We start from the raw sequence: 69,017 nt of genomic DNA on the forward strand, positions 1-69,017 counted from the left end.
CCTTAAATATGTACATGTGGTAACAGCTAAATTAACTGTTTATTCAAGTCAAGGTCAGATCAGGTAAATACTGTAGCTCTAGAAGTAACAACTACCTGTATTTATTTTTTACATGTGTCTGTTTTAGACACCTTTGTTGTATTGTAATTTATACAGGGAAAATCTATTTCTACTTGGTCTGACCCATAAACATTTTGCTGGTCTAACCTAATTTGTCTAGTCAATTTAGTCAGATTAAATCCCATTTGACTTGATTAAAATCAGTTAATTTAGTTATTACCATATGAAGCACATACTGTATTTTTACCTTTTACAAAACATTTTTACAGTGGAAAAAGATGAGTTACATTTGACAATGAGGTTCCATTAGTTAACATTAGATAATGAATTAGGTATCATGAACAATATTTTTAAGCAGCAGTTATTACAGGAATCTTGGATAATGTTGATTGATAAAAACACAATTGCTCATTGTTAGTTCATATTGCATTATAATGTTGACAAGTATTTGTAAATGTTGAAATTAACATTAACCAAGAGCAAATGTGAAAGTACTGTTGTTATTAAATGTTAACAATTATTGAAAACCTTATTGTAAAGTGTTCCAAAATGTTAACCTAAAAAATGTGCTTTTATGTGGTAATGTGAAAATTAACTGCTTTGATTCAACTCTAAAATACTCTAAAAAGTTACTTAACGATAGGTTACCACTTTTCGCAGTGTATGTGAAGTCAAACATCTTGGATTTTTTGTGTTATCTTCGATACATGTTATTGCCATTTAAAGATAATATTGATTTTCTTATATTCTTCAACAGTTGTTGATAGTAAAAATGTATTAAAGGAATGTTTTGGGTTCAGTATGAGTTCAGCTTAATCAACAACATTTGTGGCATAATGTTGATTACAAAAAAAAAAAAAACTTTTTTTTTTTTTTTAAAGCATAAACTGAGGTTACATTGAGGCACTAACAATGGAAGTGAATGGGACCAATTTTTGGAGGATTTAAAGGCAGAAATGTGAAGCTTATAATTTAAAAAAAATCACTTAACAGAAGAAAAAAATTCTTCTGTTAAAACTGGTGTACTTTTTAGCTTTAATGTTGTTTAAATCATAATTTTTACAGTTATTTTAGGGGTTTGGGGTTCGTTGACAGTACATTGTCATGAAGTTGGCTATGACTTTACACAGAAAAGGTTAGTAAGCAATTTTATTACACTAAAGTCATGTTAACACATATTGTTTATGTCTTGTAGCTATACTTTTGAAACAGTGAGTATTTTAATATTTACAGATTGGCCCCATTCAGTTCCATTGTAAGTGCCTCACTGAGAACCAAATGTTTGCTTTTTTAATGAAAATGAGGGATAAGTCAAAATGACTTTTTGTTGTGATCAATACTATGCCACTTAACTTGTATTGAACCCAGAATATTACATAAGCATGACAGTTCAGAAAAAGATTTGGTATACATCAAAATATATTTAAAAGATAAAATTTCAAAACAGATCAGCTCAACAACTCTAATACATCATATGGCATTATCATACATTACATAGGCCTAATCATTTCTGTGCTTTTAACTAATTGAAGGCAGCTCATCTGAGAAGTTAAGTCAACTGTTTTCCATGAACCATCTGTAAAAATGTAGCTCTTCATATATTAGCAAATGAGTCTCACCAACTTTCCAAGTGTCATTTTTTTCACCATCATGCTTTGGGGTTTAATTTAGAATGAAAGCTAATAATAACCCACCTATTGAGAACAGAGTGACAGTAGTGGACAATAAGATATCTGCTCTGATGGACTTGGTTTAGGTCAAAATGCAAACTAAAAGATTTGGACTTGGTAATTGTCATCTGTATGGATTACTATATCTTTAGGCCTACTATATCATAATTGATCCCTGGGCTTCTGATACAAAAACTTGGATGGCACCTTAAATGCTGTTCTCCTGCTCAAAATAATGTTTCTCAGTAACTGTGCCTTCATTGCGTTTTTGATCTGAGGAGGAGTCAGTGGGGGCCATAAACTCTTTATACAGATACTTCTTGGTTTGATCGTGTTGAATAAAACCTCTTAATAGAGCAACAGCCAGGAAGGAATAGAAGAATGTCACAAACAGGATGTAAAAGTAAGCGTTGTCGTAGGAATTCCTAGTTGTAGTGGTAAGAGTCGTGGAAGTTGGGGCTGTTGTAGTCGCATTGTCTTGGGAATCCTGATGGTTCATCTCGATTTAATTCAGAATGGCTTGTCGGCACCTGGTCAGCAGAGCAAGGAGCAATGTGTGATTCATTGCAGCTCCACCTAGAGGCATCCATTAAACGTTGCTCAGGTCAGATGCAAAGTTCCAATCTCTCAAAAAGAAACCGATATTTTAACTCTCTACATGGTCAAAATGATGTTTCCTTCATCTTCAGCTCATGATAAAAATAAGTGTTCAGTGTTTGTTCAGACATGCACGTCTATAAGCCTTGTGGATATTCTCACAAAGACTTGCTGATACTGTTGTTAAGCATAGATATGGAGCTGCGAGCAGTAAGGGATAGATTATCCTTGCAGTTCAGAAATTGTGCCCTGATGGAGACGTTTGCTTCAAAATGCCACTTCTAAATTTTGAAATGATTGAAGTCTCTTGAGGTCCTTAGTTCTTTTCTTCAAAACGTCTTCTGATCTCTTTTGCCTCTCAACTTAACTCTAACGCCTCAGTTCATTCCAAACATTGAAGCTTCAATTGTGGACACGCTGGAGTCACCCAATTATCAAACAGCTTTCAGTATTCTTTGTTTCTGACGTAATGAGGCACGGGGCGCGGCCCTGGCTTCTCTTTCTCTCCCATTTTTGGAGTGCTGTTGCGCAGAGGGTGAGCACCTGCATGATCGGTGCTCAGGCCCTGGGACTTTAGAGGCTGAAAAAAGAGCATTTTTCTCCAATACAGTATTGTAAACTGATGCGCGGGATACTTCGTCAGCATCACTGTTCTCCCTGGGTCCCATCAGGAGATGGCGAAAAACATTTGTGAAATTCAAATGTTTGCACGGCCGTCTTTTCTTTGACAGGTGAAAGGATGCAAATGCTATCTCTGTCCTTGTTCAAAGGCGGCACGTACTTCACGGTCCTCGCTCCTTTTAAGATGTGTTAGTTCTGTAAGTAAAAAGATATTATTTGGGAAGTTTGCATCCTGTTGCTGGGGCTAAAGTCCCTTATAAAACAAATAATTTTTCTAAAAGGTGCACTCAACAACTTTCTGAGGTATGTCAAAGAGGCTTACATTGGCTTACATTGACACTTTGTGGCCTGGATGCTGCATCATTCAAACAGAGTGGTTTTCAGTTACCAATGTCATTGTAGAAAATCACTATGCAAAGGAAGCCAGGATTAATTTAATCCATGGATGAATGTGTCCAATAACAGGGCAGTCAATGATATTAAGCCAAGAGCATTCAGATGCTCATGTGATGCTAACATGGCTGCTCTTTTATTCTTCCCCATGCAGAGGTGGGTAGAGTAGCCAAAAACTGTACTCAAGTAAAAGTACTAAATCTTTTAAAAATTAATTACTCAAGTAGAAGTAAAAGTACTATTGTTAATAATTACTTGAGTAAGAGTAAAAAAGTATCTAAATAAAAGAATACTCAAGTAGCGAGAAACTAGTTACTTACGATCGGATTATTATTATTATCACTATCACCTTGAGTGCATGAATCATGTGCCTATGTGATCCTTTATACCCTCTATTACAATGATAGTTTAAAAATGTAAATTGTGATATAATTTATTCACCCTCATGTTCTAAACCAGTATGACTTGGACACAATGAACACAATTAAGGAGATGTTAGACAGAATTTTAACCACAGTCACATTTCACATCCATTTGTTTGTCATTTTTGAAAGTGAATGGTGAATGAGGATGTCAGTCCCTAACATTCTGCCTAACACCTTGTTTTTGTTCCAGAGAAGATGAACACACAAAGGTTTGGAACAACGAGAGTGAGTCTTAATGATGACAGAATATTATCATTTATCATACCTAAAATCATTGCTGCAGACCTACGTTCCCACCAGAAGCCTGCGGTTGGCTAATGAGTGGCGCCTTGTTGTACCAACACAAAGAGGCACTAAAACACTTTACTGCACTTTCGGTTTCACTGTACCTCGTTGGTGGAATGACATTCCCAGCTCCATCCGGCGTGATGAGACAAAAACAAATCGCTCTCATTATAATAAATGGCGCTGGCGACATCACTCAAGTCCATTGTAGACAGTTTGTAACAAGGATTTATAAGCACTGATGTATTGCAGCACTGATATAATACTAAGGTAAATAGAGCCCATAGTTACAGAATCACACTGACACTAGAGCCCGACCGATATGGGATTTTTGAGACTGATATTAGACCAATTTTAGAGGTGGGAAATTCACCAATTACCGATATGGTGGCCGATATAGTTAATTTTTGAGCTGTAATGAAACAGACTTTTTCTATGTGGATTTTTCACCGATTTTGCATTGATATGACTATGCAAAGGTATTCAGAAGACTGCTTTCTTAAACAAATATTTTTATCAAAGAATATTTGACATTATTATTATACATTGTCAACAAATTCTAGAAATGAACACTGAGAAAATAAAGAATAAATAAAAATACAATAAATAGCTTAAAAAAACATCAGTACTGTATGTTTAGTATCAGTCTGTTGCTGACCATTAAAATAAAGAATAAATTCAAATAAAATAAATAGCTAAATAAACATCAGAGTAGGGTTGCACCAGCTGTGCGTAAGTTCTCATGTAAGATGGGACATAAAGATCACACTAAGGGCTTAGTAACTACTAGATAGTTTGTAACTAAGTCAGTGCTTAATATGGTTGCACCACCTGTTCTTAAGGCAAAACTTAACTAGTAGGTCGTAAGCTCTCCGTAAAGTAATGCGTAGTCGCATAATATGACGTTTTCTTGTATTGATCCAATAAATAGCCTTCAAATTTGTACACAGAAGTGTTAAAAAGCCATGCATTTCAGTTTATCTCGCTACGGTTGATGTTCAAACCTTGTTCATGAAATGTCAACTGTAATAAATGATATCTCCATTAAAATACGATACATAATAAAAGTAGATTTGTTAAATAGTATATTTGCCCTGTGTAAATAACAATATTTAGGAACTGTATCTAAAATAAATAAAGGGTGATAAATAAATACTAACACAATAGACTGGAAAAACAGACATTTTTTCATTTTAATATCCTATATATATTTTGAATGTGTTGAAACTTAACACTGGGTGACACACCCTGAAAACTGCACCGTTGGATCGGTTTTATGATGAAGAGCCGCTTAAAAGTACGTTTTTTTCTCTCTCTCGTAAATGTAAACGAGTGTAAATGCCAACACCATCATATATGTCAAAATGATTGATGCCTTATTATTAAATATCATTCTGCTTTTTTATTCCATCAGTTACTCCTGGTCGGAGTCTGCCATAAATATTTAGTTTATACGTAGGGTTACGTCCTACCTAAGTTTAATGGTGCAACGCTCAAGTATTTAGTAGTGCGTAAATTGACCATTTACGCCACAACTAGGCTACAGTCTAACGTACGTATAGTTGGTGCAACTGGTCCCAGTACAGTATGTTCAATATCATTCAAATGCTGACCATTTAAATAAAGAATTAATTCAAATAAAATAAATAGCTAAATAAACATCAGTATTACTGTTTAGTATCAGTTAATGTGCGGCTAATGTACAGCACCGGGTGCTCCTTCCCTTCCACCACCTGCGAGAGTACGGCCCCCAGCCCTCTGTCTGAAGCGTCCGTCTGCAAGACAAAATTGGGTTAATGTAAAAGCGGCCCCCAGCAAAGTGCGGCTGTAACTGCATGAACGTCCACTGGACCGGGTCTGGAGCTCCCTTTTTAGTGAGATCAGTCAGCAGTCTGGTGACTTCCGAATAATTAGGCACGAATCTCCTATAATAGCCAGCCAGCCCCAGGAACTGTCTCACCCCCTTTTTGGTCTTGGGCCTCGGGCAGGTCACAATCGCCGCAGTCTTGTCAATTTGGGGATGCACCTGCCCGTGGCCCAAGTGGAACCCCAGATACCATACCTCCACCCGCCCAATCGCACACTTCTTGGGGTTTGCTGTGAGTATCGTTCGTCTCAGCGATCTCAGAACCACCCTCAGATGCTGCATGTGCCACTGCCAATCATTACTGTAAATGATGATGTCACCTAAGTAGGCAGCGGCGTAAGCTGAATGCTGTCTGAGGATTCGGTCCATGAGAAACTGAAACGTAGCTGGGGCTCCAAACAAACCGAACGGAAGAGTCACAAATTGGTGTAATCCAAACGGCGTGGAGAAGGCTGTTTTTTTACGGGAAATTGGTGTCAAGGGGATCTGCCAATAACTCTTTGTCAAATCCAGTGTCGAATAAAATCGAGCAGTGCCCAACCGATCAAGCAACTCATCAACACGAGGCATTGGGTATGCGTCAAATTTAGACACCGTGTTGACTTTTCTATAATCCACACAGAACCGTACAGACCCATCGCTCTTAGGAACTAGAACAACTGGGCTGGACCAATCGCTGTGGGATTCCTCTATAACCCTCATATCAAGCATTGCATCCAATTCTTCCTGGACAATTTTCTTTTTGTGCTCGGGCAATCAGTAGGGATGGCTACGTACCACCACCCCCGGTTCAGTCTCGATGAGGTGCTGTATGAGGTTCGTATGACCCGGTAAAGGGGAAAACACATCTGCAAACTCCTTTTGCAACTTGGCAACCTCTGCGAGTTGATACGGTGAAAGGAGGTCTCCGCAAATGACCGGGGTTAAATGATTGTGTTTTGTATTCACCTCTGGAACAAGCTCCGCCCTTTCCGGGACTACCATAGCCAACATCACAGGGACCGCCTCCCTCCACAATTTCAGGAGGTTGAAGTGATATATTTGACGTGCGCCTCTATTGGTTCGCTTTAACTCATAATCGAGATCCCCCACTCATCATGTGACCTCAAAGGGTCCTTGCCACTTGGCGAGTAATATGGAGCTCGATATGGGAAGTAATATGAGTACCTTATCTCCCGGTGCAAATTCCCGCAGCCGAGTACCCCTGTCAAGTGTGGAGTTTTTCTCTAAGATCAAGAACATATTGAATTTCATTCTTACTGTTTGAAAGTCCCTCTTCCCAAGCTTTGCGTATAACATCAAGCACGCCGCGTGGGCACCGCCCATTCAGCAGCTCGAATGGGGAAAACCTCTCGTACTGCGAATAACAGGGGACTGAGCCATTTGTCCCAGTTTCTAGCATCCTCATGCACGAACTTACAAATCATGTTTTTAAGGGTTTTATTAAATCGCTCCACCAGGCCATCTGTTTGTGGATGGTAAATGCTGGTGCGGATTGATTTAATAGCCAATAATTCGTAAAGCTCGTGTAGTGTCCGTGACATAAAAGTCGTGCCCTGATCGGTGAGGATTTCTTTCGGAATCCCCACCCAGGAGATTATTTTGAAGCATGCCTCCGCAACACTGCGTGCTGAGATGTTGAGAGGCACTGCTTCTGTATATCGCGTTGCATAGTCCACTAGGACCAATACAAAGCGATGTCTGCGTGCTGACCGTTCTAATGGCCCGACAAGGTCCATTCCAATTTTCAAGGGGACCTTGATCAGCGGAAGAGGGTGTAATGGTGCTTTTGGGGTGGCTGGTGGATTCACCAGCTGGCATTCGCGGCGTGCTGCACACCACCTGCGGACATCGCTGCCAGTGCCCGGCCAATAAAAATGGGCTATTAGGCGGTTCAGTGTTTTTCTTAATGAGCCGCCTGGAACACCATTTCCCGATGGCTCCACGGTATTAAGAACTGGGTTGTATCTTCCTTTGTCTGAGCTTCCTGCGTTACAACCGCTCTTTTATAATTGCAAAATGAAGGTATGAAAGGGCGACATTTGGCTGGAGTTGTTGACCACTGATCACTCTCACTTGGTCAAAGGCATGCTTGAGGGTTTCATCTTGCGATTGCTCCAAAGGGAATTCCCCTTCGGGAAATCCCCTGAGGACGGGAGGGGCTGCAGCCTCTCCCCACCTCACCTCACATCATCCTGACGTGGAGCAGATGAAGACAGACCTGGCTCCGTCTCTCCTGCCAGAGCATCGCACATTTCACATCTCATTGCTTTAGTGCAGGAACCATCCGCGCATATTCCCTTTAATACATTTCTAAACTCAGGCCAATTAGTCCCCAAAATCAGCGGATGGGTGAGGTAGGAACTAACCATGGCCTCCACTCTATGTTTGTTCCCTGAAATTTAATAACAAGGGTCACCACAGGGTAGTTGTGAATATCCCCATGCACACACTTCACCCTCACCATTTTAGCTGTGCCCAATGCCTTGTGTTGAACCAAGTGTTGGTGGATAGTGGTTTGATAACAACCCATATCCACCAATGCTTGGTGAGTACCCCCCTTGACACTGACTGGTATCCAGTATGCTCCGGCTTGATCGGGGGCAATTGTTCTGGACCACTGTTCCCAGCTCCATCACAAGGCATTGATCCTGGAAGTGTCCCGGATCCCCGCAACTCCAGCAGAACGGCCCAGGCGCCATGCCCGTACCTGCATCGGCAGACACTTCCAACTGAGGGGGAGAGCGGCGGGGCACTGTCGCTGCTGTTGGCGATGCAACACTCTGAGTCGCCAAGTCATTGTTTAATGGCACTGTATCCATTCCGCCATTCCTCGTGGTAGCAGATGGACGAGCTGCTCCAATACCACCTGATTGATTATTCCCTCGACGTCGCGATCCCCCACCAGCAGCCATCTCCTGCAGGCGTCTCGGAACCATTGGGTGAAGGCAAACGGGCGGCCGGTCATCTCCAACTTCATTGACCGGAAGACTGCAGCCAACCCGCTGCAGGATGGTCTTCTTCAGGTCCTCATAAGCCAGGAGGTTCACCGCCGGCAGTTGTTGTGCTGCGAATTGGGCTTCCCCGGACAGCAACGGGAGGAGTCTAGCCGCCCACTGATCACACAGCCAGCTCCATATCTCAGCGGTCCGCTCGAACAAGTCGAGGAAGGCTTCCGGGTCGTCCTCGGCCCCCATCTTCAGAAGCGTGGGTGGGGGCATGGGGCTGTGGTTGTCCAGGGAGGTGGCCGGGGCTCTCTGCTGGCTGAGAAGGCTCCGGATCACATGCCAGTCCTCTGCTTGAGCCCGAAGAATCTCAAAGAACTGGCAATCTTGATCTTGCTGGAGCTCAAGCAAGGATTGTTGGTGGGACTGGTGTAAGCCAGCGAGGGATTTGAGGATCTCTGCCAACTGGGAGGACTCCATGGGGCATACTTCAAGATCCCGTGTTTCAGCACCAGTGTAACAGCTCACAAACAGAAGGGAATGAGAACACAGGGAAGCAGGTTTTTCCAGGCTCAGGTAGGACTTTTAATCGGCCACTTCAATGCTTTACAACTTCACAAACTCGTCAGCTTCACAGGCACATAGTAACTTAAACACATCAGCTTCATAAACATAACAGATTAAACGTAGCAGCTTCAGGAGCACCCTGGCCTTCCTTGTGCCAGACTCTCTCTCTCTCTCTCTGCTGGTGGCGTGGCTGATTATATGCCGCTCTCCCCATGCTCACTGGAATTAGAGGAAGGTGTTACATATAATCTAGCTCAGGTGCAAGCGCCCTTACTGCTTTCTCTCTCTCCGGACGGACGCTTGACCACGCCCCCGCTGCCACACATTATATTAGTTATATTGAAAAGGGAAAATGATGGGGTCATTGTTTAATAACTTTCCAGTATGTATTTCACAAACTAGTTAGCAACTTACCGAGAAGAGACCGCTCAACTCCACACCGCTGAACTCTGCCCTGTCTGCAGAGCCACAGTCAGCTCAGAGTCAGCCCTGTAAACAATGGAGTCAGAGCGCGCTCTGCTGGACAAACTACGTAATGACACCAATTCTAAAGCATTGTTTTCTGCATTATATGTTCTGAAAAAAAGTTTTCATATCTGCGCATATCGGTAAAATATACGCCGATATATCGGTAAAAGGCTAATATCGTCCGACCGATATATCGGTCGGGCACTAACTGACACTGACCATTACCACAGCAAACAACCCAGCGTTATCATCATCACCACAACTCACCGCAATGTGTTTTCAGGTGCAATATGTAATATATTTACTGTACTAAAGCATAAAATTATCATAACATGTTATCAGAGATTTAGGAAACGTGCTAAGTTGAAATACTGGCTTCTCCGAAAACAATACTACAGCCAGTATATTCTACTTTGAAATGTCCGTTCCAGCCGGAATTTCTGTTTGTGTTTTGGCCTGTGTGATCCCGTCCACTGCCCATTTCCCAATAGCATTTGGACACCCCGGGTTGCCAGATATGAAAGAAGTTAGCGGGCAAACACAGTGCGCTGCAGCCATGGAAGTCAGCAATACATCTAGCTAACATTGACAGAGTTATAAAAAAATCCACATGAGCAGGTTTATAATTTGCAAACAACAAAAACATTACAAATGTATACATTAGCTGATCAACTTACAGTGTAAGGCTTGTCGCTTACCATTGTCATTTTGCTCGTTCCTGTTGCGTGTCCTCAACCTGGCAACCCGCGTGAGCTTTGAGTCTGGGGAGGAGGGGGAGACAGCTCTCTCCAATATTTTGAATTTGGACTGCTGTACCCATTTTAAATGCTTGATGTCATTGAATCAGAATCAGAATGAGCTTTATTGCCAAGTATGATTACACATACAAGGAATTTGTCTTGGTGACAGAAGCTTCCAGTGCACAAACAATATAGCAACAAGATAGAGATAATAATAAAAAATTTAAAAATAGAATACAAATAAAAAGTGAGTAGAAATAAAGTATTTATAGAATACACAATAGGACAATTTAGATATATTTACGTGTGTACAATATATAAATACAAATCCAAATGCAATCTGTTATATACAGAAGCAAGGGAATGTAATGGCAGAACCATCCAGAAGGCAACAGTTCAAAAAGGTAGTGGGCTGGGTGAGTGGGGTCCAGAGTGATTTTTCCAGCCCTTTTCCTCACTCTGGAAGTGTACAGTTCTTGAAGGGAGGGCAGGGGGCTCCGATGTTACATATTGCTCCTTTAAGTTGAATCCGTAATTCTGTATGCTGACATTTCCGCTTGTTTTGGTGTTGAATGAAGGCATCGCATAAACGTAACTCTTCAGTTTCACTGTGTGGAGTGAAAAAAAGTGCTTGTTTTGACTGCTGGCCTGCTGATGTGCTGCAGTGATAAACTTGAGTCGAGTGACAGCACCGCTGTAAAGTTCCAGTGCCATAGAAGTTCCATTCATAAATATATCAATAAATTACGCATTTATTAACACTTATTAAATTAAAACCAGTAATGTAATGACAGGAACACCACCCATTGTAACGAAGTAAAAGCAAATTTTTTTTTCATTAAACCTACTCTTAAAAGTACATTTTCTCCAAAATGTTACTCAAGTAAATGTAACGGAGTAAATGTAGTGCGTTACTACCCACCTTTGGCCCCATGTAGAATAAAAGAGCTTTTATACTGATATGACTGAACTTCATCTCACATGAGTGGTCATGATTTTCTACATATGTTTCAAAATTACAATTCATTTCTTTTAGAAGTAAAACTTTTTAAATGAAAAAAAATAATAAAAATACAGAGAGAACCTTTAAGTGGGGGAAATAGATTTGTTAATAAGACTGTTCAAAGTGGGCTTATGTTGACTGATCCAATCATAATTGTCTGTGTTGTTTTTTTTTTTTTTCCACCGTTTCTCTCCTCTTTCAGTTGTCTGTCTCAAAATGACATGGGGGAGTGGGGAGTAACTTTTGCCCTGTCAGCTATACTATGATTGTCTACTGATTTCAAAGAGTGCAAGGGGTTAAAGGTTAAGTTGTCTCCAGTATATGTTATTGTGTCTGACACCAGGCTCCATGCTGGAAAAGCGAGCAAGAGAGAGGGCATAGCCAATGTAAATTTTGTGGATGTGAAAAACAAATGTAAAGAGAAAAGGTGTGCTTTTTTAAAATAAATGTTCATTGGATGTTTTAAACAGATATATGTTTTTTACTGTACTTGTAAGAGCAATTCAACCCAATCTCATGAAAATTCGTACATAATTTACGAGGTGGCTATTTCGTATGATCTCGCAGGACTTTGTTCGCATAAACTCGTACGACTTCATCACGTGCAAATTCCCAGATGTCTAATGCGGAAGTAAGCACGAGTTCCGTGCACGAGGTGTTAAGGACATACTTATTAATATTATGCCCTTACCCAAACCCCTTATCTAAACTCAACCAATCAGTAGCGTGTGTAAACATGACAGGAAGCTGTTGTGTGTGACAGAAGCAAGTAATTGTCGCATATTAGATGGAAACAATGTCCAGCGACATCATTGGCTGTAGTGAAAGTCGTAGGAATTCAAACGAGTGCAGTCACATAATATCATATGAATTAGCCAAATTTAGAAAAGTTGTACAAATCCCGACGATTTCGCTATAAGAGTGTGTTGGAGCAATTACACTCAAGCACGCACATTTAGACACATTTAGAATGACAGTACTGGATGATGGTAACTGATGCAGATTATATCTGGCACTGAATAGGGTATAAAATAGGAACTGAAACTCTTAAAAAAAAAAAAAATAGCACTGACCAAATGTTGGTTTGTTGTCATAAACTTTCCATATATTAAAGAAAAATATTTGTTTGATTTATTTATTTTTTCTTCTTCTTTTAGGAAACAGAGTTGAGCTAGACGAATGCATTCAAAATTAAAATTTGTGTAAAAATTAAGAAAATGGAATGAGATTATTTACTTGTCTTCCTGCAATGCTGAAAGGGTCTAATGATGTTACTTCTTGGGTGTCACAATTTCAAGGACTGTTACAATTTAAATTTGTTACAATAACAGGGTTGCAAAATATGAGATGCAAATAAACGTGTTTGGCGATTAAAATTAGTTAAACATTAAAAATAGTTTTGTTCTGCAATGAAATAAATATCAATTTAGCAATTTATGTTAAATTATGGCATTGTTTTACAAGAAAGAAAGAAAGAAAGAAAGAAAGAAATTTATCTGGAAATGATGTATGTAACATCACCTTGTGCATTTGTTTCTCTCACTCTGTCTCTGTGTTTGAATACTTTAAAGCATTGTTTTAATCTGCTTTAGTCATTAACTCTGTTAAGAGCTCCCTGGAGAGAAAGGATTGGTCACGAAAGAGTTTTATGAAACTGAATATATTCCTAAATGAATAAATGCGTTTTTTGACTCAAAAAGCTGAATAAAGCTGATATTATTTGTACATTGTCATGCTGATTTTTTTTTATTAAAGGATGTTAAAAATGTTAAACATGATCCAACAAAAATAATGCAATTTGTTTGCTCCTGCAAGCAACAGATGAACTACAACAAAAAAGAAAAAGAGGAAACAGAAAACAAAAGAAAAAAAGAGAGAAAATTAGAGAAAAAGATGAAATCTAAAAAAAGAAAGAATTTCCCCCATTGCAGAAAAAATTGCTTTTAAGTTTAAACATTGAAATCACAAAACAAAAGATCATTAGCTTGAATGCAATTTATTTATTTTCTTATAAATAGTAAATAGTGCTGCATTTGACACATTATCCATCAACAATTATATGCAGTCGTGAACCAAAATACAAAGTATAAAAACAACAAGGTAAAAAAGTATTGTTCCAATTCTTAAGATCTAAATCAGGGGTGCCCAGTCCTGCTCCTGGAGAGCCACTGTCCTGCAGAGTTTAGCTCAAACCCCAATTAAACACACCTAAACCAACTAATCAAGGTCTTCAGGATTACTAGAAACTTCCAGGCAGGTGTGTTGGACCAGATTGGAGTTAAACTCTGCAGGACATTGGCCCTCCAGGAGCAGGATTGGAAACCCCTGATCTAAATACAGAGGAGCGTTTTGTTGCAGAGACAGAATAGTTCCCACTCAGCAGCAAGTCTTTTCTAAACTTGCAGAGTAGAAGTAAAGTTGAGTTTTGCGTGCATCCATCGTAAATGAGCATACACACTAATTATGAAATGCTGTACCATCTGGAACTTTTCTTGCATGGAAAAAATAAGAATACATAGCATAAACGTAACATGGAGTTTAAGAACAGATCAGATTTGTGAACGAGTGATAAGCTGTGAGTGTTTATGAGGTATTGAGTGTGTATTGCACTTTCACTGGGTTCGTTGTGTGTGTGTCTCTGGCTATGTTCAGAATAGCATACTACCATACTACTAATATTTTTGCAGCATGCACTATGTTATGCACAGTATGCAAATTTTCTGTATGCATGGAATAACCAGATGACCAATTCTACATTTACTATAACACTGCGTGAAGTATTACATCAAACAATGTAATGCGTTTGACTTGACCTTCCATTTCCATTGTAGCAAATGGAGTAATATCCTTCAAATGTTTTACATTATTTGTCTTGACTCAATATTTAATCTGACTGCCAAAAGTTAAGACATTTGTACAGAGAATTGCATTGAAAATTCTAAACATGCCACATAGTTTGGATATATGACATAAATGTTGCACAGTATTTGAAATATTTATCGTTGCATAATGCATTGTTTCACATACTATTTCAACTAAAACAATTGTATGCAGCACTGTATACTGGACAGTAGGCCTATGCAATAAATGGTACAGTAGATTCTGAACAAAGCCGCTGTCTCTGAGTAAGGTATATTGTGTGTGTTCAGCTGAACTGGTAGTATATGAGTTTGTCTTGCTGAATTGACATAGACTGCACTACACAGGGTGACACTCATTCATTCTCTATCTCTTCAACATGATTGAAATGCCATCGGACACTTGAGTGCACTGCATTCCACTCAGGTCACTCTCTCTCTCCCTTTATCACTCTATGTCTCTCTCTCTCTCTTTCCATGAAGAGGACCTGAGTGCTTTTGTGCTGAATGTTCTGGTGTTTTAAGTTTTTATTTAAAGGTGAAGTGTGAAATTTCTGTGCTGTTAGCATCACCAAACGGAACTGCAAAAATAATGATGAAAGTTTTGGTAACACTTTACAACAAGGTTTCATTTGTTAGCATCAGTAAATGCAATAGGTATCATGAACAAACAATTAACAATCTATTTTTTTACAGCATTAATTAATCTTTGTTAATGTTAGTTCATAAAAATACATGTTAGTTCATAGTGCATTAACTAATAAGTACAACTAATGTGTTAGTATATGTTCAAATGAACATTAACTAAGATTAATAAATGCTGTTAAAGTATTGCTCATTGTAAGTTCATGTTAACTAATGTTGTTAACTAAAGTTAACAAATGGAACCTTATTGTAAACTGTTACCAATGTTTTTAACAGCTTTCTCGTGAAAACACTCCGCCCATTTGCCATTAGTCTGAAAAACGGATAGTCCCGCCCCAAACTCACGCCATTGGTTGAGCCAATGTTGCCGTCTTAGACTGATCGATATTCTCAAACACAGAGCAATGTTTTAAAGGTGATATATGTAATATTTTTACTGTACTAAATCATAAAATGACCATGATATTTCATTAGAGAATTAGGAAACATGCTAAGTTGAAATACTGGCTTCTCCGATAACAATGCTACAGCCAGTATATTCTACTTTGAAGTTTCCATTCCAGGCCGGAATTTCTGTTTATGTTTTGGCCTGTGTGATCCCGTCCACTGCCCACTCACCAATAGTATTTCGACACCGCCAAGTTGCCAGATTTGAACAAGTTTGCAGGCAAACAACACTGCATGCTGCAGCCATGGAAGCCAGCAAACGAACTGCATAAGAGATAACCGATTCCACCCAACCTAAAAAGCCTCGCCATTCTTCAAGAAACCACAATGACCAGAGGCGTAGTAAAACAAGGATAAATATCGGAGATGCCTTTGGAAAATGGAGACAGCTTAAAGCCTAGAAATCCTTTAAAATGGATGCACAGTTAGCTAATTTGCAAGTCAAAATTCTGGCAACTCGCATGAGCTTCGAGTCTGGGGCGGGGCAGACAACTCTCCAATATTTTGAATTTGGACTGCAGTACCCATTTCAAACGCTTGTTGTCAATCTTACATATAGCACCTTTAAAGATCCCACAGGGCCACAATGTTTACACTTTTTTTTTTATTTTTTTTTTAGGGGTATTCAACCTACAAATGGCCTTCTTAGGGGCTGTTCAGACCACACACTTCTTTCTTAAAAAAATAAATAAATAAAACCATTCAACGAATATAAATCTAGACTATTTTTAAAAGTTGAAGTTCTTTTTAACTTGACATGGTGTCTACAAAACATGGCACCCCTGCATGATGCGCTGTAAAAACAGCAAGAAATGTTAGCATGTTTACATAGGAAAACAATTTAAAAAACAGCGCAGATGGACACAAAAACGCATTCAGAGTGAATGGCCCCTTATAGTTCTCTCTGCATATTAAGCTGGTACAGGAGACAGTATTTTAACTTCTACTAAAAATTACACACTTCACCTTTAAGTTATTTCTTTAAAAATGCAAAATTAAAAAATTGGCATGTCTGTCTTTTTTGAGCCCTTATTGCCTATATATATCAGAAACAAAACAACATTATGCGATCATGTTGTCATGTTATTATGCCACAACCAGAGTCATTAATGTCAAGTTGCGTCACAATGGAAACCAGCCACTAAAGTGCGTCCATCAGCGGACAGATGTTAACAGAGTATGGCACCACACTCTTCCCTGCCATTCAATGCTGTTAATATGCACAGTCTTTGATTTATTTATTTGTCCTTCAGTCTTCCCTTTTGTCCTCATGTTCAATGGCTTGACGTTCTTTAGGAAAGAGGCATTAAGTGTCGTCAACGTGTGAGGCAGTACTCCAGAACGGAATGGAAATAAAGTAAAAGCTGGCCACACAACATCAAACTAACCTTTCCACACCTACTTCAGTCGTGGTCCTAAATCCAACCCAACCCTACCCACAATCCCTTTCTTGAAAACAACTCCCGATCCGTTCAGTTGCACTTTGGACTCAGATGCATCAGAGAGGACTGTCATTTCCTAGGAGCTCTTTTGTCGGAGAGCCAGTGAGGAGAGGGCTGGATGGATGGTCCATTTGGTCACTCAATCGAGAGGTGAAGGAGAGCTCAAGTGCAAGAGTTTACGGTCAGACCATCCAGAGTTCTCGTCCTCTCCTTTCTGTCTGTCTTCATTCAGTCAGTCAATGGTGGGCTTCAGATAATGAAAGGCACCTGAAGAGAAAAAGAGAGGCATACGTTTGCAGATCCCTACAGGTTCCTCATGGTATTGCAGGGAATCAGTGAGACTGATAGAAATGCCAATAGTGAATTAAACAAAATAAAACATAAATAAAAATGATATTTAAATTATACTGTATATATAAATGTCTAAAAAATCAAAACGAAGTATTGCTTTAAGTATTAAAATTGTATTAATAAAGTGATATTTCACCCCAAAAATTATTTACACAACATCATATTGTTGCAGTCTTCCATGACTTTCTTTCATGAAGCACAAAAGAAGGTGTTTGGCAGAATGTTAGCTTCAGTCACCATTCACTTTCATTGAATTGGGGGGGTGGAGGGATAATAACATGCAGTGAGACTGAATGATGACTAATACTATCATACTGCCTAAGATCTTTTTTTTTTTTTTTCTTCTTCACTGAAGACAGAAAGTCATACAGGTTTAGACAACATGAGATTAAGTGACAGATGACAGATTTTTGTTTTTTTGTTTTTTTGGGTGAAGTATTCCTTTAAGTATAAACTGCATACATGTAATTGTGTATTAATACACACAAATGCTAGCTTTAAAGGAATGTTCTGGGTTCAATACAAGTTAAGCTCAATCGACAGCATTTGTGGCATAACGTTGATTACTATAAAAATGTATTTCGACTAAAAAAGCAAAAATCAAGGTTACAGCGAGGCACTTACAATAAAAGTGAATGTGGTCTATTGTGGAAGGTTTAAACAGAAATGTGAAGCTTATAATTTTATAAAAGCACTTGCATTAATTCTTCTGTTAACTTGTGTATTACTTGAGCTGTAAAGTTGTTTAAATTGTCATTTTTACAGTCAATTTAGGGTTTTAGGGTTTGTTGACATTACATCGTCATGGTGACCAAGTGGTAAAATTAGTCGGAAAAGGATAGTAAGTGAATTTATCACATTAAAATCATGTTAACGTGCATGTCCTTTATTACTTGTGGCTATACTTTTGAAACAGTGAGTATTTTAACATTCAAAAATGGGTCCCCATTCACTTCCATTGTAAGTGCCTCACTGGAACCAAGAGTTTTGCTTTTTTGTTTAAGAAAAGGAGGGACGAGTCAAAATAAATTTTTGTGGTAATCAATATTATGCCACAAACACTGTCGATTGAGCTAAACATGTATTGAACTGTACTGAATATTCCTTTAAATGTGTATTTTGATTTGTCAAGTTGCTGTTAACAAGTCAATTAAAATCGATTAAGAATAACAATACAAATATTTGAGTGAACATATTTACACAACACAATTAAGTGAACATGAACAGATCTTTTTTATGTTAACATTACTTAAAATCTCAGGGGATACTTATAAATGATTTAGTCCATAAGTGTTCCCTTGAAATTAAGATATTTAACCAAACAGTCATGTCAGATCAGGCCGTCATAGCCAAGAATAGGGCTGTGACTCCATATGTTACAATGTAATATATTGTGATGCATCACAATATCATAAATCTAACGCATTTGAAACGGTGCCACGAGTTAATCTGCAAGATTAATTTCAGTCTCTCTTACACTGTTCACTTTGATTTTGTCAGTCTTCATAGAAGTGACTCTGACCACACTGAGAATTGTTCATTTCAGAGTTTCGGCTTATTTAGATGACCTGTTGCTTCATTAATTGATCTGTATCAAATTTGAATGCACACATAAATAAATAAATAAATAATATTGATATAAGGATCGAAAGAATCAATACAATATCATGATAAAAAGAATCGTGAAATATTGATATAGAATATCGATGCAGCCCTCTAGCCAAGAAAAAGACATTAAAATAAAATGAAAGATGCAAAAGCGAAACAAAGCTGGTGTATGTCAGTTCTGCTGAGACAAAGATGGTAAGTAAGAAAAACGGCAATAAAGAGAACTGATCTGTCCTATATTCCGCTCTGTATGGATCAGGTTCAATGATCAACATAACTACAGATCTGACAGATCTTTGAAACACATGGTTCTAATATCTGCCTGCCATGGGCCATTCTACTCCTACACGAGACCCCCACAAACTCCTCCGCACCCCCACGGTCCCCCAGTTCTGTGCTTATGGGGTGCAGACCCCTACAAATTAATGATATCAAGATGCAGCCCTGAATTGGGCACTCTGCATGCAGTCTTGGTGTCTAAAGCCTCCCCGCCTTAACCTCTGTCAAACATATTCTGAGAAGGCTTCTCCTCTCATTTCAGCCCTGTACGAGTGTATCGTGAAGGATATCTTTGTTACCCAGTGCTCATTACATGGCTGGCTGACGGATGCCTGGAGCTGATGAGCTCGCTCATCTCATGGGGTCGTGAAAGGTCACGGGCTAAGCATCATAAAACACAACAGCGTTTACTTTTGCGGCTGCCATATGGCTTACGACTAATTAACGTGAACTGATGATTCCATCTCAGATGAAAAGATGAATATGCAGCTGAAAACAATATCAGTTGGCGTTTAAATGATTGTGTTTCTCTACAAGAATCAATTAATTCCAAAAGATCCCTGTCAGAGCCGTGGCCAAGCGTTCAGTGCATGTACTCTCAAAGTTGAGCTGCGCTGCTCATGAGGTCGATATAATTTCAAGTGCACGGCTAGACTATTTTGGCTTTGAGAAGTACATTTTTGTCTTCTCAAAACTATCACTATTAATAAAAGTGGCAAAAAGGCCAAAAACAAAAAGAAAAATGGCATCCCTGCAATGAAAAAGTGAGATCCAGAAACAAAACGATGTACCGTTGTGTCATTTAGTTAATGCACAATTCAAATGGATTCATATCCAGTGAATAATTTTTATTAAACAGATTCGCATCTGAAAAATTAGAAAAGCAAAGACAGAACTAGCTGACCAAGAAAAGCATCTTTCCAAAGTGTCACAAACAATGCATGGGTGGGGGGGGAAGTAACTTTCAAAGTACAGATGTATGTTTTTGGAAAGCTTTTGCTAAGATTATGTAAAAGTTGTGTTAATATAATGAACATTCTTAAAATAATATTAATGGAACATACTTATGATGTATTATTTGATAAAAGATCCTACAATGTTCTTAAAAGGGATAATTCACCCAAAAATGAAAATTCTCTCTTCATTTACTCACCCTCATGCCATCCCAGATGTGTATGACTTTCTTTCTTCAGCAGAACACAAATAAAGATTTTTAGAAGAATATCTCAGCTCTGTGGGTCCTTACAATGCAAGTGAATGGTGATCAGACCTTTGTAGCTCCAAAAATCACATAAAGGAAACATAGAGGTATCCATAAGACTCCAGTGGTTAAATCCATATCTTCAGAAGTGATATAATAGGTGTGGGTGAGAAATAGATCAATATTTAAGTCCTTTTTTACTCTAAATCTCCACTTTTCATCTGAAAGTCACATTTGGTGCCTGTAAACTAAAGTGGAGATTTAGAGTAAAAAAAGGACTTAAATATTGATCTGTTTCTCACCCACACCTATTATATTGCTTCTGAGGAGATGGACTTAAACACTGGAGTCATATGGATTACTTTTATGTTTTCTTTATGTGATTTTTGGAGCTACAAAGGTCTGATCACCATTCACTTGCACTGTAAGGACCATCAGAGATAAGATATTTTTCTAAAAATCTTTATTTGTGTTTTGCGGAAGAAAGAAAGTCATACACGTCTGGGATGGCATGAGGGTGATTAAATGATTAGAGAACTTTCATTTTTGGGTGAATTATCCTTTTAAGAGTCATTTAAACATTAGATTTTTAAGCTGACAGCAAAGTTCTTATGAGAATGAATTAAAAGAACATATTTTTATATGTAGGAAAACTTTTGTCCTGGTTCCCATAGTAACTGTCCGTATAGCCCATATGAAGCAGTATGTTATATATATATATATTCAGCAACACAACTAACTATTAGAAGATTAAATGTCAACATTCCTGCTATGGTAAGTTAACACAAATAGAGTTCAGGGATGTTAGGCTAAGGTTTAAATAACGGTCTAACCTACTATAAAGCGAATCCTCAAACACTTGACATTTTAATGTTCCCACAACTTTTTCAGAACATTCATTTATTGAATGTGAGTGACATACATAGGCTATACACACTAGAATGCACATCCATTCTCACTGCAACAGAAACCGTTCTGTTATTTACCTTGCTCTGCCCATATTGGCTGTACTGATAAGATGCCACGTGGTCCACGCTGTACCCGGATGAACTGTAGCTGGAGGGGCAGTAGGACTGGGAGCTCGGCAGAGCTGGCATGCTGGGCAGGCCTGACAGAGCCTCCAGTCTCTGAGAGGAGTGGCAGCTGGGAGCCATGCCCGTGCTGGGCTCCAAACCACCCGTCAATGGAGAGAGAGCAAAGTCACTCTGCGGCTGGTGGGGCACTCCGCCTGGATTCAACAGACCCATAACCTGAGAAGAGAGAAGACTTTAGTATCACTATGCTGAAAGAGTTACTTTTCTTAAACTCTATGCAAACAAACAAGGATAAGTAATTTAACAGCCTTAATAAAAAGATTAGCCTAGACCAACATGAATTTCCGCACTGGATTGGTGGTGGTCTGCTGATCAGCATGATCTTAAAGATCAGAGACTTTTTGCCTCTTGGACCTAGAAACCACCCAGAACACCACAGCAACCACCATACCAATGCCCTGGTAACCACCCTCATCACCCTAGCATCGTGGTGGCAAGTTTAGCATGGGCAAGCACCACTGAAATTTTCTTAAAACTAGTTTATTTTGTCAACACTAGTTATGCAGAATAAATTCAACATACAGTACTGTGCAAAAGTTTTAGGCACTTGTGAAAAATGCTGCATAGTGAGGATGTCTTCAAAAATAATGACATAATTAGTTTTCATGTAGCACTTATTGTCATACAAAGTCCAGTAAACATAAAAAAAAGCTAAATCAATATTCATTGTGACCACCTTTGCCTTCAAAATAGCACCAATTCTCCTAGGTACACCTGGACACAGTTTTTCTTGGTTGTTGGCAGATAGGATGTTCCAAGCTTCTTGGATGAATTCGTCACAGTTTTTCTATCTATTTAGGCTGTCTCGATTGCATCTGTCTCTTTATGTCATCTCAGACTGACTCTATGTTCAGTGGGGGGCTTTGTGGGGGCCATGAAATCTGTTGCAGGGCTCCCTGTTCTTCTATTCTAATCTTTGCTATATGCAAAATTAATGTTTGGGAGTCTAACATTTATATTTCCTATTGACATACTAAAGCTGAAGATATAAATAACCATCTTAAGACAAATGCTTTTGTGAAACATCTTATGTGCCTAAGACTTTTGCACAGTACTGTACATAGCTAAACAGAACCATTTTTTGCAATTCGATCCCCTAACATCGCAACATGTGTGCAAATGCATCTGAAATTATTTGGTGACAGCGAGTGAAGACCTTTCCAGCTCTCACACAGCGTCTATCTGGCCGCCCGTATCTAATTTACACCCGTAACAGACAGTTGGACATGGTTTATGAGTGTGCCATCAGTGTCTGTTAGCTCTGATTCGCTGCTTGATGGGCCAAGCACAGATCAGTTCCCTCCCTCTGCTGCTCATTAATCAAAACCAGCCCGGCACAGAAAAATGTCCCGTGCACCAACCGAAAGGCCCACTGACTCTGTCCAGAGTCCATGAGAGTCAAATTATTCTCCCATCCTGCTGGACACATGGTTCCTTTTAAATCATTACCCAGTGCAGCCAAGAGGGGGCGGAGTCAGCTGAGAGGAGCCCTATTTCTTCACCCAGTTAATATTTTCCTAAAAACAATACTGTGAGTTGTGTGTTTGGGAAAAGAATGGAGTAAGAAAAACTAAAAGTGGAAAGAGAGAGAGAGAGGTGAAAAATAAATTCAGAAATAAATGCAGAGAAGGTATTAGAGAATGTGCTACTTAGCTATGGTCCCCAGAAGTTAGCTAATGTTGGAAGTCTTGATTTATAAATCAAATAAATTGTTTTTTACTTCTAAACATTCAAAGGTGTTCTAATAGAGGTAGGGTTAGGGGCCGTTCACACTGAACATATTTTTCTATCCATCTGCAGTGTTTTTAATTTGTTTTTTTTCTATGTAAACATGCGCTAAATGAACATCTTTGACCGTCTTTGCGGCCAGAGATGCACTGATATATCGGCCTAACAACCATAAATGGCCGATGATTAGGACCGATTATTTCATGTCAAAAGTGGTTGGAAAAATGCATCGGACAATTAGCCTGCAACTTGCTCAGTGTGTGTGAAAAAAAAAATAAAAAAGTATTTTGTGTTTTTGCAAGATTTGCTCTGCTAGAATTTTAACGGGATGAAACTACCATTAAAACCTTCAATGCAACTAATTAATGTAAAGGTGATTACTCACATTAAAGTTCAAAACAGCACAGGTTTCATCATACAGAATTCAGTTAATGTGAGTTAAAGCTGAAGTGTCTATTGTTGATTGAACAAACAGATTAGTCCCGCCCCCAACTCACGCCATTGGTTGAGTCAATGTTATTGTGTCAGTGTGGACAGGTCTCTCAAAACAAACAGAGGAATTGTGATAGTGCCACAGAGACACAGTGTTTACAGTTTTCGAGAAAATTATCCTACTAATGGCTTACTTACAGTTGTCTCTACATGTTAAGTTGGGATAAGAGAAAGTATTTTAACCAGGGATTGAAAAGAACACCCACCATCCTGCCGGATGCGTGTATTTCATGCGCAGTGGCGGGTAATTTTGCTGATCTACCCTCTACTGCTGCAGGCAACCAGAGTCTTGGAGTGACGTATGACAAGAAATCACATTAGACACAAAGACGTGCGTTTGAAGAAACAAAGTTGATTGTATTTAGAAGAACAGACAAAAGAAAAGCCATTGATGCGCGTGTCTGATTTCTCTTCTATACTTCTCTTTAGCTGACATTTGTATATGTTGCAAAATCATCATTATGATGATGATAATAATAATAATAATAATAATAATATGGTACTATTTATTATATTACCAAAAAAAAAAATGTTATATTAAAATTTCATATATATGTATTAAAAATGAAAGTGGCTGGTAAAATTTGGCATTCACCAGCCACTGTGACTTCATTTAATAATTAAAAAATAATAATAAAAAAGTTCAGCTTTAAGAACATTTAAAAAATAAGAAATAATACCAATTTAATGTAAGCCTTAAAAAAGGCTATTCATAATTCAGTTAATATAAATGTAATGTGCTTTTTGTTGCAGTGCTTTGTAACTAAGATTAGTTACTCTGAAACATAGAAGAATTTGAGACATAGAGAATAAGGTTATTATTAAAAATTATTTTGAAGTTGTGTAATTAATTATAGTGATTTGAAAAAAGATGGAAAAACAAAACAAACCCACCAAACTGTCAGTATCGGTTTCGGTATGTTGTTCTAAATAATCAGATATTGTATTGGCATATACATTTTTTATTGATGCATCCCTAGTTGTACCATTTCTCGCTTTGTTTTTAGAATTCTGTGCAGGAGCGCAGCATTTTTTAGATGATGTGTCAAGTTAAAAAGAACTTCTGTTCCGTTTATTGCGCTCCAACAAGCTTTGAAAGGCCCCTTAAGGTTTAGATTAGTCTGTAGTCATTGTAATTAGCTTCATTAACAGAAGTCTGTAGCATACCTCCATTTAGACAGCTAAGTAAACATTTGTGTGTGCATATTGAGCTATTTAGAGTTGGTCTAGTGTAGTGTAGCCGGATCTTTGACTAAAACGGTACAGGTCTAGACTGTTTTGCGTGCTATCTGAGACTGAGACTAGGGTTAGTATAGTCACTATAATTACCTCAGCTATAAATGAGCTCAGCTTATAATTAACTTAACAATATAAAAACTAAGTCAATGTCTATGTCTGTGGTATGTCCCCATTTGGAATATGTCTGTGTGTGTGGTTTATGCTTTTAAAAGCAATGTGAATGGTTATGAAATTCCTCTTGGGATTCATCTTCAACAGCTGTTGGACAGAGATAGAGAATAAGAAAGAGTGCTAAATGCTTACAGATTTCCAGGTGCTATCTCCACCTTGCAGATAAATCAGTGTTCACACAACCTGACAGTGTATATCATGTACAGGAGCGCATGTGTGAGTCACACGGTGATGTGTGATGCTTAACAAATGAAAAGCACATGGAGGTTAAACTCTCTCATTCACCTCCCCATGGGGGGCCCAGGTCCAGCGACATGTGAGGTGAAAGCTAAAATGTTCCTCCCGTCAAAGACCACAGACAGGAGATGTTGACAAAACGCTTCCTTATAAAACATTTTGCCAGCCAGGACGGAACAAGTACACAGCTGTTTGGAGAAACGTGAGCAATAAAGCAGCATTCGCCAGAGCTAAATGAGCAAAAACACGATGATACATTTAAAAATGCATTAATAAAATGTATAACTAAAGGAATATTATGGGTTAAATACAAGTTAAGCTAGGCTATATTGACAATATCCATGGCATAATGTTAATTAGAAGAGAACAGAGAATTATTTTCGACTCACAACTCACAAATATATGTGTTACAGTTATACACTTACAATGGGTCAAGCGTACAACTCGTATAATACATTGTTTCAGTGGTTTGCTGTCGATTACCACAGAAAATAATGTAGACTTGAATAACTTACCACAGAAAATGATTTAGACTGGAGCTTAACTTGCATTTAACCCTGAGTATTCTTTCATTTCGAACCCCTGAAAAGAATGCATGTGTCCATGTGTGTGTGTGTGTGTGTACAAAGAAGTGTTTCCCATTAAACCAGCTAAAACTGAGACAAGGATCTCTACATGCCTGTGAGCATGTGTAAATGTGTGTGTGCGAGGCTAGAGTTTCTGGTCAGAGGTTGTTCTAGGGGTTTAAGTGGTAGAAGAGTGAAAATTTAGGTGGTTTGCTAAGCCCATGGGAACAGAGAGATGGTATGTTATCGATCAGACACCAGGCGAATCAGATTTTTACCACGGTTGAGGGGTCTATGTATATATTTGAGCACACATCAGTTTGAGCGAATGAACCAGAACGCTATGTGTGGCATATGCGAGTCCTTCAAACTCAAACAGCAAACAGTAGAATTAATTATAAAAAATAAACAAGGACACTAAATATTGGGAATTTTGAACTTTTAGTGAGGTAACAGCTCCAACTAAACTTATTTTTGGCCTTTTAATAAGATTTTTAATAGGTACATACATAAGAAAGAATATGAACATGGAGAACAAGGAATATGGGATCAGTAGATTGACGTGAGGCGGACTTGAACTCACGCCATCCACAAGAGCACCATGATTTAATCAGCGTCACTGGATTATTGTTGGACAACTATCACTAAACTCAAAAGTAGTAGTAAAGAAGCCCCATTGATAATGCCATTTTTGAGGGTTACTTGAGATGTGCTTAACGGCATGTTGGACTGATATAAAGAACTTTTTAGGTATAAGTAAGTTTTAACACACAAAAAGAGTGAAAAATAAATAAAATGATGATGAAGTAATTGAAAGTTTACTTTAGAACCAATTACAAACCAATTTGCAACGACAACCCTCCCCAGCACACACCATATCGCAAGTTCATTCCAGCATACATTAAACCACAGATAAATACATAATTCAAACAATTAGCCAACAAAGTGGCTCATTTGCATAAATTATACAGCGAATTACGGATGGTAAATTTCCCCATTCCAATCAATTAAGAGTCTGGAACATCCCATAATTAGAATCCCAGATGCAGAGAGTTCCACCGTCGTCATGACGATGAGAATCCCTGCCCTTCAACAACCACAAAACGGCACTGGCTGACCCTGTCCCAGGTTACACACACACAGAAACTAATGGCAATAACAGATTGAGCGAGAGTGTGAGAGTTACCTGACCTCTAAGTCATTCTCGACAGTGGAATGCTGCCTTAATGACTATGAATTGGTTCTGATTACAAAGCCTGCTGCTTGGGGCACTGCAATTAGACACACTTCAATTAGCAAGTCATGTTAAAAAAAATTGTGCAGTTCAATTACTGTACGCGGGGTGACAGTCAAAACCTATGGTATTATGAGGTGGCAAGCAGAGAGGATCATTTATTTCATTAAGTTCATACATTTAAAATCAAAATGTGAACTTTGCACATATAGGAAATCAAGAAGCATTTTCACGGCATAGACATTTTCTGCCACTATGTTAACAAAAATGTTATTGTACCAGCAAATCTGATCAATAGGAATGTGTGCATGCTTCAGTGTTGCTTGTTTTCCATAAATCTTTGCAGGCTTTTCTGTGTTTTGAGAAATAACAATACCGTTCTCAGGGGCGCTCCCTTTCTATCTGTCTTTCATTTAATTTATCTGTATGCTTGTTTCCCACAAATCTTATTGGTATTTTTTTCTATTTTCAGTGTTTTAAGAAATAACCACACTCACAACGTTGTTCTCCATCTCCATTTCCATCTCTCACTGTCCATTTCTTTTTCATTTAATTTATCTGTACCATGCAGCACTCGGGTCTGAGTTTCTCCTCACGCAGAAGGACGGAACGCAGACTGCATCACTTGTCTCTAACTACCGGATGCTTTGAAGCAGTCAAGAGCTCATTTTCTGGTTGTTAGCGCACTGTGCACAGCAGGCGAGCTGACAGATAACAGCTGATGAGTGTGTAATCACAAATAATTGTCTTTCACTTCTCGTTTCCATCATCAACAACCTTTCGATTGTGCCTACCATCCAGCCCCCCCCCCCACCCCACACACACCTTTATACCTTCATTCTCATAATCACTCACATTGCCAATCCGATGGTCAGTGTAAAAACTGCCATGCAACACAATGAACAAAACTGTTTACAGTCAATGAACATTTCTAAACAGAAAACCTGTGTCAACAGTACTAGAATACTACAAATAAAAGTCTGCAAGCCACAAAGTTTTGACGTGATGATGGTCATCATCCAGCGAGATATCTATAATTAGAGACAGAAACCCTGTTTCACACTTAAATTCTTAAAAAAATAATTAAAATTATGATTAAATAATGATTGTTGGCCATGTATGTCCAACAGACTAACCTGTGATGGGAGGCCATTGCTGATGGTGGGGTTAACTGAGTTTGCATGGCCTGATGCGGTCACATAGCCGTCTGAGTAACCAGAGAAGCCATGACGTCCCGAGGAGAGGCAGTAGGCCGAACTTCCCTCCTGGACCCCCGGTCCGCTGCCAAGCCCAGTCTGATGCACCGAGGTTGGGGGAAGAGGCTGAGGTCGGTGCACTGTGCTAGGCTGCTCAGAAACTGATGATAGCAACCAAGAAAACAAACAAGAAATGAACTAAGATAGAAAGAAAAATGCAGGCAGAACCTTATTTTGAACTCATTATCATTCATCTGAGTTGTGCTATATAAAAACTATGGCAATGTGCATATTTCATATTTCATATTTCAAGAAAAAGAATACATAGAAATTCAATACAGAGTCTAATCTGTGAAACAAATATAGATATATTTTTCCATTAATATTTTTTTGGCTGTTGTAATTATAGTCCCACATGAATTTACTGGATATCAGGGTAAGTTTCTTGCTGGCATGATGTACAGAAGAACTAAGAACCATGGTATGGTAACTTGATGTTAAATATGTATTTAAATTTATAGGTCTTATTAATGTTCCTTTCATTAGGCTACTCTGAAAATTACTCTAATTAATAAACAAATACATACATAATATGCAATAAACTATTAAGCACTGTAGCTTATATGAGTGTGTTCACATTAACACGCTGTCTTATATTACCATATAAAGCCTACGTAAGAATTAGTGGTTATTTGTTTTGTGTACTATAATTTACTTTTCTGTGTATAGTTAAACTTTTTCCTCCTTTGAAATATAAATTGAAATTATTTGAGATCACAAGAAAAAGGCACCACTGACAGCAGTAAAAGGCAAAAAAAAAAAAAAAAAAAAAAAAAAAAGACATTTTATATAATTACGGGACACAGTTGTCCAGCATCTGCAAAGAGCATCAAAAAGCACAGGTGTAACAACATGCAGTATTTTCACAAAATATATATTATATTTACGTTTAGCAGGGAAATAAATTTACAGCGCAAATTATGGTTACTCCAGGGATGCTTGTACATTAGCATTAGAATCTGAAAATGTCCCACCCCTTGCTGAAATGGAAAATATTGCTGGTTAGCAAATATCCCATCGCGTCTGAAATGAACGTCTGTCTTGCCTGTGCCATCAGCTGCGCTCCCACCTCCCGCAGCTCTGTGCACGTTTAGAGAGAATCTCTGTACACTTTTTCAAATAATTATAATGAAAAAACAAAACACTCAGTTCACTCAGCAGTGCTGCGGCATTGTGTTATTAGATTGAAAATGTTCCGGGTCAAAAGTCTGCATGTTATACTGGTGGCCAAACGTATCATCACTTATTTTAGGTGGGCATACACAAAATCCTAATAAAGATAGGTGGGCATATGCCATATGCCTGCGTGTGCCCTAGACTACACTACTGAATCAGGTTAACTGTTAAAATGGGCCATTATAATGGCAGCAACAGGTAGGCTGTCCATAAAAAAGCTTGACCTCCTCAATGGCATGTTCGAATGTGTGACTGACCATGTTCGTCGAACAACAGAACTCCCTCATTGCCTGAGAATTAATTGCCATCTGAATGCATTTTATAATGGAGAAGCCAAGCAAAGTTATTTTACCCTTAGAAACCATTAATGTCCAAATATTAGTACATTTTTTAGTTCTTACCTTGTGAAATCGAGGAGGGAGGGTATGGGCTGTCTGCCAGCTGATACTGTTGAAGACTTGACATCGCGGATGGTGGGAAACCACCAGGTATCAGATGATTAAATGCCATCAGCTGATTGGCTCCTGCCTGCTTTCTCCAACGAGCTCTTCTATTACTGAACCACACCTGAAGGACATGGGAATGACAAAAAAAATACTCTTACGTACGTTTAACATTCATGATGTCTAAATAATTTTTCCTGTAAGTACAGACAATCAAAAAGCATATATTAAAGAAGGAAATCAACTTGTCCCATTTGTTGCATATTTTTGTTCTGTCTAAAATAATTTAAATGTACTTTCTAAAACTAAATTAAAACAAAAATGACAGTTCTGCTTTGGCACCACATAAGTTATTCTTAAAGAATTTTACACTCTCTGTATAGATTGTGTGTGTGTGTGTGTGTGTGTGTGTGTGTGTGTGTGTGTACTTGTATCTGAGTACACAAAGACACTCTTTGTGTATTCAGTGGCTAAAAGCTTGTTTGGTCTGATAGCGATCTAAACATCTGTGCGCATTGAAGAATGATGACATCATGTCAGGGGTTCTAGTTGAACTGGGTTAAAAGGAGTTAATAATAGACTTTATCTAAAGTTTGTTTCTTGGGGTTTTTTTGCGGAAGAATACTAGGGTAAAAACAAGAGATCAGCCCTGGCACAAAGAAGCCTGTGTGTATGCATGTGTGTCATGTGACTTCAGGGCAGGCATGCAGGGCAAAATACTGGTAAATTTAACTTCATCGTGTAAACCTCATGTACTACTATTGTAGTAGCAAACTTATGAGAAAATGAGTGATCATTTGTGAAAGATACAAAGCAAGTACATACTGCCAAAAAAAGTGCCAGTAACAACAGTGCCAATCTCTGTTTGTGTATTGGTAAGTCGATTAGGTCAGATTTATAACTTGTAATTGAGTTCGACATTAGATGTTTGTGTGCATACGTGCTAAAATGAGTGTTTATATGTACCTGTACTCGTGCCTCGGTGAGTTTAGCTCTCTGAGCGAGCTCTTCTCTTGTGTATATATCAGGGTAGTGTGTGCGTTCAAATGCCCTCTCCAACTCTTCCAGCTGCTCGGCCGTGAACGTGGTCCGACTGCGCCGCTGTTTCCTCTTAAGTGGCAAACCCGGTTCCGAGTCCACATCAGAGCCCTCGTCTGAATGGCTTGCTGCGAAATAAAAAGAAAAAAACAGTATTAATCATGTTAATATGATTATGTATAGTTTGTATAGATTGTTTTGATTAAGTGTCATTTTTCCTTTTTAACATCAACCTGCCCTAGGTTGACGGATGAAAATTAGCCATTTTGGCTAAATCTGGCGCATTTACATCAACATGATGTTAATTAATATGTATTATCCTCAGTGCCTGATAGTAACGGATTACATTTAATCTAGATTACATAATCAGATTAACTACTTGTAATTCGATTACAAAGCATTTTGAAATGCTCATAATCAGATTAGTTACTTTTTTATGGATTACATAATAACATAGCCTATCAATCAAGCAATGGCAGTAAATTGTTCATAACTTATTGAGCTCCCTAATTTTTGTTTTTATCTTTAAAAATACATTTAATTCTAAATTAGCCTAACACTCATATACATTTGGTAAATTTTAAAATATGTTATTTATTTATATATTTATTTATCTGGTAATAAAGAACACTTCTATGTTTTTATATCAAAATGGTACTGTACAAAACTATACTATTTGAATGCATGTGACAGCAAATAAACAACAGTAAGGTCAGAAGTAATCTGAAAGTAATCAAATTAGATTACCTAAAACATGTAATCAGAGGTTATGCCACTGATTACAATTTTAGTAATGTAATTTGTAATCAGTACCAGATTACAATTTGAAAGTAATTTACCCTGCATTGATTACCTTTGACAAATAAATAAATAAATAAATAATACCAGCGTTCTGTGCTTAAGTGCAAGAGGTTTATTTAGTTTCGGTATTGCAGAAATTACATTCAGAAATTAAGTTTAAATCCATGTCTTTATGCACAAAGCACACCTAACATAATTTTATTAAAATAGAGATTCGCTAAAAAAAGTATTAATAGCTTGCCTCGATCGCTCCTTAGAGGTAGCCACGGCACTCTTCTGTTTCAAAAGGTCTTTTTTACTGTTAAACTCATGCAGCTACAGTTACATTAAAAATATTGAGGATTTGAATTGCTTTTTGTTTTTGTTCAGTATTTGTTGTTACTGTGTTTCCTCTACTATGTCGGCACCTATACCAAGAAAAATCCTCGTCATCTATGTATACATGACAATTAAAAAGTGTCTGCTTTTACTTTTAATGCTACATTTTTTACAATATATTTATTTGTTATAGGTTAAATATGTTTAAAATCTTTTTAAGCTATATAACCAGACCATAATATTGTTGCACATTATTTTGTTTTCACATGTTTAAAATTGGAGGCCAGTATTTTTAAAATTTCCTATCGCCCGTCCATCTGTGTGTACACACAAACACACACATCACCACTCTCCTGCACAGGTATAACTTTAACTGAAGTTAGACAGAGTGAGAGTTATTTCATAGCTAATTCAGCAGAAGAAATGTTAGTGTGCATGGAATAAAGCTCGGCAAATCTGTACCCAGTGGAGGGAGGCCCAATCAAATGATTAGGTTCCTCAAACTACCGTGACAGCCCGCTATTGTCCAGTAATACGCCTCGAAAGCCCCCATCCAGAACTCGCCAACACCACATCTGCTTCGTCTGACACTAGCCATCTCCTTTCTCTTGCTCGCTCTCTATAAATTTCACCCCCAAATGGTTGAGAACACAAAACTTAAAAAAGACCCCGTGCAGGACTTCAACCATCGAGATCGTATTTGAAATTAAAAAATACATTAAACAATCTGTTTACATTTGATTTGCTGACACAGTATGCAGAGAGTACCTTTCTGTGGAAAATATGACATATATACCTACAAAGTACACAGAAGCAAAATCCTAAAGATCCACAATGGACCATTCTCACAGACTGTGATGGTGTGTTTCTGTGTTATTTAAAAGCATAAATCAGGTTTTTAAATTTGCATATCCGGTATATATATTTTATTATTTACTGTCAAATTATAACATTATACTTTGTGTTATATTACCCTGGCATTAATTTAAAAAAAATAGTTAGTAAAACTAAAAAGCTAGTAAAGCTAGTTCTTATATAATTAAATTCTAACTGGCGTAATCCAATGCAATCCATGTCGTAATCCATGCCGTTGTCTCCCTTTCACCGCTATGGAGATTTAACTTGCTATACTTTAATTCCGCATTCCAAACCAGGAAATGTGAAGAGTCCCTGGTACCAATTCCATGAATTTTGACAATCTGTGTAAAATCATCTATTAAAGACCCCATTAAATCAAAATTGTTGTTTTGTGGCTTTTAATCTATGTTCATAAGGTTTGCAGCCAAATATACAGTATATTGTATATGCTAGTGTACCCTTAAAATTTGACAGAAGTCATTTTTAGCAGATATTCGCATTTAAAATTTACTGTATTTCTCTTCCTGGAAAACAGACCAAAAATACTGATGACTCATCTTGCACTAAACAGATTTTTGTCCAAACAAATGCTCTTCTGAAATCGGAACTATGTCAACACAGGAATGAAACTGTGCTCAACAAGCGATTTCATGGGGTCTTTATTGATTTACAATAGAGAGCATGAATGTGTATTGCATAGAGTTCTTGAAAGAACTTTGGACTTTTTTAGTTTGATAATAAATCAACACAATTTCATAAACAAAAAACCTTCTACACTTCCCAGCGAAAAGGCAGGTGTATCTCTCCCACTAGAAAGGTAAGAAAATGAAACAGAGCAAAAGACAGTCACAGATTTAGAGGTTTAATTAAAGAGGAGAATCACGTGAAGCAGACCTGTCACTGTCTACCCTTGATGCCTGCATCCTGGAGCCACAAGGAAATGCTGTTGCCCAATGCCAGCGTGCATCTCTCCAGACATCTCACAGAAATTGGAAAGAAAGAACGAGACAAGGAAGGAGCTACAGCTGTCCTTTTCCACTCCCTAATGCTACAGGGTATCTCTTTTCAAGCCATTTTCCCCAAAAAATCTGTACTATTTTCAGTAGACTAGACAGCGATAGTAATAAACAGCTAGCTTTTAAGGAAATAGCATTCATCAGTGAGTTCTCCTTTCATTTCCTGCTCCATCAACTAACTCCTCAAGACTTGTGGAGATCTAACTCATAAAATCAAAAAAGCAAACAGGTTATTCTCCCAAAACTAATATCCAAAATAAAGGTCCTCTAAGAAAAAGAGAGGGTACCAGAGCTACCAAATCATTTTATGGTCTGCGTTCAAGAAAAACATAAAAAAAAAAAAAATATATATATATATATATATATATATATATATATATATATATATATATATATATATTTTTTCTTCTTCTCCTGTCCTCCCAAAACTAGTTTCTATTATTGCTACAAAAAAGTCAAACGCTACAGACTGTAATCTGTGAATTACACTGTTGCATTTGGCATTCTTTCTCTCTCTCTCTTTCTCTCTCTCTATCTCTTTTTCTTTCCCACTCTCTCTCCATCTCTTTGGGGAATTATTTGGCAGTCTTTTGTTGGCCTGTTTAGCGAGAATGGTGACTGAGCTCTTTGGAGTCTGATTTCCACGCTCCATCTGTAGGTTCCATGAGCTCGGTCTGGGCAGCATTGAGGCCCCTGTCACCTGCCTGGCAGGGGGCGGGGGCAGGTGGGGGGTGGGGGGTTTGGGGGGGGCACAATGAGGGCTGGACGTGGGGCAAAGGGGGCTCCGCAGGGGAACAGCGGGGGGCTGCCCCCAAACCCATCCTCCTCCACAGCCTGGGGGTTACAGAGGGGGAGGTGGAGGAAGCTGGGTGGTGATGGGGAAACAGCGATACAGAGAGAGTCAGAAAAGGGTGGGATGGGGGGGGACTGGCACCTGTGGGACTAGTTTGGTGACTAAAGTAAGGTGTGTGTGGGAATACCGATTCTACTAAAATAATTGTCATCCAAAGTCTAGTCCATCATGTCCATTAACTGCATTGACGTATGCTAAGCAGGCATTTCTTTTGAAAAATTTATCATTCCTGGGTTTTCATTACTGATGCTACATTGACATGAATGTTTAAGATTGATGTTCGAAGTTCTGAAGGATTAGATGTTGTCTTTCCATACTATAACAGGTAAAGACATTGAGGCTACAAGATTCTTAAAAAGATTTGGTGCATAATGCGGGACTTTTAACTATAAACAAGCCGTAAATACACCGGGGACTCTTATTGTGAAATGACATACACTGGGCTGCATTACAATGATCTACATGCAAGTATTTACCAAATGAAGCTTTTTATAGCCTATATAATCACCAGATGAAGAGTTTTGTAGAAATATTGCACCAAATGAGGTTTATTGATGAGGAATAAAAAATAAAAAAAATTAACTATCCAAAAAGCAACTATCGGCACAGATTAATCTGTAAAACCGATACATCAGTCTACCATTATGAATGATTCGATTCGAGAAACTTTTCATTATAACGTCATGAACCAGTTTCCCTCAGAAGCATATCTACAGAAATTTCAGTACAACTTTAGAGTAAAGCTGTATTCATTAACATAAGTTAACGCAATAATTAACATGAACTAATAATGAACAATACTTTTACAGCACTTATTAATCTTTATCAAATTGAATTTCTATGTACACTAATATATTTTTTACATTAAGATTTTTATATGTTAACATTAGTTGTTAATGCACTATGAAATAACATGAACTAGCCTAACAATAAACCACAGTATTTTGATAAATTAACATTAACCAAGATTAAGAAATGCTGTCATTGTTAGTTCATAATACCTAATGTTAACAAATAGAACCAAAACTTATCCCATAATTTCACAATGAACACAATGTCTTTTACAATCTTAGGTAAGGGAGGTTTTGAAAAGCTTGTTGAGGGCTTCCTGCTCCACTTTTTAGTGAAACCATCAAAAACACTGAGATTTCCAACATAAGACATATCTGTTTCAATATAGAAATGCATTACAGCTCCATCCAGGAGAGCAGTGATGTCCTTACTTTGGTCTGGAAATGTGTGGAAACGGCCGAAAATCCTACAGAAAAATGTCTAATTCTGAACTAATCAGTTTAAAAATAAATAAAGCAATACAATCTCATTAAATCTCTTTTACTGGTCTATATGTTGAAAACACACCTCATTCTGCTGATTGGAAGCACTGACAGGCTCAGCAAGGGATTCAAAGAAGCATTGTCCATCAGAACTTCAGTAAGACAGGAAACTCACACTGTGTCCACTTCCCAAGCATACCTGGCCCCAGTACACCACCAACAGCTCATCCTCATCTATCTCCTCTCCCATGCATCTGTTTCATCTGCTCTGCATCTCTTTGACTTTTGACAGAAGTTTTGTCTTTTATCCTCATATTATTCATTAAAACAGACAACTAAAAGTCCAGCTACAACAGCAATAAATAGAAAAAAGAGAAACTAAATCCAGCCTAATTATTTGACAATTATTTCATTAATTTATTTGTATTTATTTATTTATTTATTTTTATTTCAGTAATGCTTTTCTGTTACACTTTTATAGTGTTCTAAAGTAAAATAACTTGATCTGTTTAGCAGAACTGTACTTATATTATGCATTTAAAAGTTGTTCAGGGCTGATTTTTCTGAATTGTTCTAAAATGATTTTAGTGCTTGATGTAATCACTGCTTGATTATTAAGTTATCAGGGGAATGCTGATTCCAACCACAGGATGTTTGACCAGAATGATTATTGTGGTATGTGTTAAATCATGACAAGAGCACATGGTGCTTCTCACTCTTACAATGAGATTTATATTCCACTCACACACAGGACAAACACAAACCTGCAGCCTGCCAGCTAAACACAGCATTTATCAGTCTGCTAGAGAAAAGAGAGACAGACAGAGAAACAGAGAGCTTTACTGAATTAACTCTGCAGCGTTTGGATGGATGTTAAAGTGAATGTGGTGAATTCCAGGCATAATCAAAGACAAACAAGAGAAGGCTGAAAAACCAAAGGCAAAATGACGCAAAGAAAATGAGGCTTTGTGCTAAACTCAACAGAAAAATGAATCCAAAGAGACTGTATTGGATTTGAAAGATGCATTGCTCAGATTTTGCTCTATCAAAGTTCAGGAGACTTAATCAAGTTCTTAGTTATGTTTACTGGAAGTATTAACTTTATTTTGAGCATTTCTAAAAATTCCTTGGAAGAAATAAAACTAGGCACAACTGAAAAAATAGTTGATATAATCTAGGAGTACAGAGCTAAAAAAAATAAAAAAATGGGGATAGCATAGCTCTGTTAATTTGGGCACAGGAAAAAATTATGAGAAATTATTTTGATCATATTTAAATTCCTAACTCATCTTGGCAAACTTGAGCACAGTTTGTGACATTGTTGAGATCAATAACTCTAGAGAACACCCAAGTGAGATTACTAGAGTGGTTTTCTCATGAGAAATATCTGAGACGAAAATTTGAAGATTCCAGCAAAAACCAAGTTGACATTTTGTGTGACTTTATTCGCTCTCCATTTAAACTCATTGCTGAAACCATTGAGAAATTATAGAGATCTCCTTTGTGACTTTTCATTTCTACAGGAAAGTCAAGAGGTAACCAGTGTTTAAATGCTTGGGTACTAGCACAGAACACACTTCGAAACACAAACACAGCCACAGAACAAAGAGAGTTAAAGTGAAAGTAAACAGAGAGGGATGCTGGAGCGAGAGAGCCCGAGTGTACGAATGGCCATCTGGGCAGTTTACAGCTCCTGGTAGGGGAGAGTCTTCTCCTCCTGAGGGACTGTTAAATGGTTGGGTAATTGAGCTTGTGACATGTGTTCCCCAAACAAAACAAAAGAGAGAAGAGACAAATGAAGCATTTATTTGCAGCATGGAGGAGTGCTGGCCCTTTCAGCCCATGCCCCAGCCAGCCACTGGTGAGTGAATTAAGGAGTATATAGAATCCCAGCAGATGTAGGGAGAAGAATGGTTAACGGAACGATCACGACTCCATCTGGGGTTGGCATTTTGTTAAGAGGGAGGAGCAGGGAGTCACTCAACTCGCTAAAGAGTCACGACCCCAGCAGCTGCCCCAAGAGAAAGAGAGAGAGAGAGAAGGAGAGAGAAAGAAAAGTACACAGAGAACGATAGAGACAAAGAGAAGAGAGGAACAACTTCCAAAAAGATAGAGTCTTGCATGCTGACTGAACAGACCCAATATCACAAAGAGTACCATGGTATTACCCATGAAAAGTACTATGGTTTTTAGACACTTCCATGAAGGACGTTCTTTGAAGTACATTGCATCTTTGTAAATACTATGGTATACAGTAATGATAAAGTAGCATGGTATACACTACATCGAAAGTTTGGACACACTAATCACTCTTTACCTCCCACACTGTAGAATAATAGTGAAGTCATCAAAATTATGAATTAACACAAATGGAAGTATGGGAATTTGTAGTGACCAAAATATTTCAAACAAATGAAAGCTATCTTTTATTTAGGCTTCTTCAAAGTAAGCATTCTTCACCTGCATTATATCTGTGCACATTCTGTTCATTCTCTCAAGCAACTTCATGAGGTATTTAAAAAAAAATAAAAAGTATTGAAGGAGTTCCCATGTATGCTGGACACTTAATGGCTGCTTTTCATTTACTTTTTAGTCAATCTCATCCATTCAAAACATTTCTATTTTAGGTTTTGTAAAGGTATTCAGCATTATTTACACTAAAGTTAAAATCAGATTAAAATCAGATCATGCCTAAACTTTTGACTTGGTAGTTTGTATTAAAATACCATGGCATTATCATATGTTACCAGCACTGTACCTGTTACCACAACTAAAACAAACAAACAAACAAACAAGCAAAAACCCTAGAAGGAGACGAGAAGGATTTAAACTATTTAAAGAGATGGTTTGCATAAAGTATGGAAAGGGGCTTGCTTGAGGACCATAAAGGAGGGATGCTGGGGCTTTATGAGGTCCCAGCATGCATTTCTCATTACAATGTCAGAACAGGATAGAGGTGCCTGTTGCAGCGTGGAATCGCTCCCAACAACAGGACAAAGCCAAAACGGAGCACCCACGCAGCAGTCACGCCACGGGAACACACACCACGCGCTCTCAAATATATGAGCACTCATTACATCGACATTATGTTATATTTATGTTCTTGGCACACGCTTTCCAAGCAAAAACACTTCAAAGAAAGTGCACATCCTGAGTAACTAGCTACTGTATATCCAGGACAAACAGGTCACATGATGAGCTTGAAACTTTCAATTCCAATGACACTCGCAGATCTATAAAAGTAAACAATTTTACCTTATCATACAAAACATGTATTATACATCTTTAATATCGACCTCTCTTTTAATTTATTAATGATGTATTTAATATATTCTAGAATTTTACTGTTGGGATAGTAAAAAGTAATTATGATTTATTAGAATTTAATTTATTGTGTTTATGGTTAAAATAAGTCAAAAATCAGCTTTTGGGACAAGACAAAGTATACATATATTTAAAAAATATTCTGTGTATGTGCACTGCCATTCAAAAGTTTGGGGTCACTTCACTGAAATGTTTCTCATGATCTTAAAAACCTGTTGATTTGAAGGTGTATGCTTAAATGTTTGAAATTAGTTTTGTAGACAAAAATATAACTGTGCCAACATATTTCATTACAAAACTAAAATGTTATAAAAAATAAATAAAATAAAATAAAATAAAAAAAAAAACGTTTTTGAAATGGATGACTTGGACCAAATAATAAAGAAAAGCAGCCAATAAGTGCCCAACATAGATGGGAACTCCTTCAATACTGTTTAAAAAGCATCCCATGGTGATACCTCAAGAAGTTGGTTGAGAAAATATCAAGAGTACATGTCTGCAAATTCTAGGCAAAGGGTGACTACTTTGAAGATGCTAAAATATAACACAGTTTTGATTTATTTTGGATTTTGTTTAGTCACAACATAATTCCCATAGTTCCATTTATGTTATTCCATAGTTTTGATGACTTTAGTATTATCCTTAAATGTGAAAAATAATAATCATAAAGAACGAGTAAGTGACCCTAAACTTTTGACCGGTAGTGTATCATGTTTTCAGGCCGTTTCAATTTTTCACTTGGAAACAAGACAAAGATGCTGACTTGGATTTTTTTATCCAGACAAAAAAAAATAATAATTAAGAACAAAATTCATTATTTACAAATCCAGACTGGAAAAAGATACTATGTGTAATTTTTAATAAGCGTTTCTCACATCTAAAATGTCTATAATATAAACATTATCAACTCTCTTTGGTCTTCTTCAGTTTCAAAGCATTTATTGGCCATCATAGAAAGCATGTTACTTGTCATACTGAACACATTATTTTAACCCGCACTTTCAGCAGAGTGGGAGTTTACACAGCCAATGACCCAGGACTCCCCCTTGACCCTGCCCATGCACAGCTCACCCTCTCTGGGGTACGAAAGAGGGGCTGACAGCCTTCCGAAGGGCCCTGCAGTCCTGACGCACACACACAAATTCATCAGGCAAACAAATACCCACACTACTTGTCACTACTTTAAAACTTTGCAAAGAGTGTAACGTCCTTTTATAGCTATGGTCTTGTGTTTCATAAAACAACAGTAAACTTGCACCACACTCTTAAAAATAAAGGTTCCAATTAGAACCAAAAAGGCATTTACAACCTGATGCCTATAATGAGAAGAATGTTTTATGATCTATTTTTTTAGAAATCATCTGTGACATAATATTGATTACCACTAAAATTGATTTTGTCTTGCCCCTCCTTTTCTTTTTAAAAAGCAACATTTTTGGTTACAGTGAGGCACTTACATTGAAAGTGAATGTGGCCAATCCTTAAATGTTAAAATACTGTTTCAAATGTATAGCAATAAGACGTAAACAACATGTGTTAACATGATTTCAGTGTGATAAAATCACGTACTAACCTTTTCTATGTAAAGTTATATCCAATTTTACAACTTTGTTGCTATGACAATGTAACGCGATAACCCCTAAAACCCTAAAATGTCATTAAAAACAATTATATAAACAACTTCACAGCTAAAATAATTTTTTCGTTTTAACAAAAGAGTTCATTTAAGTGATTTTATAAAATTATAAGCTTCACATTTCTGCTTTTAAACCCTCTAAAAATTGGCCCCATTCACTTCCACTGTAAGTGCCTCACTGTAACCTTGATTTTTGCTTTTTTAAAGAAAAGGAGGGAAGAGAAGAAACTATTTTTGTGGTAATCAGTATTATGCCACACATGCTATTGTTTGAGCTGAACTTGTACTGAACCAGGAATATTCCTTTAAAGTGCTGAACCACTGAAGAACCTTTCTTTTTAAGAGTAGCGATACAAATTATTCAACATGAAGTTCAAACATTTATAGAAATAAGCGTATTGTGGTTAAGAGGTACTCCGTTAAAAGCATTACTGACATAACTGCAAAACAGTGCTTCCCTGTAAAATCACTCTCTGCAATCACATACACAGGCGTGGACAACAGTTGGAAAGTATTAGAAAGTTCCAATTGTTGACGTCAGTGGTACATTCTATGTAAATGCTCTAAAACTGAAAACAAATTAATCTTGTCTGAAACAAATCAGAAATTGCATATTTGAGTTGGAAATGATGATTCTGCTGTATGTGAAAGCCCTGCTTGTGTAAGTTATACAAAGTACAAAAAGTGAGCCAACAATGGCCCACTGTAGATGCTAAAAGTCATGAGGTTGAAGCTCTGGCCTCTTACAGCTCTTCACCAAAACAACCAGAGACAACAAACGTTTTAGTGACTTCGACATGATTCTGTTATAATTTCTTACAGATTCCCTCTCTGTCTTTCTTTATCCCCCCATCCCCTCTCTCTCTGTCGAATCATGTGGCAGTTAAAAAGTGAAGTTTCTCAAGTTAAGTGATTGACAACGCTGTCTAGCTTTTCTCAATTAACTGCCTCTTTGTGAGTCTTTATGGCAAGGCCCCTGAAACCCTCGACCTTTCTTTTCCCCTCCTTTTCATCCCTTCCTTTGCCAGAGTTTCTCTCACTCAAACACTTCCAAGAAAATAGAGCGCTCAATTTGAAGAGGAGCCCCTATTTTCATTGACCTTCTATTGCTCACTTTCTCTTTCAGGCACTTCAAACCATCTTTGAGAGGAGAGGAGTGGAAGAGGAGTCCATCAGTCGGCAAGGGTTGGACGGGGTTCGACCCCGCACCCCCCACTTCAAAGATGGTTTGCATTCATTAATTGTTCTTTGAATTAATATTTGAGGATCACAATGCTTGGTGCCAGCGCAGAAAGCAGACCTAATGAAGCATACAGGCAGCATTCATTTGGAGATAAGCTCGGTGTGACCGCGTGCATGTGTGTTTTCTTCTTTTGCGTGCCACATTGAAATTGAACAGAATGACATCATGTATAGAAATGATGTCCAGCCTGTCTCAAGCTGTTCCATTTCCTAAAATTGTGTATAAAAAAAAACATTCAAGTGCGAAAACAACAATGTTCCACATAACCGAAGACAGCAAAACCTGAAGTTTTATATTAAAGATGTGTAATCTTTAATACTGCCTGAAAACAGATAACTTTGCGTCATCTGTAACCTAGATAAACTCTTTGCTGAATAAAAGGCATGATGATTGCTCATCTCCATTTCCGCGGGGCCCCGGAATCATTGCTGAGGAACATTCCAGCAGGGAAAGAAGGGCCCTTGTTAATTGATCGAAGAGACAGATTTCATTCAACACTACATAAAAACACTCTAAAAATGTAAGGGGCAATTACAAATCAAATTAGTCCCCCACAAGCCAGATATGGCCATAATCGTGCCTCTTTGTGGTCTAATTTTGGATAAATAGATCTGTCTTTACTGCTCTGATTGCATTTGTGGTTGTGGCAGCAATAAACTGACACAGTAATCTACCCCAAAAGTTCTGTTTATTATTGTGTCATGCAGCTGTCCTTTTTTGCTGTTCCTCCAGCTCTCACTCTCCTTTCTCTATTGAGTAAGTATCCAGTCAGCAAAGCAGGCAAAAGCCCTATTTTATTTACACAAACAAAGTCCTCCTTGCTCTCTCGGACAAAGGCAGCTGAATCTTTCATGTGTTGTCATTGCTTGATTCTCTCTGTCCTCCTGGCTATTGGCCTGCTGGGAGACAATGAGCCCAGGAGAAAAGCAGCAGATTGTTGGAATGCAGCTCAATGAAACTAATTATTACATGTTGACTGCGTTCACCATGGCAGGTCTGAAAGCACTAAGCTTATTCAATTGGCCTCCACGGGACTTTCTTTCAAAAAAACTTGATCCCTTTGACTGTTTGTATTTCTGAGTTCTCTTTTTCGCCTGCCGTGAATGAGAATCTGTGAGAGAGGGGCTGTGGCTCTTTGATGACTTTAGTTACTTTTAATTAGCTAAATGAGGCTCGAGGATTGTCAGTTTTCCCAAAGTTAATAGTATAGGAAAAAGGAGGGGATGCACTCTAGCAAACACGGCATTGTGGGAAGAGTTTTATCGATTTACTTATCACGGCCTTATAGACTCAACAGGCACCGCAGGAACTTTCTCCCACCGTTCTTGAAAAGTTTTCATTTTCTGAATTGATATCATTACAGTATCAGTGGGTGTTATCTTCTACTTTAACATCAAACATGATTTTCTCCTTAAGCACACAATTTTGAAATAAACAATATGTTTGGAGACTGACAAAACAAGATGTCCATGTTGCATGTTGGTAACTAGTTTATCACTCTTTTTAAGAGAGAAAATAAATAAATAATGAAAACAAAGTGCAACAAAGTTTGAGTGCTCGAAATATCATAAAATTGCATAACTGCTCCGTGTATCCTCAGCAAACAATTTTTACCACTTGAGAAACATCTTTTGAGGTGTGTTCTTAATCCAGTATTAGTAAGCAATGGTCCTCTACACTGCCTTTTCCCAGACAAATAAATCTGAAGGAGCCCTTGCTTTGATCTCAGGCCTTTAAGGGGCCCCAACAATAGGTTTTGGAGGAGCAGGGGCCCGAAGCCAACACACCCCTCTTAATCGACAAATATAAACTCAGCAAACATGTACTTAATCAATATTTGGCTAGAGAACACCCTCTTGATTCTGTATACACCCTTTTGAGATTTTAACGGAGCACCGAAAAGGAAAACACAACAACTCCCACAAGCAGGGAGGAGAGAGTTAAATACAGCCAGTGCAGAATTAGCCCACTGCAAACAAATGGAGGATACTTGAATGGAGAGAGAAGTTTACAGTGTGTCAGTGGAGATCAGGACTCATTGAGTTTTATGATGTAGACACATCTACATGTGAATAAAAGCCAGAGGTGATTGATCCGTCTAGGAAAACAAAAACATTAACCCTGCTTTGAAAAGGCTGTTTTCCTTTCTCCTTTCTCTATTCTTTGTTTTGTTCACTCTTTCTTTTTTATTCTTTGCAGATATAGACATCTAAGTAACTTTCAAGTCCAGTGTTTAAAAACAAGCAACTTTAACAAGTCTTTTGACTTTTTATCCCTGAAAGAAATGCATGGAAAATATTAGTGTTAAGTCAAAAAAAAGTGCCTCTGTTCGCTTCAAAAGATCATATCAACAGAGTGTCTCCAAAACAAAACAATATATATATATAGCGACAGTCGTTTGTTAAACTAATTACCAACTGATCTGTATTCGCGATGGCGGTGCTGGAAAGAGAACGAAAAGGGCAGTGAGGAATGAATGCGCGCCCCGGGCGGATAGGAAGGGGGCGGGTTTTTGTCCTGAGATGAAAGTGGGGACGAATAAAGGGCTCGATTTAATCTACTAGCAAAGGTTTTCATTGCAATGACTGAGTGTAATGTGCACCAATTGTAGCGCGGCCCATGACGCGAGGCGATCCCTGCGAGGGCGCACAGAGCCCAGCGGATCTCCCGAGTATATTCTCTCCACTTGACATCTAGAACAAACTCTTCTGCTCAAGAATTTCAGGCCGTTGGGGTTTAGAAAAACGCGCTGCCTGTATCAATTTCTCAGTAAATAGGCTACATGCATTTTTTTTCTTCCAACAGAGGAAACGGGTTTTGTCCGAAGGCTATCTCTGTGTGGATGTTAAAGATTTTTCGTGATATTCTGACACGTTGTTTTGACATTTGAGTGTCTCTAATTGAATTTCGTTGTTAAAATCCATTATTAACCCTTGTGCGTCAATAAAAAAATAAAAAAAGTTACTCAGAGGTCCTTAGAGGACAAAAATGTCTGTGTCAAAAAAACTGCCATAATATTATTATATATTAATATTATTTTCCACTTTCAATTAGTTAATTTTTAACCAACATCAGTCCTGATCATAATAACCAAATATTCATAAATTGTTTTTTACACACACACACAAATTACTCAATACACACATACAAAGCACACTGACATCCATACCAACACACCCACACAATTTTAGCTGCACCATTTATTCAATTGGCCTGCAGTGCTCTATAACACAGCAAACAGAAAATAGGAAAAAAGCATGTATTTGCTCCATAGGCTAAACATGAGAAAAATTGCGCCATCTGGTGGAAAAAAATTTTTTTTTTTTTTTAAATACAAAAATTGAAGCCAGGGCTCCAGAATGAAAGCATAATATCATAGAATTCATGATTTTATGCTTTAATAGCACTGGGATCAAATATTGCTGTTTTAATGGGTTTCAATTGGAGACATTTTTGTCCTTAAGGTCACACAAGGGTTAACAGTGCAATGCAGTGCCGCTAATTATCTCAAAAGCAATAATGCCGTCTTAGACTTGTTGCGTAGTTTTAAAGTTATAGGTAAATTCAGTTACTTATTTTACGTTTGATTGTTTGAAATTATGTATAAAAAATAATTATGAACCACCTTTTGGCATAATTTAATACGTTTTGAAACTGGTAAATGTAACAAATCCAAAATTTTATTTTATTTATTTATTTATTTATTTATTTTACAGTTTACAATTGAAGCTAATTATTAATAGCTAATTATTAATAGACCTTATTCTGAGTAGCGCCATATTTAATTTTTGACGGGAATGAAAACGAGGCTGTGAGGGATAGATTTACAGTCTCTAGTTTAAAGCAATGTTGATTGTTCACATTGGGTGATATTGAAAAAAACACCTTCCTAAAAATAAAAAATAAAAAAAATTAAAAATTAAAAATCATCAAAAAAACTGTAGTTTTCGTTCCCGTCACAAATCAGGTATGCCGCTACTCTGAATAAGGCCTGTGTTCTAAATCCGACAATTCATATGAACTCTGATCAACAAGTGTTAATAAAAATTGTGTATTTTTCTGCATTAGATTTAACCGTTTTAAAACATCCCATATTATTTTTTCCTCCCTTTCTCTCCCAAAACGTACTGACGTTTTTGGGAAGGGGGAAAAAAGAAGGAAAATTCCAAGACATTATCTAAGTGAAAATTGACACTTTATTCTACTCAGGCCTCTGAGTCTATAAAACTCTTCTGAGCCAGGACTATGGTCATTCCTGAATAATTCATCTCTCATTGGCCGTCCATAATGTCCTCTCTGCGCCTTTTGTTGGACCGTTTTTTCTTTCTTTCTTTCCAAATTTTGAAAAGCGTGGAGTCTTTTGTCAGGACCAAGCTACTGCTAGGCCGCGCTTTGTCCTGAGGAAACTGAAGCGTGAGTCTCATGGACTCTTTCGCTTTTGTTTCCCCAAGTTCATCCTCAAGTGTCCGATTGTGCGCCACAGGAGCGTCTTTTATCAAATGCTATTCTTGGACAAATGTTTGATTTACTGATTCGTGCAGTTTTCCTCCAGGAACGTCTCGTTTTAAGAGGTTAATCTGTTATGGTCCTCAATTCAGTTTCAGTAACTTTAACAAAAAACACCAAAACCACAAAATAAAAAAAGTAAAAAAATAAAAAAAGCCTAAAAATAAGCTAGAAGAGACATAGAGAGTTTTTCATCCATCTCTTGACCATTTGATGTCAGTATTAAAAAAATAATAATAATAAACATTGGAAGCAACTTACACTCGATGGGAGCACCCGTAAATATGTTTATGGCATCATATACATGGCCCGCGGCATTTTCAAATGTATAAGCCATCTTTTCATTTTTTTAAATATTGTCCCAACATGACAATTAGCCTGATAATTGTTTCTATTATTATTTTATTAGCCTATATTATTATTAGTATAAGGCTTTTATGATGATGATTATTATTATTATTAAGAAGAAGAAGAAGAAGAAAATGGAGAAAATATAAAGGTCTTCATAAAACTCATGCAGATGCTCATAAACCCGTTTTCCTCATCTTAGTTCTGCACAAAATAAAAAAATTAAAAAAAAAAATAAAAAAAAATTTACATCTTACATCTGTCACCAAGAATCCCGTCGATGCTGTGTTTGGCCCTTCTTTCGTTTTCCTCGATCTCCCTTTTTTCGACTTCATCATCATCCTCATCTTCATCTCCATTTCCACCAAATTTACAGCGCAACATGCGGCTGATGGAACTTACTGCGCGATATTAAGAGATTTAAGACATATTAGAGATATTCAAACCTTCATTATTAACCAAATTAAAAACACAACCCACAGCAAGTAACCAGCAACAAGATATCACAGCACTGTACTTGAATGTTGAATATTTAAACGCTTATAAAAGCGCAAATTTAAAATGTCCATATCCACGATGAATGCTGCTATCACCCTGTCTTTTCTTAAACAGGCCTGTACAAACAGAGCAGCCTTCAAAATCACAAGTCATCTGTGTTCTGTTTTTCTTCTTTGACGCAACAGGTGCGGGAGGCGAAAGCTTAAAAATAAATCCAACTGGCGTGCACAAATTCACAAATGAAGTCCTATCAAAGTACCTGTGGGAACGTTATTTCGGTCGCAGATTCCGTCTTTCAGCAGTTTATCCCGGATCTCCCAGCTGAACATCCCTGGATTCTCCCTTTTGTATTCTTCGATTTTCTTTTCCACATCGGGAGTTGTGCTCTGCTTTCAATACAAACGTTGAAACTAAGTGTTATTTTATGCATTTCTGAGCAAGATAAGAACATGATGGGTTTTGCTTACTGTTCTGTTTTATCATTTTTTAAAAGTAATATTTGTTTGGCTGGAGTTTGGGGGGTTACCACTGTGGTGAAGACTGGTGCTTGTGCTTTGATTGAGGATGGACTTGCACTTAAAAGAAATGTTTGATTTGAATGCTGCTTAGCTCTAAGCAGTTGCAACACACTCTCACAGCGAAATCGTCGGGATTCGTACGACTTTTCTAAATTTGGCTAATTCGTATGATATCATGCGACTGCACTTGTTTGAACTTTTACGACTTTCACAACAGACAGTGCAACAGTTTCACTATCTTTACAATGTTATTGAAAGTTATTTGAAAGTTCATCCCAATCATAACTTAGGCTATCTTACCTTTATTGAATTATTGTGCCAATTACAACAAATTAGCATGTTGCTGTAACAAGTTATAATGTTAGAATTCACATTCAAACGGTTCTATAATTTTTCTACATCCTCTTCTTTAGATAATATTCTTGGGTTCTTAAAATAAAATAAAAAAGTTTGTTGATGAACTCTTTTGAATTTAACTGGAACCCATTTGTTTAAGAGGGTATGTATGTTTCAAATGACATGCACTCAAATAAACGATTTCATTACCTTTACTTAATTTAATCCAAGAAAGTTTTTACAAGCAATTTAATTAAGTTACTTTTAATTAATTTAGTTTCATTAAACCAACATCATTTAGTTGGATTAGGTCAAATAAATTTACTATAGTTGGTTTAACTCAACTTTATTAGGTTAGTCAAACTTATTTTTTTATGTTGGTCTAATATAATTTTAATAATTTACTAAGGTTTGTTTAATTAATTGTCTTATGTTGCTTCAAATTATTATTATTATTATTTTAATCGTCAGTATATGAAACACTAGCATATTAGTATAAAACAGTCCTAGCAGGATATAAAATCGCCTCTGTATGTCCTACCTTGGGTTTGCTGCCGCCAATAGCGCCGGGCCGAATGGATCCGGTCTCCTGGTACCTGCATAAAATTTTGGACACGCATCCGTGCGAAACACGCAGCTGTCGGGAGATGACACACGGTCGAATTCCGTGATGGGCCATCTCTACTATCTTGTGGCGGATGTGATTGGGCAGAGGCCGTCCGTTAATGAAGACTCCACCGAGCTGGTTCACGCGGCCCTGGCCTAAAGGCGTGGAGACTGCAGTAAGATACAAAAAGTTATGTCACTGACACTATATCAGACTGTGTAAAACGATTTCGTGGCGTTAAAAGTGCATAAATGATAATAACTTCATGACAGCAGTATATTCTGTCTTAGACTACAACATCAACAACAACAAAACTGCTACTACTACTTACAATTATAAACAAAATTATAGGCTCAATAATAAATAATAATAATAATAAAAAAATACTATTTATGACTTATTACTTGGCATTTTGATAATAAATTCACAAACCTAAAGTGGTTTTACATTTAAAGATGTTAGCTACTTGTTGCAAGAACACCCTTTTCTAGAAGAACAAACCAAAAAGAACAACGTATTTTAACTTTTTTGAAATAAAAACTGAGACGTTTGTATGCGTATCATTATTTTATTATTATAAATTATTATTATTATTATTATTTTATTTTTTATGTCATAGATAAACGTCACTTTCTTGCTTCAGTCATAAGGAAATTCATTGACATGCTTCATATTTTTCTTTCATTCAAGATGAAGATTTAGGCTCCAAACAAATATCAAAGTTAACATTAGTTAACAACGTTAGTTAAACATGAACAATGAACAATACTTTTACCTCATTTATCAATCTTCGTTCATGTTAATTTCAACATTTACGAATACATTTTTAAAATCAAAAGTTGTATTAGTTTAACATTAGTTAATGCACTGTGAACTAACATGAACTAACAATGAGCAATTCTATTTTTATTAACTAACATTAATAAAGTGAATAAATGCTGTATTTTTAATTGTTTGTTCATGATATCTAATGCATTAACTAATGTTAACGAATGGAACCTTAAAGTGTTACCAATATTTCTAATAAAGGAAGGATAAGTCCAACTTTGTAACGGAATATAAGCTCAGGCTGTGCTACTGGAACCAGAGAGGCCAACAAACACCTCACCCTCCAAGGAGTAGCCTGCTCTCGGATAGTTTTGGGGTGGCGTGGGGCGCATCATCCTGGAAATGCCCCCCACTAAGGCGGTCATATCTCCGGGCTCTCTGCACGCAAGAAACGGTTGCACGGAGCACTTGTTCAAAGACCCTAACGAGAACCAACCGATGAATCAGTAAAGTATCAGATCTTCAGCTGATGCCACGCGATAAAACGAAAAGTCAACTTCAAACGTCAAAACGTTGCCGCCAATCCTCTGAAGTTATTCACTCTTGGATATCCAGATTTGTGGTCGTGCTTTCTCAAATCAGTTTGAGGAGATAAAACTCTCAGAGTTGCTTTCCGATGTTGTTGACACACTTGTTGTTGTGCATTGAAACAGTGATCGGTGGCGAAACATTTTATCAGTCGTTGAGTTGTTGGCTCCTTCTGCCCATCGAGGACTGTGATTGGTCAGGGAGGGAGGGTCCAAAGACCTGGGAACGCTTGCTGATTGGTCCAAATTGTGAAACTTTCTTGTGCCATGATGACCTCGGGAGTTCAAGGCGATGTGTCACTGACAACACCCTCAAACATAAACTGTAATGGTGAAAGCAATCCAGAAGATAGTGCTGTGTTTTCTCTTAAAAGTAGGCCCTATAATAGGACCTTCTAAAAATAAAAATGAAATAAAAAATAAGTGTTGCTCAATGTTGCCTTGTTTTACCACAGTCGTCTTTATCTATGAGGCATGGTAGTATGTTAGTATTGAGCATGAAATCTATATATGTAAACCTCAAAAAATCCCAAAAGCTGCACAGCACAGAGGTATTTATTGTGTAGACAGTAGAGTCACTGCAGAATGAAAGGGGCAGCTTGCGGGGGTCTCAGCAGGGTATGACGCCGAGAGTGCCGTAAAAGCTGTCTGTGGAGACGAATGCAATTGTGAGGAACCGTTATTTATAACGCAGACACATTCAATATAAATAATAATATATATAATATAATCCCACTCATTCTCTTGAATGACTCCTCATCTCTCTCTCTCCCTCACTCACTCTCTCCACCTCACATTCAGATGCACCTCATCTGTTCCCTGCAGTCACATAAGTTCCTATCTAAACCTCACGTCTGTCAAAAGGCCCCATTCATTCAGAGAGACCCATGATCAATCAGACTGCCATCACACTTTCAACTGTTCAAACACGAAGAGTGATTTCCCATTCTGGTCCCTCCGCACACATGAAATGACTAGCCTATTTAAAGGAATGTTCATCACCTCAATCCACAGCATGTGTCATAATGTTTATTACCACAAAAAACAAGTTTTTAAAAAAGGTTATTATACAGTGAGGCACTAACAATGGGAGTGAACGGGGCCAATTTTTGGAGGGTTTAAAGGCACAAATGTGAAGCTTCTAATTTTATAAAAGCACTTACATTAATTCTACTGATAAAACTCGTGTATTATTTGAGCTGTAAAGTTGTTATAATCGTTGTTTTTGTGCGGTGAATACAGGTTTTATGTTAGTATTGTCATGGCAACGAAGTTGTAAAATTGGATGTACAACTTTACACAAAGAAGGTTAGTAAGCAACTTTATCTTACTAACCTGTGAGGCCCTGTTCACTTACATAATAAGTGTCTGTAACCCATAAAGTATTATGTTTTTTTTTTTTTTTTACTATTTATTTATTTATTAGTCGAAATTAAATTTGTGCTAATCAACACTTGTTAGGGCCCATGAGTAATATTCACATGCAGAAATATGGTATATGGCAATTTATGAAAGACATGTATGGTTTTCACTGATACTTGTATACTGTATATGCAGAAATGTTTTCCAAAATACTATAAAAATGGCCGATATGTGATATCAGATTACTGTTTTGGACGAGAAAAAAAAAACTGACTGAGTGAGGGGACCTAAATAGAGGCTACACAAAAGATACCTAAAAAAAAATACCATAAATAAATACACAAAATATATTGAATTCATGAACCATATAAAAGTCTTTCAATAACTGTGGGAGGAAATGGGCCGCCCAATCACATTTGTATCTAAGCTTTTCATTGTCTAAATCTGAGACAAGAATATCTTCTGCTATGTGTTGTATTTCCATAAGACTAATGTGAGAAACACGCTAGCTGTCATCTCAGAGTTATCAGCTCCACTAAGAGATGTCGACAGTTCAATCAAGGAGTAAAGTGCCCCTCTGCTCCTCTGGTATATGGGTATTATCGCATTGCTGTGCTCAGATGAGCATGTTTCGAGGCTCGCTGAGAGCGAAGCGGATAAGCGCATGTTATTGCTGTCCACGGTCCCAGGTGTTCCATAAACGGATTAGCGCGGCGGCGTGGAGAGAGGAGACCGCGCGCCACAGGCCAGGCTGCCCTCAGAACAAGGGAAGTGTCACAGACGCCCATCCTGACTTTAATTGACATCTGAGCGTTCCTGCCGGATTGGCCGGAGGGACAAAACATCAAAAGTGATATAATTGCAATTAATATATTAAATTTCCCACATGTGTAATCTATCTATCTATCTATCTATCTATCTATCTATCTATCTATCTATCTATCTATCTATGTCTGTCTGTCCGTCTCTGTCAGTTAGAACTATTCCTGCCTGATCTAACCCTTCAAATTAGTTTAGTTGGTATTCAGGTTCATTCAGACATGTTAAACAACATTTTACCTTGAATCAAACAAGTTAATTTAGATGTTAAAAATAACAATAATAATAATAATAATAATAATAATAATAATAATAATAACATTAATAATAATAATAATAATAATTGTCTTGGTGACAGGAGCTTCCAGTGTACAACCATACAAAAGCAATACAAAAACAGCAACAAGACATAGATAATAATAAAAAATAAAACATAATTATACACATACGTACAGACACATACATACATACATACATACACACATACACATGGGTAGTGCAAATCTAATACAATCTGTTATTTACAGTGTAAATACAAATCTGTTATGTACAGTGCAAATGTTTTGTTGTTGTTGTTGTTGTTGTTGTTGTTCTAGAGGAATGAAATGGCAGAAGAGGTTGGATGTGTTGGATAAATATAAGAAAGACTATACTGACTAATAATACATTACAAAACAATTAAATAATAATAATAATAGTTGTTATTATTGTATTAGTTGTTATTATTATGCTATTTTTTATTAATATTGTTGTTACTCTTGTTCTAATTGTTGTATTCACATATTATCATTTTTGCAACTTGTTAGTCAGCTGGCCTAGTAGGCCTATGAATTAAATATTTTCTAACTTTAGACTAACTTGTTTATTTGTTCCCTGTTTACATGCATTTGTGAACTAAAGAGGAGCTAAACAACACAACTAAAGAAACAAACGACAGAAAGAGGCAATCCACCCTAATTTTTGTTCAAAAAATGAAAACGACACGCCACGTTATTAGCCTATATTGTTATCCATAATTATCAAAATATTTTTAATAGGATCAAAAACTCTTTCGAATATTTTGAACAGTATTGTACATTTTTATTTGATTTATTTATTCGTTTATTTTACTTAAATATCTGACAATGTGTAAGTGAACGATGTTCATTCACGTGTTTGAAGAGCAATTTTTGTTAATTTTTCAAACAAAGTTTTAAGGTGAACTCTCGGTTTTCCCTGTAAGGTGGTGTTCTGCCAGTTGACCCCTGTCTAAATGTCACAATGACCTGGAATTGGTCTCATAGGGAAGGACTATCTTTTGACATTCATTTTTACGACTGGTGAAAACGTTGCTGCAGGTCTTCAGTGAAGGGCTTTCATGGGATACAGTGTAAAAGTGAAAAATGTTCAGTTGTTACTCAAGGAGCTATTTCTATACGTGATCTGCAATTGAAAGATTACACAATCTGCTGTAAATTAGACTGATTTGGTTAAGTTAGGCTTACATATGAAATATGAAATATTTTGACTTGAATCAACCCCGTTAATTTAGGCGATTGCATAAAACACATTTAAGCTTACCTGACCATTTTTACAGTGTAGTGAACATTTAGCATGTATGCGTTCATACTCATACTCATACTCATACTCACACTCGTTCTCATACTCTTGCATAGGTGAAGGGCTCACCGTGTTTTCTACACAAGAGTGTAACCAAAAGTGTGTTTATTTGGTTGTTTTTCGATTTATGTAGGTCATGTTACTTTTATAAATTGTCCATGAGTGTCCGAGTGCAGTCCACTTTTGGCGCAACTGACTCCTTATACTAATTGCTTTTTTGTACTTTGGCCTGGTTGCTGTAGTAGGGCATTATTGTCAGGCTGCATGAATTTTGGCGCGCTTTTGTGAGCTCATATCATTGGCAGAACAGACTTCATTTTCATTAATTCTATGCATTTTGCATATCTCTGAAAAGCCCGCTGTGAGCAAATTTTGGGCAAACATGAGCTCTTTCCCCCTTCTTACAGTGTAATAAACACTGTTGTAATGTCTTCAGATTGAAGAATGTCTATTGCACACAACAGGCTCGTGGTAACTCGATCTGGTCATAAAGTGAGTGGGGATCTATGCGGAATGAGGAGAGACTCAGTTTGATTATCTTTAAAGGGATATTGGATATCCGTGTCAAATCAATTTTCGAGTGAAAAATCCAAGTCAGAACTTTTCGACATCGGTGGAAGAAAAGACATCACAAATAAAGAGGCAAACGCCACAGTGGAGAAACGTAAGCGCCCCTGGTTTAGTTTAGACTCTAAAGCCAAATAACCCCGGGATGTGTTTCATAGAGCTCTGGAGAAATGCCATTATGATTAAACTCAAGAACAATGTTTCAGCTCTGAGGAGTGTCTGCGAAATGCAGAGATAGACTGAACGACAGAAGCAAAGTGACCGTGGATATGGTGTTCACTTTTGCAGTGTGTCATTTCTGCTCATAATTTATCAGTTTCAAGTTTTTTTATTCTCGTTTGATATAACGTCCTTTATTAAACAGTAGTGCCTCTGCACTATAGGCCTAGTCCAGCCTGCAAAGTGGAGGTTTCCAAAGTAGACTTGAATTAAAATGAGAACGAAATTAGCATAATTAATTCTGGGAGATTTTTAAAGACTTTTTAAAGTGTATAAGTCTTTTTAATGGGTTTTAATGAGTTATGAGTTAATACTTGTAGGCCTACTTTATTTAAACTTGTACTGTATTTATATTTTATTGTTGTATAGTAGACCTTTTTTACATTGTGTTTTGATTTCTGATGATGACCTGTCATTTTATAGTGATTTACATAAAGATGTGCAGTGGAGTGATAATGTATTGTGTGTGCGCGCGCGAGCAGCATCCTCCAGCCCAAAATAAAATTATCTTTGGAGGCAAATATTTCAGTTTAATTTAATTTCAAACGTCAAGTTATATCCACAACGCAAAAAATAAAAATAAAAATAAAACATAAAAAAAAATAATATATATATATATATATATATATATATATATATATATATATATATATATATATATATATATAATAAAATAATATGAAGCAAGCAGCACCTATAATTTTAACTGTAGAGGCTATATAGGCTACTGTATATTATAACAAACACAGCTTATGGAAGCACCGTAAATTATTTTGGGACACCCCGCTCTGTCGAATCCTTAAATAAATATTTACTACTCTAGCTGCTGTGGGAAACTCATCGCTCTTATAGTAAAGTGACAAACTTCTCAATAATACTTCTCTTCATAACTGAGTTTTGCTGTTTTGATGACATTAGAATAACTATAAAGGAATGGTTGTTGGCAGTGTCCCTCTCATGTTCAGAGCAACAGAAGGTATTTGCAACAGTTATGAAATGTTACTTTGAAACGTGAAAAACAATTGCAGTAGTTTAGATTTTTTTAAATTAATGATCACTAAATTGTGAGGCTAAAAAGCAAGCTACAGTATTTATAATATTTTGTTCACCAAAGTGGCATTCAACTGATCACAATGTATAGTCCGGACATTATTAACGTGAAAAATTACAATTTCAATTTGAAAAAAAAAAAAAAAAAAAAAAAAAATAAAAATCAGAACTTCTTAAACTACTTCAAAGAGTTCTTAACAAAAAATCCTCCACATGCAGCAATGACAGCTTTGCAGATCCTTGGCATTCTAGCTGTCAGTTTGTCCAGATACTCAGGTGACATTTCACCCCACGCTTCCTGCACTTGCCATATATATATATATATATATATATATATATATATATATATATATATATATATATATATATATATATATATATATATATATATATATATATATATATATATATATATACATACAGTATATATATATATATATATATATATATAAAATATATATATATATAAATATACATATACACACACACACACACACACACACACACACACACATACATACAGTATATTAAGATATTTATGACATTATATCAAATTATATCAAAAGAGAACGATATAGGCCCAAAAATCTAATTATAATGAAAAAAAATAATCAAACAAGTACAAATACTTTTTTTAATAATTAATTTAAACAAATTAAAACGTCACTATTCTTCTAAACTAATTTTAAATGTACCTCTAAAAATACTTATTGCATTGTTTGTATAGTACACCCATCCATTTCTCACAGATAAAATGCAAACCATCTCACCTTTACCCCTTATCAGTCTTTGCTAATGAGTTTAACAGTCTCGACTAATGTCACATTGAGTCTATGTAAACCATAAAGTTCTTGATGGTACTAATTAAACGGTGGTAATGAATGTCAGTAACTCAAGGCAATACAGTAGCACTGGAATTCAAAGGAAATTAAGGATTTTGCATGACACAGGTTAAATAAAGTGACTCAGTAAGAGCGAAACAGCCTTTGGAAATGAAGTGTTTTTTGTGAGGGCCTCGGGGCACAGTAATGTCTTTACATGATGGCAGGGGGACAGGGAGTTTATTGCCCCCGCGGTGAACCTTGGCCCCGGGGCCAATGCTTGCATTATCGCTCTCAGGTGATCACGGCAACCAGTAGCGCTCCTCTCAACAGGCGGTGAGCCTCCGAGATGTGAGGATAACTGACCGGGTCCTTGGTTTGTAATAGATGCGATCTGGGTTTAAGAAAGAGTCCTCATAAAATGCCAGTCGTGTAACTGCCATAAAAAAGGCCATTCGAGTGTGGTCTACTTCTGTCCACCAGAGGGCGCCTGGAACAAAAAAAAAGAACCCCTCAAATAATCCACCAATTACTGCCATTTCATTAGATAACAAAGTTTCAAATTAAGAGGTATTTATTAAAAAAATAAATAAATATAGCACAAGCACACTTTAAGCACTAATTAATGTAATTTGACATTATGTTTTACATTACTTATGATTTACATTAGACTATACAATATTAAACATTAAATACTTTAGTATTAAATACTAAAAACTGTTCAAAAGTAGGACAAAAAAGTTTTCAGAAAGACACTTTCGGGTTATCAAACGTTAGTGGAAGATGTCCATAGTTAATGTTACTGACACCTGTGTGAACTGGGTAACTGACTTTATACATCCACTAAAATAACTAAGAAAAGGCTAAGAAAAGCTAAATTATATAATATTTTATCTAAAGTAAAGTTGTTTTGTTATATAATACAATGACATTTAAGTGTGGCTTGAGTGTCAAAATTCTTTTTAGGGCCTTGTACAGTATACTTTTTCCTTTTTGCTTGCTCCATCTTTTTTTCTCTCTTATGCTGATGGGGCAGAGATAATATAATTATATAATATATAATATAAATTAATTCGCTGGCCAATAACATGATCCTGTCAAAGTTAAATTATTTGAATAGCAGAGTCTGGAAGGGCTGAAAATGTAGGCTGATCATTAAAATTAAGAAGTACAAAATACAAAAGATCACAGAACAGAAGTACTCCATTTATCCATCTCGTCAAAACGTGTCTAAAGAAGAAGTTTTGCATATAACATGATTTAGGCCTCCAGAATTGAACCAGGGCAAAAAGGATTTAGAGGTGAATCAGCAGAGCAGAGGTTAAATACATAAGCATTTTTCATAAATAATTAATAGTAATAATAATATTTAATCAGTTTACAATTCGATATTTCGGAAATTTGTGTAAAAGAGCTAGTTATGTTTGTTGTCAATACAATTTTAACCGAAACATCTCTAAAAAATTTAAAGACAAGCAGATGGGCAACATATCAGAGTTTGTCAGATGGTGGGAAAATTCAGTGGTGCAGTCATGGAAAATATTATTGGTTTACACAATAACACATGTCTATTTCATACTTAATATAGGACAGAGACTACAATCCTAATCCATTATCATACCAAAAATGCATAAGGCCAAACAATCACAGTGAATGTATTGATTACCTAAAAAGACAAACAAGAGGACATTAAAAGGGCAAAAAAGGGCTTTTTTTCCCCTTCCATTTATGTGCCACAATATTTTTATAATATCATAAAATAAAACTCAACCTAGTTTTCTGCCTAGAGACAGATTTAATTCTCAAAACAGCAAAGGAGCCAATTTAACTCCAGGTCATAGCACACATTAGAAACAAAACCAAAAGGTTTTTTTCTTTCTTTCTTTCTTTTATTATTATTATTATTATTATCATTGACTGACACACTAAAATTAAAACAGTAAGAACAATGTAGCTATTACATTTAAATGAGTGTACTACTGAATACAATCAGAAAAAGGCAACCTCTCCACCTACCCTGTTCTAGGATTATCTATAATAATCAATTTCAGGATTGAAATAACCACAATTTCATGTAGTTTTGGGCACCCAGAAGCCTGTGGTTGAGAAGTTTATTATTATTATTATTATTATTATTCAAAAGTGGCATCCAGATAAATAGTTAAAAGAGTTACACCATAATATAGCAAATAATGCTACTGTCCATTGCTAAAGATATCGGTATTACATTAAATGTATTAGGGTGGCAATATTAAAACACATGTGTAAAGGTAAGCGTTTGTCTTTTGGGAGCTATGTTTTGTGGGTTTTGAGTAAGTGTATTGTCAAACCTTCCACAGTCCTGTGTGAAATTTCAGCACCACAGCTCGCGGACAGCTCCCGCGCTCGCAACATTAGAGTGTTCACACTTTTTGACTGCAAAACTGTCTTTGCATTTCCGGTGAGATCGCTCATATATCTCTCCACTTTGAACATAATAGGCTATAGGCTACTCTTAAAAGACCAAGGGCTGTATTCCATTCCGTAAGGACCGTGTTACATTAAAAGTCATAGGGGGAAAAAACAGTAACATGTTCACTGAAAAAATAAATCAATAACTGATTTTGTGTTGAAATAAATATAGCAGTAAAAATTAAGTACTTTCTACTTTGAATACGTTAATGCTTAAACTGGGAAATATTAAATAGCCTAGTCTAAATTCTAAATTTGTACTAAATTCAAACATGTACAAATGAATGCTCTATAGCTTATAAGTATATATTATTTATGATTGTTTGTTATCTTTACAATCGAGTATAAATCCTAAAGGACAACATTGTCACATTGATTAGCTTATTTGAGTAAATTCCACATGTAAATAAGTACATTTTACATGACTTTTTGAAGCTGGTGTTCACAGCATGCACCGGGCTTGAGCAATTAACGAGCTTGCATTGTTTCACTGCAAGCTGATTTACACAGTTTAATTGTTGATTTTGTTGTAAAGTTTGGTTGCTTTTTGTTTAGTGAAGTCTGAATTGTATTTTCTACTAAAAATTTACCTATCATGATAAAAAAAAAAAAAAAAAAAAAAAAATAATTTGTCTAATAGAGTACATACATGACTAAATACGTTAAAAAGCACTGAAATGCTAGTATACTTTTAAAAGCATGGCATAATTCAGTGCTACATTGCTTGTGTAAAATGTACAAACAAAGACGGAACACAGTTTACTTGAAGAGTATTGCAAAGTAAACTTTTTGAGAATTTCTAATTAAAGCCACCAAGCATTTTGTGTCTTTACTTGAAAATATAGTCTGTTACATTTACAAGCAATTTCTGGTTGGAAATTATTTCCTTTTTTTTTTTTTTTTTTGTACAGACAGAGCAGTAAAGCCCGCTCCAACTTTTTTCAGTGTACACTTTTTACCATAAATTTAAATGTTTAACATGTAAACACTAATACAGGCTACTTTCAATAATGCAGTAAACTCACTACTAACAGAGTTTTCTATTTTGGTTAACAAGACATGCAACATCAGCAATGCCAACTTGAGGTTTAATCAAGTAACAACACACATATTCCATTTTTCTATGTCTTGTATTATTGTGTTTCCTGCATAGTCTACATATGTTTATTTGTTTGTTTTTCTGTTATGCAATTGACTTTATACAGGTAGCCTACATAATTCAGGTCTATATGATAACTGGCCAATAAAGGCTTACAGAACTTTTTTTATTTTTTTTTATTTTTTATTTTTGTACTTCAATCAAGTTTGACTCCCAAAAGAAAAAAGACACATCCCGACCAAAACATTACCTTTAACTTAATAAGACGGTTCTCTCATCAAACTTGTGCTATGCACAAATGTGTCATTTTTATTTCTTAATGATTTATTAGATTCTCATTCTCTTGTACGGGGGCTGTGTCCTCTGTTTTACCCCTGCAGCACTACATTTAAAAGGGCAGAGTAAGGTTGTTTGGGATGATCTGTGTTCTGCAGAGAGCCTCAGGCTTTCACTGCATACATATCCTGCAACTTCAGCTAAACAATGCTTTCATCTGTTCCTGAAACATATCTCTGTTAATTATGAGCATTACTGCTGCTGGGCCATAAATCTTTGTGCATTAAGTTAAAAAAAGAATTCTCTCAGTCGACACCAACTGCAACTACATATACAACACAGCTATATCACAAACCATTAGTCATGCATACAATACTGGACACTCACAGCTATACTATACACACACAGCTCAAGGCAGCTGATGGAGCACAAGGCTTGTCCACCTTGTGTTGTTGAGCCAGTAGCTGAATAATAAATTCTGTCAATATCACAAGTCATGGTGTGCTTTCCAAAAGTGTAATGGTGTATTGATTTATACTCAGCATGAACATGAGGATGTACAGCACTTAGACATGAAATCAGTTTGCATTGTTAATCTATACAAGTCATTCCCCATTAGCCTGAGGTTAACGAACAAGACTGGTAGTTGAAATAAACCAGTAAAACACTGAAAAAAGGAGTTTGTCTTTGTATTGTGCACCTCAAAATGCACAGAAATGTCTATGCGTTTCGAAAGTGAATTGTAATTAAGGACAGGTGATTACCCATAACATATTATTTACTATTACAGGTACAATCCCCATATAAAACAACTTGGGGTTGAGTGCCTTGCTCAAGGACACAATAGACTGATTGATGGCTTTTGGGACTTAAACCAGCAACCTTCCAAAATGAGCAGGCATGAGGTTTGGTCATTACACCACAGCACTCATGTCAATGAGTGTGTTTACATGCACAACAATAAGCTGATAACTATCAAAATCAGCTTATTAAAAATACATGAGATTTGATTAATCGTGTTTTTCTCCGGTTTTGACGTCAAAGCGTTTACTGCGTTTTGAGTTTACTGCATTATTGAAAGTAGCCTGTATTAGTGTTTACATGTTAAACATTTAAATTTATGGTAAAAAGTGTACACTGAAAAAAAGTTGGAGTGGGCTTTACTGCTCTGTCTGTAAAAAAAAAAAAAAAAAAGGAAATAATTTCCAACCAGAAATTGCTTGTAAATGTAACAGACTATATTTTCAAGTAAAGACACAAAATGCTTTCAGACAGACATACGCACAAGACATGCGCATATTGGATAGGGCCCTTAGAGGCCGTTCAAACAGAATGCGTTAAAAAAATTTAAAAAAAAAATAATAATATAATAATAATAATAATAATGAGTGGTGCAAATAATGAGATATGCTATTTACACCCCAGTGCAAATAGTGACAGATATTATTTGCATCCCAACCTTGGTGCAAATAGTATCAGATACTATTTGCACCCATATTTAAATACTAACATACAGTATATGGGCATCACTGCAGTGTGTTTGTTGTGTTTATTTGGAGTCCCACAGACACACTTCATTAACCCCTACCCCTAAACCTAACCTTAACCTTACCTTAGAAAAATAACCTTGGTTATACTTCCGTAACCATAGTTTCACAATGGTAATTTGTTATAAATTTACAGTAACCACAAAATTAACCATGGTTACTATATTACAGCCATATTACTGTTTAACATACATTAAAACTATGGTTTCTGCCAAAAAAAAAAAAAAAAAAAAAAATCTTACAATGCATTATTTTTAAGTCTGTATCTTGTGGCAAAAATATTGGCATATAATACAGGAATGTAACTTTAGGTATGCAGTAGACCTGTTAAAGAATCATGAAAAGACAGACCATAATAAAAAAACACACATAATGTATGTTACACAAAAACAACAGATTAAAACTGTAGAAACGCCTTAAAGAATAACAGAACTTGACAGAGAACCTGAATGCATTATTTAGTTTGAGAGAGAACAGTGTAAAACTAAGACTTGAGAGCACATAAGTATGTCAAAGAATTTAAAGGAATATTCTGTGTTCAATACAAGTTAAGCTCAATCGAAAAACAGCAGTTGTGGAATAATGTTCATTACCACAAAAAATATTTTCAAATCGTCCGTCCTTTTCTTTAAAAAAGCAAAAATGGAGGTTACAGTAAAACACTTACAATAGATGTGAATGGGGCCATTTTTATTTAGGGTTTTCAGACAGAAATGTGAAGCTTATAATTTTATAAAAGTACTTACACTTATTCTTCTGTTAAAACTCATGTATTATTTGAGCTGTAAAGTTGCTGAAATAGTAATTTTTACAGTCATTTTAGGGTTTGTTTACAATACTTCATCATGGCAACAAAGTTGTAAAATTGGCCATAACTTTACACAGAAATGTTTAGTAAATGATTGTATCACACTAAAATCATGTTAACACATATTGTTTATGTCTTGTGGCTATACTTTTGAAACAGTGAGTATTTTAGCTTTTACGGATTGGTCCCTTTCACTTTCATTGTAAGGGGGGGCAAGTCAAAACACAATTTTTTGTGGTAATCAGTATTATTCCACAAATGCTGTCGACTGAGTTTTACATCTGGTGAGAAAAAATTAAGAATATATCAATAATATAATTAAATAATAATAATAATAATAATAATAATAATTATTATTATTATTATTATTATTATTATTATTAATTAATAATAATAATAATAATAACAATAATAGTTAAATAGGCTTATCCGAGGCATACTTTATATATAGGAGCTATAGCCTAAATGTAAGAGAGTTACATTTTTTTAATTTGTTTTGAAGCACTTCCGGTTTAAACCACGCCCACATCTGGTTCTATCCGAATACAAATACATTTGTAGATAATTTTGTCATAGTAACAGATACAGATAATGGCTTTGCTGCACATCCATAGTTACTACAATTTTACTACAGTAATACAGTGATGCAATCTACTCACAAGCGATGCCGAGCCGCAGGAATGAGTGCGATCGACAGACCCCTCTTCCGGATCAATTTCATCATTTACTCAATCTCATCATTTACTCACCGTCATGCCATTGCAGATGTGTATGACTTTCTTTCTTTAGCAGAACACAAATAAAGCATTTTATGAGAATATCTCAGCTCTGTAGGTCCTTACAATGCAAGTTAATGGTGATCAGACCTTTGTAGCTACAAAAATCACATAAAGGAAACATAAAACTAATCCATAAGACTCCAGTGGTTAAATCCATATCTTCAGAAGCAATATAAAAGGTATATTAAGTTTACTAGATATCTGGTGTCCTCTAGTAAACATAAAAGCACTTTATGCATTCGCTACACTAAATAAAACCATGAAGCCCTTTGTAATGCCTCCAAACCTTTTACAAAAGCTAGTGATCAACAATCCAGGGTTCAAAAGAAATTGCCCCACATTTTCAGAGGGGAGTTTAATCAAACAAAGTGTGCTTTTTAAGCTCATCTACATATGCCAAAACAAGCCATATCTGTTTTGGGATTGCGTTGGTCAACCACAGTGGCTGCTCTCTCCTGGACTGCCCTCTTTTTTGTTAAGAGTCTGCCCACTGTGGCCCTGACCAGCTCTAAAAGAGTCACTGGAACAAAGCAGGTATTTGTTTCAAGGGAGTGTTTTTTTTTTTTTTTTTTTTTTTGGATGAGACTTAGAGGTCTTGAGTTAAAATCACCCCCTTTTGAGGTCATTCAAAATCTTCCTCTCTCCATGGCTCGGACTGGCCATAAACACAGCCACTTCAGTGCCCTCAGAACAAAAGGGCAGGAAGAATGCAGGCAACTGCAGGAACGGCAGGCCCACTGGGTAGGATAGACAACATGCTGTCTCAGACCAGGAGGAGGGAGTCTGTTTTAGCCAGTTTGCTAGGCTTAGAGTTAAAGATTATCTTTGAAATTTGCACCCCTACTCTCTTACTCACTCTCCCTCTGCCTCTCGTTCTATCTCTAGAGAGTGCAGTTTGATGAGTCCTAGAGAAGATCCTCTTTGATGACAGAGAAGGATCTTTTTGTTCTCTAATTGTTCTCTGGTCTTAAGCATTTTAAGCCAAACTGGACCTCAAAGAGAGGTTGTGCTAAAGCTCTGGTCTCAGTGGATGCATTCTCCCCAATGAACAGACAGGAATCTGACCTCATATCTTTCAAACCGCTTGTTCAGTTACAAAGTTCACAGTCTCTCACAAGTGGGACTTCAGTATGGTTCACTTTCACTGCAGGCAACCTTAAAGGAATAGTTCACCCAAAAATGAAAATTCTCTCATCATTTAATTACCCTCATGCCATCCCAGATTTATATGACTTTCTGTATTTTGCAGAACACAAAATATATATATATATATTGTTTAAATATCTCAGCTCTGTAGGTCCATACATTGCAATTGATGGTGACCAAAATTTTGAAGCTCCAAAAATCACATAAAGGCAGCATAAAAGTAATCAATAAAACTCAAGTGGTTTAATCCATGTCTGCTGAAGTGTTCCAGTTGGTTTTGGGTGAGAACAGACTAAATACATTTTGACATCAGCAGTCTCTTTGATCATGATTTCAAGCTCGATTACACTTCCAAGCGTCATCTAGTGCTCTGTGTCAAGCACTAGGAGGTGTAATCAAAGTCCCTTCCAAGGCAAGTCAGTCCACTCGGCTGAAAATCTTTGGAATGGACTCGGGCAGGCTGAGCAGCTATTTTTATGTAAACAAGCAGCATACAAGTACAGTTACTAACTTCTTGAACGAGAAAGAACGAAATCTCCAAAACATTTGGTCAAGATTACGATCAAAGAACATATTTAAAATCAGCAGTAAAATCTGACAACACTGTTATCATATCATGGCGGGTGTGTGGAGAGAGAGATGCGCGTGCCGTTATATGTTGGAGAGCCGGTATTTGTCTCCGGCAATGTGCGCGCAATCTCCGCCGGGTGATCTCCGAACATCGTAGCACTATCAGGGGTATTGATCTATCTCTCTTGTGCCATCCACAGTGGCTGGGCCCCTGAAAGCTGTCCCCCTTTTCCACCCTTATGGGCGGCCCTGGCCGTTGGGTGTTCCAATGTATCCCATTCCTTTTTGGTGGTGCATCCCTGCTAAATAGTATCTGGTTGAAATCGACCTTGAAATCACAATGGTCCCTAGAGTCCAAAATGCCAAGATGTACAGTGAAAAAGGAGTTACATTTTAGTCTTTTCTCACCAAACATTGATTATATTGCTTCAGAAGACATGAAATAAACCACTGGAGTTTAATGGATTACTTTTATGCTGCATTTATGTGCTTTTTGGGGCTTCAAAGTTTTGCTCACCATCCACTTGCATTGTATGGACCTACAGAGCTGGCTCTTGAGAATTATATCCTTAATGTGGTTTAACTTAACTACATGTGTGTCTCTGGCAACAACAAACAGACAAATAAGTGGTACTTCCTACGGTGCAACATGATCACACAGGAAGTCAACATGTTGCTGCCGAATGTTCCAGTACTCTGACATCGACCCCATTCTGCCGAGTTACTGACAAGCACTATTTCCCATCAGATATTTTTGCATCAATTCAAATAAATTTACCTTTTCCTTTAGTGCTACTCATAGCCTGTTGCATGATCAGCCTCAGAAACACAGGTACTTGTCCCATGGAAACCAGGAAGTAATTGCGTTCACGTCAACAATAATGAGCATGATTAGGAGGTTGTATTTTCCCTTTAAGATTACATTTTTACTTGTCCCTCCTTTTCTTTAAATAAAGCAAAACTGAAGGCTACAGTGAGGCATTTACAATGGAAGTGAATGGGGCCAGTGTTTGGAGGGTTTAAAGTCAGAAATGTGAAGCTTGTAATTTTTATAAAAGCTCATATATTAATTCTTCTCTTAAAAGTTGTGCGTAACATAGGTTGAAAAGTTGTTGTTTTTACAGTCATTTAAGGGTTAACAGTGTTGTTATCATTGCAAAAAAGTTCAAAAATGTATATATAACTTTTACGTCTTTTTAAGACTGTTTATGTCTTGTGGCTACTTCTGAAACCGTGAATATTTTAACGTTTATGGATTGGCCCCGTTCACTTCTATTGTAAGTGCCTCACTGTAACCCAGATTTTTGCTTTTTCTAAAGAAAAGAAATTAATTTTTGTGGTAATCAGTATTACACCATGAATGCTGTCAACTGAGCTTAACTTGTATTGAACCCATAATATTCCTTTATGGACAAAATTTGTCTATAAACCTGGAAAGATCTGAACACTTAACACTGACCTCTTAGTTTAGAGCCTGTGTATCTCACTAATTAAATACTTCAGTCTTCAAACATTGTTAAAGGGAAACTAACTCATGTACAACTCTATGCACACACCTAGTCAGTAACAGACACATTGACACACACACACACACAACACACACCAATATACTCGCAGCTTCAGGCCACTAAAGAAGAACAGAAGGCTTGTTCCCTTGTGTTGTCCAGACAGTAATCATCACATTTGACACACATATGACAAAGAAAAGATGAAAGCATTTTTCAGCAGATTGCATCTGCCCTCTAGCATCACACACTCTCCATCTCATACTTAAGACCTCATAGAGACCAGTGCAGAAGTGGTCAGTGTTGCTGTTAGTGTCTGTTGTACTTGTATTTAAGTGTGGGATGTTGGTCGTAGATTATTGTGAAAAGGGCAACTCTAACCTGAAGCATCAGAGAGGGCACAAAACAAGATAAGACAGCAAACAGAAGCTCATCAAAATATTTTTTCTCCTTTCTCTGTTACTCACCCAATTTTCTTAACCTCCAGGTTTTTGTCAGTTGGAACACATTTAAATATATATATATATATATATATATATATATATATATATATATATATATATATACATACATACATACATACATATATATATATCAGTAACCTCCACATAACCTGCACATAACCTCCACATGTTATGTGCAGGCTATGTGTTGTACTTAATGTATATATATATATACATTAAGTACAACACATAGCCTGCACATAACATGCAAAAACAAAAAAAAAAAAGTTTTGTCTGAACAGTACATTTAAAGTGAGTTTGTGTGTTTAGGTTTGGTATATTGTGACAATGATACTGAGCCACAGGCAGACATGGAAATGACATGTACAAGGCTGAAAGGTGCACTTATTTGTGTTCAGGCTTAAGTGTGTGTAATCAGACACCGCTGAACATACGACAAGAGCACTAAAGGTTAAGTGGCTGTGATGAGAGATGAAGTAGCACAGAATGCACATGAACACTTCTACACCTTATGGTGAGCTCCCATATGCTTCTATTGTTCTTACATTACTGTAAGATAATTATAATGACAACACTCTAACCCTACCCCTTAAAGGATTAGTTTACCCTAAAATGAAAATTCTCTCATCATTTACTCACCCTCATGTCATCCCAGATGTGCAGAATTTATGCAGAACACAAACAAAGCTTTTTGAAAGAATATCTCAGCTCTGTAGGTCCATACAATGCAAGTGAATGGTGACCAAAAAGCTCCAAAAAGCACAGAAAGGCAGCATAAAAGTAATTCATAAGCTCCAGTGGTTTAATTCATGTCTTTTAGTGCGATCTAATCGATTTTGGGTGAGAATAGAAATACAACTTTTTTTTTTACTGCACATCTTGCCATTGCAGTCTCTAGGCATGAACATGCTTTCAAGCTCGATTACATTTCCTCTTACATTTCCTTAAAATCATGATCTTGCCTAGAGACTGCTGATGTCAAGATTTATAGGGAAAATGAGTTATATTTTGGAATGTTTTTGTCACCTAAAACCAATAAGATCGCTTTAGAAGATATGGATGAAACCACTGGAGTTTGGATGTATGGATTAGGCCTACCTTTATATGGCATTTATGAGCTTTTTGGAAATTCAAAAATGCTTCAAAATTTTGGTCACCATTCATTTGCATTTTGTGGACATACAGAGCTGAGATATTCTTCTAAAAATCTTCTTTTCAGTTCTGCAGAAGAAAGAAAGTCATCTGGGAAAGTGTGAGGGCGAGTAAATAATGAGATCATTTTCATTTTTGGATGAACT

The 69,017-nt window shown here is 36.8% G+C and overlaps 1 protein-coding gene across 1 annotated transcript; it reads right to left on the reverse strand.

Annotated features, from left to right (window-relative positions):
* Positions 1-13,631: 13,631 nt before the first annotated feature.
* LOC127441117 (paired box protein Pax-3-like) lies at positions 13,632-50,705 on the reverse strand. The gene is made up of 9 exons (XM_051698326.1): positions 50,391-50,705; positions 49,217-49,452; positions 48,081-48,210; positions 47,581-47,724; positions 31,075-31,274; positions 30,067-30,232; positions 28,370-28,590; positions 21,459-21,722; positions 13,632-17,300 (listed from the first exon to the last, which is right to left on the reverse strand). Exons 1-9 carry the CDS (start codon positions 50,473-50,475, stop codon positions 17,283-17,285), a joined length of 1,464 nt encoding a protein of 487 aa, XP_051554286.1. The 5' UTR covers positions 50,476-50,705; the 3' UTR covers positions 13,632-17,282.
* Positions 50,706-69,017: the final 18,312 nt, after the last annotated feature.

This window comes from Myxocyprinus asiaticus, chromosome 5 (assembly GCF_019703515.2).
Source record: "Myxocyprinus asiaticus isolate MX2 ecotype Aquarium Trade chromosome 5, UBuf_Myxa_2, whole genome shotgun sequence".
NCBI lineage: Eukaryota > Metazoa > Chordata > Actinopteri > Cypriniformes > Catostomidae > Myxocyprinus > Myxocyprinus asiaticus.

Coding starts and splice junctions, on each gene's coding strand:
- LOC127441117 (XM_051698326.1), bottom strand. CDS start 50,475: ATGACCGCCTTAGTGGGGGGCATTTCCAGGATGATGCGCCCCACGCCA. Junction 48,211..49,216: donor TTGGCGGCAGCAAACCCAAG/GTAGGACATACA, acceptor TTGTATTGAAAG/CAGAGCACAACTCCCGATGT. Junction 21,723..28,369: donor GCAATGGCCTCCCATCACAG/GTTAGTCTGTTG, acceptor CTCTCTTCTCAG/GTTATGGGTCTGTTGAATCC.